Source organism: Amaranthus tricolor, chromosome 9 (genome assembly GCF_026212465.1).
Source record: "Amaranthus tricolor cultivar Red isolate AtriRed21 chromosome 9, ASM2621246v1, whole genome shotgun sequence".
NCBI lineage: Eukaryota > Viridiplantae > Streptophyta > Magnoliopsida > Caryophyllales > Amaranthaceae > Amaranthus > Amaranthus tricolor.
The window spans coordinates 29,639,397-29,711,103 of NC_080055.1; the positions used below are offsets into that span (position 1 = coordinate 29,639,397).

Sequence of the window (71,707 nt, forward strand, 5' to 3'; positions counted from 1 at the left end):
AACCCACTTAACTTTGTATTATTTCCAACAACTAATTTGAATTTTAATTATCCTTGTGGCTAAAATAAGGTATCTTTGCCACAAGATGGCAATCAATTAAGGTTTAGGAAATAAATACATGTTTGGGCTTGATCAATAAAATGTAGGACTAAAATTGTTACTCCCCATGTTTTAACCAAAATTGTGGGTGCATTAACTTGAACATTGTGAAGAAATTTAGTCCAAGTACCTAAAAATGGGATTCCCAAGTACTTGTATAGCGTGGTAGTTCACCTGTAAATTTTAATGCATAGACTATTAGACTTGTGGATATTCTTGGCCTATGGTATGGCCGTCCATGAATTTCAATGAAAATGACCCTAATAACAAATAATGAACATAACTGATTAAAAAAACAATGGAAAATTAACCGTCTTTAATTTGATAATAAATTGTCCATAACTTTAAATATTTGAATTTTTATGATGAACAATATTATTCATGTCGTTCTTGTTCAAGACCCTAACGATAAACATATTTATTAATTTGATTGGCTGATCGAGCATATTCAATGAATCAATGTCAAAAATCTAACTCAACCAAAAATTTAAGTTGATGGTTAAGACCATATGATATGTTAATATACTCTAACATTCAACATTTCATGTCATTTTATTTCTCATAAGTAAAATACCAAAAAACGACAAGCATTACAATGCCAGTAAAAACTGACACTCAAAACACATCACTTAGACAATCAATCAAAATGTGCCACTTTTAACCCTTTCATTTGTACATAAAAAAATTTTCCCTTGCCATCTAACAAGCACACAAAAATAAAGTCTTCATTATACTTAATATATTTTTGTTCATAATAGTTATGATCTTAATCCAAAAGTGATCGATTTAATTAACAGCAAATTATATTCTTATTAAAAGATATAAACATATTACGATCAATGAAACAATAGACTTGAGAATGACCGACAGATTTAAATAAATGAATTTACTTTTATATACCAAGCATACAAAAACAAGTAATAGACAAATTAAAAATGTTGCATTGATGCTAGGTAACCTAAGTTATTACTAAACACTTTTCAAGGCCAAAAAGAAGGAAGTTAGGCAAACTTTTATCCACCAACTAAACCCATCATTCTCTTCCACTCTTACGTATAAACAAACCAACCCATAAATATTATTTTTGAAGTGGTTGAAACTCCTTAAAAAAAAATTTAATTAATTATCTTCTATACATTACATTCATATTTCATAATCACAGAATCAAGGAAAAGATATATATGATCATCAAAATTTTATCATAAAATTGATGATTAATCCAAAATAATGACCAAGATTAAGGTTATAATCATCTTTGGGCTAAGACTTATAGCTTTAGCTGCTTCTGTTGTAACAACTATTGTTATGGGAACTGCTCATGATTCTGCTACTATTTTGAACTTCAAATTTGAAGCCAAATTCTCCAATTCTCCTGCTTTCAAGTAAGTTTTGTATTCTCTCACATTTATGGTATTAGCTATATACTCTTATGAGAAACTGTCTCTCGGTAAGACGACCTCATAACAAGAAGCTCATACACTAATAATTTGTACTGACTATTTAACCCATATATGAGACGCGTCTCATGGTGAAACAATTTCATACAAGAATTTGCTTGTTGTATAATTTACTATATAATTCAAAATCAATGAATTACAAATCTTGGGTTTCATTCAAAATTTATTATCAAGAACATATCAACTAAAAGCTTAAGCTGATGGTTATAGACTTATAGTCTTAGGATATGTTTTATAATCAATCACACTTGTTCACATTAGACCTCTTTAGGCTAGAACTTCATGTGGCACGAGCACTCCTCATGACTAACGCTAACTATTTCGCTCTAAATAAGAGATGGATGAGATTCAAACCTGTAATCTTTTATCACGTTGGTCTCTGATATCATATTAAGGAACGAACCAGCATAATTAATAATCTCTATCATGAATAATTGTAAAACTAACCAATAATGGAGATAATTTTGAAAGATGTTATGAGGGTGTTTGGATTATAACTGTTACTTCCCTAAAGTTAATGATGTATGTGTAGGTATTATGTGATAATCTATGGAATTGTAAGCTGCTATTCTCTGGCAATTCTTTTGCTTCCTTACAAGAACTTGCTATGGCGCCTAATACTGGTTTTAGATACGGTAATATAACATCTCTTTTCATATATCTCTATTTGTTGTCATTACACTACTCTATTTTAGAATTATTAATTGTATCATTATCATAATAATTTCTTATTTTATAAAGGCATGACCCTAGTCAAGAAAAGACCAAAACTATATAGGAGTCAAAAGAAACACTCAAATAACTAATAAAGAAATATACTATACTAAATATATACAATATTAAAAAATAATAATTTATCTTATGAAAGTCGTGCGTAATAATGTAAACAGTCTAGTTGAAATTGAATTTTGATAGGTTTAACTCGGCTCAACATGAAAACTTGAAGCTTAAGCTTGTTTTAAGCTTATAATTATAAGCTCAAAACTTGTCGATCAGATCAAAATATCTCTAATATTATTCTTGAAATTTAAGGTAAAGTAGTATATAAAATAATTCCTCGTATACAATTGCTAAGCATATATGATATACGAATACAATTATATGAAAGGAAAAAATCTCTACTACGTACATACAGTGTAATTAGAACAACTTATTTATTTATTTTTTCCCGTAGATATAGTCTACTACGTAACTTATTTATTCCAAACCTCTATGTTACGTAGCAATTCATTCTAAATCATTATCATGTAATAACAGACGAGCTAATATGAATTAAATAATACTAATAAACTAACATTAAATAATATGTTTTGTACATGTAAACAGGTGGTAACACTAATGTTAAGTACAGCAGTATCATCAGCATTATCAATAGCATATGTAGGAAAGAAAGGGAATACAAATGCAGGTTGGCTCCCAATATGTGGGCAAGTTCCCAAGTTCTGTGATGAGACTACTGCTGCTCTTGTTGTTGGCTTTGTTGCACTTATTCTCTACCTTCTCATACTCCTCTATTCCCTTTATGCTGCTCTTAGTCCTTTCTTTTCTGTAAACTCCTAACCTAAGCTGAGAGATTTTTTAACCACATTCTCGTTATGGATATGGGTTGCCGTTTGTTTTTTCCTCCCCAGTCTATGCTCATAGTTTTTATGAGCAGGATACACTTAGTATTATAGATGATAAAACTCCTAAGCTAAGATTTAGCTAGGGTTTATTTATATTATATGTCATGTTTCTCTTAGTTAATCCTACATATATTTATGTAGAACATGTAATTTTGGCTAATGTTATTGATTTACCATGATATATCAATATATATATTACTCTTGATTCGAGCCTCGAAGTGTTAATGTATTGTTTATACAATTAACTATATAAATGACTAAATAAGTGTGGATTTGACCATTTTTAAGTTTGGTTTTTTAGTTTTTTTAACTTGATTCGATTTGTGCCTAGCTAGTAAAAATAAAAATTATGTACGATGGATGTTTGTCGTTAATGAATATTAGTTGGTTTTTAACAATTTACAAGTGGCCTATTGACTTTTTTTCAATATAGTTGCAAATAAAATTCGTTTGATATCAAACATTTTAGTATTTGTTTTAATTTATACAACTGAAATAATAATTATGTAAAAATATGACCATTTAAACAACCTTCTTATTGATATCACTGGTACGTATGTATTGAATTTTATATTATTGGCTTTTTTTATGTTATTTAAATCAAGGGTGCATAATATTTCTTATTTTTCTTACTTTAAACAACCTTCTTATTGATATTAGTAGTGAGCATGTATTAAATTTTTTTGCCACTATATGCAAAAAAGATATCATGTATAAATTATGAACATTTATCATAAACAACTTTTTTTTTATAACATAATAACCTTTATAATTAAAAATTTTCCAATTCTATATTAAACTTACATGTTTTTTATTTTATTAAAATCAAAAAAGTATAGCATTTTTTAAGGGAGTGTTTGGCAAATTAGAATATTGAGTAATTTTAGCTTGTTTTGATATAAATAGAGAGTTTGGTGGTCAAACCAGCTAATACTAGTGTTTGATGAATTAACTGGTTGAAACAACTTGTTGATACGAATAAACTGTTTATAGCAGCGGGTTCAAAATCAGCTGATCAAACCAGTTAATAAAATCAGCTGGTCAAATCAGTCACTATAAAAAGCTATCAGCTATTTGCCAAACCCTAACATTTTTATTTTAAACACACTTCTTTATATATATATATATATATATATATATATATATATATATATATATATGTTTTTATGGGTGTTTCATAAAATAAAAAAAATAAAGAATGTTCTGGTCAAGAAAGAGCATATCCACAGAATCACAAACACAGTCCACAACGGCTGCAGAAATCTAATAACAACCATAAATTTCATTACTTGTCAAAAAAAAATAGAAAACCCCATGAATATGATGTTTTATAATATTTGAAGATAGACTCTGTCAGAAATTTCTGGCATAAAACACAGCAAATGATTCATAATTCACATAAAAAAGAGTGCAAATTAGCTACTATATTATTAACTCTTTCTTTCTAAAGATGGGTGGTGGAGTAATTATGGCAACAACCCATTTGAATTTACATTCAATTACAGGTTTTATCCACCATTATAAGATCCATAATCCCAGTTTTGCAAGAACAAAAATTGGGATTCAATGTTCAACACCAACTCATGATTTATCCATTGTTACTGGTAAATTTCAGAAATTTTCTGGTCTTGTTGGAACCCTTTTACATTTTTTTTGTTATACTTGTTTGTTGTTTTTGTTTTTGAGTGCTCGTCTTTCATTGTGGGTTAATAGTTTGGATAAAGGAAGAGGGTGATCTTATTTAATGTGGACGATTATTGGGACTGATTTATTGGTTAATGTGGCCGACCTAATCTATTAGGATCAGGTGTATTTATAATATTGAAAAATCACACTCTTATGTAAAAGAGTTTTATATATTTTTTTGTTTCGTTTATTTTATTGGTATTTATTTTGTGTTTTTGTGGTGATTTACAAATTACGGTGATTAGAAATTTCTGTGTTCGGATGTCATTGAGGTCTTAGTTTATCCCATGATTAGGGAGTGTTTAACCATGATGTCTTCTTAGTAATTGGCAGGTTCAATTAGCTTGTCGATTTATTTTGGTTCAGGTAGCCGACCCCATATATTGGATCAGGTCTTTGGCAACACATTGTGTGATAGTTAGATACCATTTTTTATTTACCACCTTTTTTACCCTATAGTCTTGTTCAAAGAATTTGTTATAGAATTGCTCTAATGAATTAGCTTTTGCCTAGATAATCCGAAACAATTGTTGTTCTTGAGCAGAAAATTTAGGGGATGTTATCCCTCTTACTGGTGGTGCATTGGATTTTAGGAAAGCAACAACATCTCTTACGCCTCATCCATTACCATCACCAAAGAAGATAACCCTTGTTAGGCATGGCCTTAGCTCATGGAATGCTGAAAGCAGGGTTCAGGTTGGTGATCCCTTGCTCTTTGTTTTGTCATTTTAAACTCCTTGTCATATTTGGCCTTTCTATGTTAGCTGCATTTCTTATTTATGTGAATTGTGAAGTCGCAGATGTTAGTTTGCTATTAAGGGTCAATATAAAATAACCTCTTTGTTATCACTATCAAGGGTAAGGTTGCATATGTGTAATTCCTCCGAATTCAGCATAAGTTGAAGCCACTTAATGACATTGGGGTAATGAAATGAAATAATATTACTTTGAATTCAAGTGACTTAGTTTTCCATATTTAGATGTATTAATGGTAGAGATTGTCATAAAATTGCATCCAAAATGATATAATTCAAACAAATCTCTAAAAAGTGATTTGTAGTTGTTATTATTCTCAAGGTATGTCTTTATGAAGTAGAAATAAGCCAGAATGAGGATAGAACATGGAGTGTAGTTCTATTGAGATTCATGATAATTATGAATCGTAAAATAATTGTTGTTTTTGGTTCATGATTATAGGATGTGACTAGACTGTACTGAGCTGGTTTTCACAAAATCTACCGCTCACCCTCTTTTTTATCTGGGCTCGGAACCAACAATGAGCACCGAGCACTCACAGGCAAAGTTGTTTTCCCCAATTTTTGGGGGATTAAATCTTTGTGACTTTGTCATTGTTGTTGTCAGAGGTAGTTTTGAGCATATGCAAGGTGCCAATCACATAGGGCCTTCCAATTTGCTTAAAAAAATTCGTGTATTTTTGCTCTGCCCTTGTTGGTGTTTGATGTCAATGTTTAACCATTGTCGTTAGTTCATCAAATTGATCATGTTTTAACATGCTATCCAGGGAAGTTCAGACCTGTCTGTTCTGACAGATGCAGGAGTAAAACAAGCTGAAAGATGTAGGGAAGCCTTAGCAAATCTACACTTTGATAAATGTTTTTCGAGTCCAATATCTCGTGCCAAGGTTCGATTTCATGATCATTGGTCTGAAACTTAAGTTAGCTTCCTTTTAATTGTGCCATTTCATTGCAGTCTACTGCTGAAGTTCTGTGGGATGGAAGAAAGGAACCGCTAATTTTCCTTGATTCTTTGAAGGAGACCCATCTTTTTTTCTTAGAGGGCATGAAAAATGGTCAGTTTCTGTTGTTTAGTGATAATATGCTTTGTTATTGGCACTCTTCATTTTATTTTGATGGAATCAAATATGTTGGTTCTTTGGTTTTGGATCATAATGAACTATTTTTAAATGACTCGGTTAAATTATGTATCTTTCTCAACCAAACATAATTCGCTAGTTAGTTTGCCTTTTAAATTCGCGATTTGCCCAAAATTGTTCAACAATAGCCTAAAACCGATCATAATTCGTTTTTTTTTTTCTATTCGCGATGCGATTAGCGAATCATGTGACATTGGTCTTTCTTATTTACGTGAAGTTGCATATGATGTTTGCTACCCTGGGTCAATTGGAAACAACATCTTTGTTATCACTGACGAGAGTAAAGTTGCGCACATCCGAGCCTCGCAAAACTCCACTTAGGTGGCAGCCATGTAATGACATTGGGATAATGATGAAATGGAGTGTTGTTGATGTCGATCCTCAACACTTTGACATAGCATGAATGCATGATCATTCGCTACTTCTAAATTTTTCGCAAAATAACTGAGTCGGATACTTGAACACCTACTTGAGTCGGACACAATCAAGTACCCAAGTCAGAGTAATATAGATAGCATTGTTCTCATGTTTCACACTTTTACCCTCCATACAAGTATACTAAATCATGTTTAGCAATTGGAGGCAGAGGATGCTAAAAAAAGATATCCAAAGGAATACACAACATGGAGAGAAGATCCGGTTAACTTCAATGTGAATGGCAAATATCCGATTCGGGATTTGTGGGTGGCAGCAGCTGAAGCTTGGAGAGAAATCTTGTTGAGTCCTGTAAGCTCTTTCCTCCATGATCATTTCGAATTTAAGTTGCTTGTGCTTTTCATTTTACCTTCAGCGTCTTATGTTGGATGCTCGAGGCTCTATCATGACACTTGAACACTTCATTTCAAAACTAAAAGCATGGAGACTTTCAATAAAATAGATATGTTTTTGTCAAACACTTGTAACGTAGTCTTCATTACGAGTTTAAAGATACAATAACAATGCGGAAGGCTTTAACTCTAAGAATATGGGGTCGGGTAATAAAGACGTGACAACGCTTTATGCTGGTTGTCACTAACCTACTGGAACCTCCTTTATTGGAGCTTAGGTTTGGCAATAAATGCCAGAGCACTCACATGCAAAGTTGTACATTATTTTAAATTGCGGGTAAGATCAGAAATAAATACGAGGTTGTTCAGTTACATAATGGCGGTTTTATAATAGATTTTGATCTTATCGAACAAGGCAAAATCCCAATATGTAATTAGCCATTGTTATCTTTACATGTGTGGAATTCTATATGGTATATTATTAACTTTAATTTAAACATCTCAATGTTTTAGGAAACTCGAAATATTATGAAAAAATAAATTTTTCTCAATTTAACAATTCACATTGGGATGATCAAAAAAAGGAGTCGTAACTCCGCTAGATGGCGCGTCCACAACATCGCTTCTCTTACCGCAATCGCGATGATATTCTCAAATTTTTTATATGTTGTTGCAAGCTGAGAAACATGCAATGAATGCTCTAATGTTTTACATTGCGGGCTTGTAAAAGTTCGATTTATTTTGTGACTAGTAGCATTATACTCAAACCTTATACTCCAATTTTCTTTTATATATCAGGGGGAGAGCTTTCTGATCGTCACTCATAAATCAAAATTGAGGGCACTTGTCTGTACGGCTCTGGGACTAGGTCCAGAAAGGTATGTCATGGTCTAGTTTAGCTCGATATATTCTGTTTGCTTTGCTTTGTAGTTTTATGCGGGATCTACTGGGTATGATGATGATGCTTTCCTTTATAGTTAACACCATGCTACTTATTTCATGATGATTCAGGTTCCGTGCAATCGATATAAACAACGGAGGTATTTGTGTATTTAATGTGAATAAGAAGGGAGAAGCCATGTTACATTCTCTGAACATGACTTCTCACATGTACACAGATCACACATACATGTACTGATCATCTAATCGCTAGTCGCTATACCAGAGCTTGTGAAAGAACTAATGGGAACTGATTTTCTGGGCACGAAAATTCTTATTTTTTGGCTGATCCAAGCCTTATGGCTGCCTTCTCAAATCTTTTGTGGTAATATATAGATCTCACTGACTTGTGTATGGGATGAAATTCTGCGTATTTTACGCCAGTGTATAGCACTGTTGTATATTGTAAATTTGTAATGATACTGTCTATGTTTATAGTAATAATCATAGACATCAATTCAATATTCCCGCACTTCTGTCTCTCGTTGCGAAATTATGGGTCAATTGAAAATCATCTTTGGTTGTTGTAAATCGACCCCAATCTCGCCTACACGGAGACAACTTGGTATTGGGATAATATCGTAATGGCACGTTTGTTATAAAGCTACTTCATTGCACGAACATATTGAAAGCATAGACAACATTTACAAAAAAAAAAAAAAAAAAAAAAAAAAAAAAAAAAAAGAATTGGCCACAAATTACATGATAAAAGAATGTGACGAAGGCAATGTTCATCCTTCGAATGAGTAATCGAATACGATAGTTACAATAATAGAATACTGATACCTAACAATAAGAATAGATATCAAATAAATTCAATACTAAAATACAGCATATTACTGCACAAAAGAAATATCAGATCTTCGATCGACCAAAATAATTTTATTTACTTCACTTCACATGTTGAATCAAGGCTTCGGCATTATTGTCGCATCTCACGTGAAGGTTAATGATGAATTGCATATCTATCAGCGTTTCGTATTCATACTACTGAATACTGATGGCTCGAAATCTGAAAGGAAACTTTAAACACCAAGAGAAAATGCAGTTAGATGAGTAAATAAAGGATGATAAAAACAATATTTCAAATGTGGATAACATGATATTGACAGATGATCAAAGTCCATTTTTGGAACTTTTGTTTTTGGATTGACTCGTTGGTTTTCAGTCGTGTTTTGGGTTGGATAAAAAATTTATAGGTTAAGATATAGTCATTGGTCACTTACCAGTGAGTAAAGCGTCATCTTCAGACAATTTAACTAGCTTACACGACACGGATACATGTCAATGTATCGACCTGGCTATTTTATGAAAAAATCCCAAGATTTTGAAAGGAATTGAAGTGTCCAAGTATACTTCCCATCATCATCATCTTACCTAGTGTGTCCCGCCCATAAAAACTATGAGCAATGTCTGGAGAGGGAAGGAAGACGGCAACTCATACCCATAAAGGAGAGCGCGGCCAATGAGTCCCTCAGCTCGAGAAAGATCACGAGTATTTCCTGCAATGAATAAGACTGGGTGAAGCTAACGCAAACTACATAAGCCTGTATCTTATCACACATACTTCCCATGTTCAAGTGTCAAAATTCCGACATTGGTACTTGAGGTAGTAAAGCGAAGAATTCGCGCAACAAAGGTCATGAATTGACTTTGTATTAAAAGGGGTCAGTCTAGTTGGAAACGGAGGGAGGGATATAGGTTTGTTTTTCTTTAAAATCCTTCCAATGGTGGAACTTGGAAGGATTTGTTCCGTTTAAAATGTGACTTTTTCCTTCTCATTTCCCTCCCCCTCCGTTCTCACCATTTCCTCCTATCCATAAAGTAAATGTAATTTATGCTAAATTATATCAAAATCTCAAGCCATCTTTCACAAAATTATCCTGAAACATAATTGTGTAGTTAGATAACATGAAGTCATTAACCCAATGCTCGTATGCCGGATTTGGGGGTTAGATGAATGAAACGTTACTCAAATCATTAATAACAAAGACGTTTCCGATAGAGCCTTGGTAGTAAACATCATCCACAGATTCATATAAATATAAGAAGTGCACATGATTCAGCGAGTGATTTCAAAATACAGTCCATTATGATTCAAAACCAAAGAAATATGCAATTGGATGACATCAAGTATGTGAAGAATAATATTACCTCAATTCATATTTGAAATATGATACATCATTTGGCAGTAAGAAGTTGAGATATTTGGAGACCCCTGCTGAAACCTTCATTGAAAAGGATCCTAGTTTGCATTGACTGGAATCCAGGCATCCATGACAAGAAAGCAACCGGAGCCATAACTATCATACCGAATGTCAAATCATAGAGTCGAGCCATGGAAACCACCGTGTCCCAAGCCACCGATGTTTGTAAAAAGGGACGGAGCACCTGGGCAATCGAAATCATACCCCAACCAGTAGGGATGAAAGCCAATCCACTAGTCAGAAGATCGAGAACTTCAAATTTCGTGAATCTCAGTAAAATGATGATCACTAGCACAGTAATGGATATGACGGAAAACTGAATCATCCTGAAGTAGATGTGTTTCGTAGCACCATACTTGTCTCGAGCATATGCGATGATCATACATATCCCAACAAGGACAAGAAAAAAAACCCACGAGATCAAATACACACCGATACTGGTTTTATCGGCTGTAATGTTCAGCTGATACACAATACCGTACTGGAAAAAGAAGAAGCGCAGATCTAGTATGATCTCCAATAATTTTCCCCACAAACCGGTTGTTTGGAGATGTTCATGCTCTTCATACCACCACGTTTCCCAGCTTCGTTCTGCCTTAGTGGACACTCCACTTCCGTACCATATCCAGATTATAAAATCCTCGAAGTCATACACGGTCTTCAACCAATCAAAGCCGGAAGGGTTGAAAACGAATGGAGTCATGATCCACGAAACTACAAGGAACCAACTAGAGATTGACATAGCTATGTACACAAATGTATTCTTTGCCAAAGGGCTATGGGAAGCGTAAACAATCAAGATGACTCCAAGCTCAATAGCCTTCACGAAATGGCTACGAGAATAAAGCCTGTAGTTCTCCGCAAACTTCTTGTGCTCCACGACAAACCCACGACCAGTAGCTCGGTATTTAGCACCTCCATGAAGAATTGTTCGACCGAAATAGTGGCATTTTGTTCCCATTGAGAAGGTGTAAAACAATGACGCTAGCTGGAGCTGCATTTTGCAAAAGTCCCAGACTGCTGGAAGAAAACCATGCTCCAGAGAATTCTCGACAATCATCGGTATAGCAGTGAAGATACCGATCTGAATGACAAACTGCTGGTTGACGATAGCACCTAATGCTGCGTTATTACTGCTATTTTTGACTGCGTGTTCTTCAACACCACTAAGAGCGAGATATAGGCGGCCCCACAAGAAGGTATAGACAGAAAGCACCACCATCATTGTATTAAAATAAAAACCGACAGTGGTATAGAAGACTGAAAGCATCCGAAAGAAATCTAGCCGATGGCCTAATCGATATATATCTCTACTGAGAACTTGTTCCCCGTTCCCACTAGCAACTTTTGCTTCAAACATAGCAATCTGATTCAGCCCTACATCCCTTCCTTTACCCACCTGAATGTATTCATGATGAGTAACATTGCCTTGTCGGAGCGTGCAGTTGAAACCCGCAAAGATATCCTCACTCAAGTTGATCAATCTCGAAGCCTTGCTGATTCCTCCCCGAGTAAGAAACCAAAACCTATCGAATACATCTGGATGGCCATAGTGCATTCGGACTTTGAGAGGATTTGCGAGAACACGTTGACCAAGAGTGACAAAGCTCGTCTCCTGAGCAGACATGAACCAAGCAAGAGAGGATACAGAACCCGTGAAAATGTTTTCTCGAACACCGAGAATGGTGGGCTTTCTGAGCCCGTAATTTTTGTTGAATTCCTCCAAGAGGTTCCTTATCTTGAGAGCTTCCTCGAAATAATTGTCTTGATTCATGTCGATTGTCTGAAGCGCATCACCTCGAGTAAAGATAATGGCATGATTCTGATTCTCAGGTTTTCCTTCCCCCAGCTTCAAAGGACCAGGCAGCTTGATCCTATATATCTCTACTTCTCTCTGCAGAACCTGATCATACTTGACAAGAACTGAAAAGTACTCCACCTCATCCCTCCCATGGTGTTTTTCATCAACATAAGCAACTCGAAGAGCTTCATTATTTTTCATCAAATACAAGATTTCCTCAGCTCGAGAATCCCCCGCCATTTTGTGGATCCCGTAAACCTGACAGGTAACCACATAAGTAAACTTCATCATTGCAGTCCCAAACTCATGGCCTTTGTATAAAATACTAACACCACTTGGTGCTCTTCCCAAGCTACGTACAGATGGGACTCGGGTAGGCCCTAAACCATCCCAACTGTTTCTCAGTGTCGTTGAACCAAGCGAAGCGATTTGTTGACTACCAGTCTTAATATCAACTTCAGATGCAGAATCCAAATAGGCAAGCATCTTAAGCGCCTGATAATAATACATCATTCCCCTCACAGTCCGCGAGAGAGTCTGGCCTCGATACGATGCCCAGAGTCGCAGATCCCTGACCTTTGTCGTCCATATTTCTCGTTCATCACCCAAGCCTTCCCTCTTCATTCTCTCCATGAAGTTATGCCATTCATCCTCATAGATTTTCTGTAGATAGAACAAGATGGAGATACCATCCTCATTCGGGCTTTGGAGTTTACTCGTCCCATATATTACATCTTCATCATAGTAAGGAGTTAGCACACTGAAGGGCATCATCTTTTCGACCTGAGGAGCATGGGGCATGTTCATGAAGACAGAGTTGCTGAAGAAAGCCATACGTCTGCGAGCCTCCCGATTTACCGGTACATTGTGCATAGAATCTCTGGAAGTCATTAGTGTATGCAGACGACGCAGCTGCCTGTAATAGAACACATCATCCTCGTCGGGAATATCGACAGAATTCTCAAAAAGAAATCCTTCGTCTGTCACGGGATTCTGAAGTGCTAAACCTTCCTCCCTCAGCTCCACCAAAGTCCTCTTAATTTTTGGGAATTCACGAACACAAAGTTCGTATAAAGCTTGTAGGACGTTAATTATCCCATTCGTATCCTTCTCGTAGTTTAACAAGAGCTCTACAAGAGTTACCAATTTCTTGTGGATCTGCGACAGCAAAGTTAACTTGTAGAATGCAGAAAACTTTTCAAGCCTCATATAGTGTTCCATCTCTAAGAAAACTCGAGTAACGATCAAATGCTCTTCAGTACCATATTTAATAACCTTATGAAGCAGCAAGTACTTGACGCTGTCGTAGACCTCTATGATCGCACACCGTCTGTATTCACTCTTGCACATCTTATACCAAATCCATCGGTCATGATGAATTGCCATCTCTACTGCGTGGCTGACCGAGAGAAGAAGCTCATTGCATAGCAGTACGCATGGCCATCGGATAACCTTTATATCCCAACAGTTGGGTGAGAGCTCCAAAAGTTCGACTTCTCGGTCACTAAGAAGATCTTCTTCCCTCATATTCTTCATAATCTCGTTCCACAACAAGGAAAAACGGGTAGCCTCAACGTTGTCAGATTCTATCTTCTTGTGCCGCCCAAGTCCATAACGCAGCTTCAGCCTTTGTACAGCATCCCTAAGCCTGTGCACGATATTGATCACAGGAATCGTAGGCGGTTGTTCCTCCGGCATGAGATTGAACTGCATCGCGCTAGCAAAGAACTGAAATCTAAGCCTAAGCTGCCACACATTCCGAATCTCGCCCAAATGAGAAAACAATCCAACATAGGCACCAACGAGCGAGGAGTAAACCGAATACCATATTTGCAAGTCCACAAAATATACAACAATAACGGGAAGCCAAAGCAAGATAATGGCGATTCTGTTTGTGTTACCGAAAAACTCATGCCAGTTGTAATCGATATTCCTCAACCTCAAAAGCGCCTTGGTCGGAGCTATTAAAGGCCTAATTTGAAGAAAGTAGCTAAAAGTAAACTTCGAAAGCAAAACCATAACCCAAAACAATGCGTACTTCACGTTATTAATCAGTCCTTCCCTCACACCGCGACCAACAAAAATTCGCCTATGAAACCACCAAGTCACCAAGTAAAACAAAGGGAAATTGACTTTCTCTAAACAATTCCGAACCCAAGGAAGTACAAAAAGCACCAATGCCAACAACTCCTGGATAATAAATACAAACACCACCTTAAGAAATGTGAATATCCTCTGATCAACCTCATACGACCATCTTCCACGATCCCTATCTTTTTGACTCCAAATCCTAGCGTAAAACACCGAGAAGACAACAATCCATGCCATAGCAACCAAACTCTTTAAAACCATCCTTACACCAAGTAACCACGTCGCACGAGTCACAAGACTATATTGCATTCCCGCATCAAGAATCGACTGAACCAACCTCAACCCTCCCCACGTAATAAAAACCGTAAGCAACTTCACCTGAACATCCGTCCTCCCTAACGCTTCCCACGGCCAATCCGTCCCTTGCAACCCAACAATAACCATTACTTGCAACATTAACACCAACATAACCCACAACTTATCAAAACTCCTAAACACATTCCAAAACGATCGTTGCTCAACAAAACCCGTCTTCCCAACCCTCTTCCCTTTACTCGCGTACGCAAAATACGGACTACTCAAATCCAAAGGCCATTTCAAAGACCTAAAACACTTCCTACTCCAAAAAAACTCATTCAAATCATCATAATTCCGCCAAGCCGAATGTGGCTTATTCCCACCATTACTAAACCCTACCTCTTCTCTAATAGTATCATAAATGGGCTTAACAACATTATCTAGAAAAGCATTTACACCACTATAAACAGGCAAATAAGGCCGACCCGTTTCCGGGTCTAACCAATCATCAAGTATCAAGTTCATTTCATGAGCCATATGATGAAAAATATAACATAAACATTCAGGCATAAACCTTAAATTAGCACATTCACCCCAAATAAGTAAGTAAAGAGATACATACAATAACTCCCTCCGAAACTCATCCGTATTCTTCCTAAACAGGTGGGTTTTGACCCGGGTTCTCTTACACACATAAGAGCACCAAGAAGTGTAATTCTTCAACAATTTCTTCCGGAACTTTCGAACAAGATCAAAGTCCAAAACGGCAGCGTTTTGAGGAGGAGGGTTTAGCCTCATTTGAGAATTGGATAAGTGAAGTACAAGATGTTCACGTTGGTTACGAACATTATCTTGTTGGAAACCAAAGAAGAGACCTAACCAGTCGAGAAGATCTAGGTTGTCGCGCCACGTGTGAAAAGGTGGTTTCCGGAGGTCTTCTACGTGGCGTAAGGCTGCCGTGGCGGCGCGTACTTCTGGGTAACCTTTTGATGGGTGGTCTATTAAAAGGTCATGGATTGGAATTATGTTAAAGTGTTTAACTTCTGTCCACGATGGTGGTGGTGGCGGCGCGTGTTCATAATCGCGCGTGGGATACTCTCTTTGCCGGCGATTCATTATCTTCAGGATTTTTTGGACCGGGTTTTTCGAAAACGGATCTTTTCCAAGTGGGTATTTCTAAAATGGGTTTTTTTGAAGTTGCTAACGCCATGGATTGGATATCGTAATCATGTTGTGGTTTTTAAATTGCAGTGGACTGCTGGTGATGGCGGCGCGTGGACAAATTTACACGTGGGATACACTTTTCGGCGGTAAATCATTGATTTGAAGAAGATTTTTGAAGCGGATTTCTCCAAAAAAATATGGGTTTTTTGAAGTGGATATTGCAAAAATGGATCTTTGTGAAATGGGTTTTTAAAAGCGGGTTTTTTATTGTATAGATAATGTTTTGAAGGTGGATTTTAATGGAGGAAGAGATAAAGAGGGAGGAAAGAAATGGAGGAGAGTGGAAGTTAGAAAGACTAGAGATCGACTGTCGTGTGAGTGTTGTGTTTTTCCTAGATTTGTGTGCGTGTCGTTTTCTGTTTTTTCTGTTGTGATTAAATGATTGATTGTAAAATTTAAATTAATACTCTACTAATCCATCCAATTACAATTTGGAGGTCTTTTAGAGTTGTGTTTCACTTACCGCAATTTCTTTATCTATTTTGACGAGGGTGCTTTATGTCTTTTTAATTCTTACTTATGTGTGATGATAATAACTACTTATTACTTTACTAAAATTATACAATTGCTGAAATATAATGTAAAAGCAAATTAATGGATTTATCTTAATGTGAATGTATTTAATACATTATAGGTAGAACTTGCTATAAAAATAGACGTTCACCAAGTAAGAAAATACACTATTGAGTAAAAATTTTCTATCTTCTAACTTTTACTCATTTTATTTTCTCTTCATTCTCTCTAAGTTTTAACAATATGATTTTAGACATTCGAAAAATAATGTGAATAGTATGAAGGCCGAAGGGATATATCATGTATGCTAATGAGAATTAGAGGTGTTCAACGGGGCGGTCGACCCAACGAATCAAGGGTCGGGAAACATTTTAACAGGTCATTAGCGTATCGGGTCAATAACGGGCCTTAGTGTAAAGGGTCAGGCCGGGCTGGGTCGAATAGTTATAGAAATTGGTTGTAAAAAAATATTTTACCACTTTTTTTATATTTTTATATGATATTGTTATATTCATAGTTGAATTGACTTAACGAGCCATAAAGTACAATAAAAAAAACTATTTTATGAACTTTTAAAAATCGGCTCAAAGTAGGTCGTATTTAAATATTGTTATATTCATAGTTAAATTGACCTGACGAGCCATTGAACACCTCTAATGACAATTAAGAAAATAATGTAAAGCCATTTTCAATTTATAAATCTAATGAGACAGAATAATAATAAAAATATACTTTAAGTAAATAAAATAAACCGTTAAGTCAAAGCTCAACTTAAGATCGGGATAAAGTTAGAATTCAAACAGATTTGACTAGGTTTCAAAGCTAATATTCAACTCGACTCGATCCAAATGGGGAGCATATAGAAACATAGATAGGAAATAGAAAAAGAATATAAATTACCATAAGAAATTATGGATACTCAAATGATAAACTTTTATTTTTAAAATGTGGTATGATATATACAAAAAATGAATTAACAATTCTATTTCTCCTTAGCTATTTTCCTAAACTTTTGAGGGAATCATTACAACAATTATAGTTCTGTGTAAATGAAGATAATAAAGTACAACATTTTTCTTAAAAATGTATAGTTATGCCAAGCCCTGCACAAAGTAGGAGGGGAGCTTATACTTTGATGCTAGGAAGGTAAAACAATAGAGTACATGAGTATAATTTGTTTGCCTAAACAAAATTTTGACCTCAACCGGTGCCCTATCCTGTGCCTATACTCGTTTCAGTGGTAGCTCCAGCAGCAACTTTACGGTTTCGCCTTCGCCCTCTTGCTCGGTTTCTTCGGCTTGGAGGATTCTCGGTTCGCATGGTTGGTGGAGGGGGAGCCAACAAAGGAGGTGGAGGCGGGAAAGCAAGTGGAGGAGGATGTGTCGCAGCATTATGTGCAGCTGCTTCCTCTTGCTTTTGCTTTAGCACGTCCGTATGGTAACCCTGATCATAATTGTGACTCGATTTAGCAAAATTTCACAATACATGCAAAATCGGTTTCTTGGAAATAAAAATTGACCTAATCTGAAAACTGCCCGTTGATATCATCCCAGCATGGAAAGGCACATCTATTTCATTACCCCAATGCCGTTAAGTGGCTTCCACCAACCTGACTCTTAATAGTGATAACAAAAATTTATAGTTCTTGGACAAATTTCTTGAGTTGCAAGTCGAACATATAAGAAAAAAAGAAGTCAAGAAAATTTTCATTTAATCAAAATTATTTTTAAAATGTGGAAGGTCATATGCTCGACTCGTATATGAAAACAAGCTCATAAGGCCATGCCAATCAGACTGATGACATACTCTAGTTTCATAACGTACACGAAAAGGATACTAAAATGTCATTAGCATTTGGTATGAATCTCAGTATCTATATAAGTTACATATTGGAAAGAATAGTTTACCTGATTAACAAAATTGCGTCTTTCGCAGTCTAAGAACATGCTGACGGTCCAATTTGCCTTCTTTGAAATTTTATCCCTTACAGTTGAGAAACTAATTTGGTCTCTGGAAGTGAATCGATCAACCTCGTTAAACCACAGACAACTAAAAAGATTTGATATTGGGACATGCTCTCGGATGATAACACAACCTTCAGGAACATCTGTGAAACAAATCGAGAGATCGAAAACCCATTAACATCAAAAAAAACTATTATTTCCTATTCTATACCAAAAGTTCTGTGACAATCCACATTTCAAGTTTCTTAACAACAGTGGCGAATCCAAGATACTTTATAGGGTGAGCTGAACACTCATCTCTGCGTGTGTGCTGAGCTAACTCAAATACCATTCTTGTGTGTTATATGTCAAATTACTCGGGTCATGGCCTAGTCAAGCCCAAGTCTAGATTCCCCTTGCTTAACAATTGGTGATTTTCCTACTTCTTTCAACCCAAAGGCCGATATACTATTCTCACTTTGGTTTGAAATGGATATTAAAACTACCAAGAGCAAAGTGTTTTTTTGGGGAAAAACTGATAGAATAGAAGGAAAATCAAGTTATAGTGGAATAAAAGGAGTAAACATATCATTAAGTAGTGACCCTTTAACTAAGAAGGAACGTTGCAAGTTAAACCAAATAAGAACAAGCGAGTATTTTGGGACAAAGGGACTATATATTTTATTCATTTAGAAGACAATTTTCCCAAAAATTATTGTTGAGAAAACAAGTACATAAATCGCGAACATAGAACCTCATAATATCAGTCATATGGTACCCAAATAAGAATGTGAAACAGATAACTCTTACCACTTGTAATCGGAAGCTTTGCCGAAGAATATTTCGTCAATCCTTCTTTTTTGTAAAATTCAATCTGAAATTCAATGGAGGCATTGTCATACTTTGCAGCAGCTTTGTTAGCTTCAGCTTCTTTAAAAACATCAAAACGTTTATAATGTCTGGATATTGCAAACGTTGCGTTTTGTCTCCATAAAAATCTGCAGTAAGATGAGGACATTTTATTTCACATTTATAGTATCTACGAACTCAAACACACAAAACAGGCGATCAATATACAAGAGCAGCAAGAATCATTGGATTAAAGCCTGATGAGCCAAATGCAAACATTTCAAATAACTTTAGCCATTGTTACCCCGAACGACATTTGGTTTGCTACGGGGAACAGAAACAGGGACAAGGAATGTAAACTAGATTAACTCGGGAACGATTGGGTACGAGATATATTATATATAAAAAATAAATTAATTGCAAAAGAAATTGATATTGACTTGTAAATTGTTTTAAGCAGGCCTTTTTAATTTCGGGGAACAATGATCTTCATGTATGTGGTGAAAATCGAACCCTTTTCACGAGGGGTGGAAGGGAAAGCACGATTCTCCAAAAATGCTCACTTTCGGACACCACAAGACTCATCTAAGAGTGAATAATTTACTAGCTTCTCGTCCTTTTGAAATAAAAAACTCACCTTTCAAGAATTCGATATGGATCTTCAACAAGTTCAAGTTTCCCATCTACCCATATAGAATAACGAACATTAGGAAACAGTCTATGCAGTAGAAGCTTTGGAACCTATAAAAAAAGAGAAAATTAATAAAAAACATGGCAATTATCTCTGAAATGCAAGGATTTTACTATATAAGCTCTGCATTTTGGTAAAGACGAAAATAGAAACAGGCACAACAATATCCAGAGAATACATCGACCAACACAATAACAGGTCCGGCCTTGAGTAAAAAATGTAAAACCATGAAAAGGTAAACTTCCAAACACCTTTCGAAAACATTGATCCCCTGATCCCAGTCCCTACTACCCACTTCAAGAGTCTAGAAACCACTAATCAGCACCAGCACCTAGATGCTGTCCACTATAACATCATCGATTCATCACCTACGCAGTAAGAACAACCCATGGCCATATCATTTCTTTCTCCAAAGCCTCCGTGTTCAGTTCAACGATCAAAGCTTTAGATCTGAGGTTCATATGATCAATTCATGCTCAGTCCTTCAGTTTGACAAATCTTCTAGAAGCTTTACCGCGTTACTGGTTGGAAGGGTAATTCCTCCATCATTTCTTTCAAGACTCCCTTCTCTTACTCTTATCTGTGGTTATAACTTATATTCCGGTGGGTGGCAGTTTTACTTTGATTTGTTGTCAGGGTGACGTTGTGAAGATGTTAAGCTGGTGTTGAGATGGTCTTGGTGAACGGACTGCAACAGGCTAATGGAGTAAGTGATTGAGTAGTGGAATTGACTTTCGGGTTATTACACTAGGTTGCAAGGCTAGCAGTGATAGATAGGTGGCCATAAGTGGTACGAGGACGAACAAATTTAGCAGTTGGTAGAGTTATAATGGTGGGATTGGTGGTTGTAAGACTGTCTAATGGCAAGTTTGCAAGAATGCCTGCTGGGGATGGCTAGGAGTGAAAAACAGACCAACAGTGGGCGGGATTTAAGGTTTATAGTTGTTTTCATAGAGAGGTCAAGCTTCAAGATGGTGAACAGAGGAAAAAAGGCATTGACAGAGAGCTGAGAGGAATAGTTTAAAAAGGCCAACCAAGTAGCCACTAAGAAGTATATTGGTTTAATTTCCTTTGCCTTTCTCGGTTCCTTCTAACAAAATGTGATCGGCAAATGGGAGCATATAACGAGAAAAATCTTCATTTTTCAGTGCCCAAGTGACACTAAATACCAAAAGGGTATGGTATGCCGTCACCCAACCCTCCCCACACCCTAATCTGAGCTTTTATGAGCGGGATATACATGATGATGAGATCGGAAAATGGGAGCAAAAGCCTACCGATGTACTACCCTAATAAGAAGATACAAGGCTAAGCCAAACCCACTTCATCACAAAATACATTCTAGTGATAATCCAAAAGCCAAAACAAACTACCATATAACAAAATATAAAAACTATAATAAGCAACGTTAAAGCAAATCATGAGGAAATTTTTTAATTTTCTTATGAGTTATGACTCGCCAAAACTCCCAAACAAAGGTTTCCCTCAGAAGTCAAAGGAGATGCAAATTAAGTGACATAAGGAAGTATATTAGAATCAAAACTTTGATGAAAGTAGAAGCCTTAAACGACAAATACAAAGCCAAACATCAATGTACCTTGCCATTGCGCCTTGGATCTATGTAGGGAAGATTACGAACAACAACAATTCCCCATAACCCAACCTTATTGCTATCATCGAGTACACTAGCATTCTTCATTGCTGCTTCAGTCTCCTCGTCGAGAAACATGAAGAAGCATACATTTCTTTTGGCATCTTCACTCGTATTTTTGGGCTGTTGAAGTAAATCGTAGTTTCCTGGAAACAACATACAGACAACATTGAATAGCATGACCTAGTTATGCAACAAATAATTCTTTAAAAAAACACACAGCATTACCGAAAATTGCCGAGGCAACAACTATCCCATTGCACCGTTCCATTTCAGTAAGATCAGCATCATCAATGTCAAATCCAGTTCTACGACCCGGTTTTTGTCCTTTAACAAAGCTTTGAGAGCATAAAGAAGGATTACTCTAATATAAGTATTCCAAAACCAAGGTGTCATAAAGAAATATTCAGGCAGAAAAAGGAATGGAAAGAAGATATATACCCGCAATGCACATGCATCGACTCCCTTACATCATAAGAATCATCCCTTTGCTTTAGAGAAGGATACCCGCCAAACTCAGAGCCTCCAAACTCGGTTTTTGATGAATTTGCTTCATAAACATATGTTAAATTATTCACGAGGGAATATGATGGCGCATCGGGCATTAGTGCAATCGCTTGCTTTTGATCAAGATAGCATACTGGACAAGCTGTGATAAACAAATTGAACCATTTATAGTATTTGGCTTCCACAAAAATTACTACAAATATCTATGTTACTCGAACTCTTCATTTTGCTTCACGTACCCGTGTCCGGTCCTTGATCCTCGGACATTGGTATGGCACTTAAACACTTCATTTTAGGCGTAAAATTGAATATCTAAACGTAACTGACACTTTGACACGTACCAGTATCCAACATTAGTACCCGAGTCCAAGTAACATAGATAAATATAATACCAACTAGAGTACAACCAAAAGCAAACAATTTTGAAGTGCAATAAACTTACGTCGGAATCCTTTTCGCTTTGGATCAGCAGGTGGTGGCGGTAATGCAAAATGTTCACAAGGATTTCCAGGAGGAAGTGTATAACCTGTGAAGTAATTACGAGGCATCACTTGTACTGCAAGAGCAGACAAGGGTCCAGCACTACCAAGAGTGCGGTTATTTGGTGGAACGAATACATGTACAACACTTGTAGACGAGTGGTTGTTTAATGTAATATTAGATGGACCTTCAGTCCCTCTGGAATCTTCACCTGCAAACGACCGTCGCTATAACATTAATTAAGTTCCACTAGATCTCCAACATCAGATTGCAACCTCGACATGAACAGAAAACTTAACAGATTCTTTTATCCAGCCCAACACGGCAAACAAGCTCCCATGAAAGAAAGATCAAAGGTTGAAAAACATACATCCACAATTTCCAACAACAGAACAAATTTAGCTAGCATTTTCGCCACAAAACACTCATTATAACAACAACGCAAAGGATTGTAAGAATCTTACCAAAAGCATAATAGATAATGCCAAATGCAAACTATCTCCACTATAATTTAGCGCACACAACTAATATCTAGTGATCAAGCTGCAAACATCCCACAGCTAATTTAAGAGAAGTTAATTCTATCAGCACACATGAACCAGATAGATCTTATGCCCTTACAAATAATTACGGGTAATAGCCAAAATCATCCTTGATTTTCACGATTTTTCACAATAGTCCAAACCAACTACTAAGTACAATCAATTAAAATCAAAACAATATAAAATCCAATTTAGTGCAACATAACTCGTCATCTAATTCACCTTTTGAATCCGCAATTTGCTCGAAATGGCCCAAGAATAGACCGAACACGACTATTTCGGCTTTTTTTACATTTGCTATTCGCAGAGAGATTAATCAATCATGTGACACTAATCCAATTTCAACCACAATGAAACAAACTCAAATCAACAAATCAGTAAGCACAAAAAAACAACTACAATGATCAGTAAACACACAATGCAAGATCAGTAAAACAACAGGACGAAAAAGGTAAGAAAAATTGAACCTTTGCCGACATAAAGAACCCAAATAAAGACAGCTATAGAAACCACAGAGAGAAACAGCATGCCAATCTTTTTCCTGCCAACAGTTTTGTAAAACAAATGAACTAATCTCTCCTTTTCCTTCATCATCTTGGCTGGTTTTCTAGTGGTGAAAGGCAGAGGTGGTGGCGGCAGCGGTGAAAATAATTGATTTGGTAACAAATTATTGTGTAATTGTTGTTGCAATGATCCATAACTTGCATAACGCAATCCAAGACCCAATGAGCTTCCACTCATGGTGTCATACAGTACTCAGGATCACTTCTCATGGCCTTTTCCTATCTCTAATCTCTATAATCTTATACAACCAACTCTAAATTGCTTAAATTTAATCTAAAATTCTTACTTTAGCTAGAATCTGATAAACTAACTAGTCTAAGATTTGAAATTTTGATGTAACTATGCAAGGATGAGATATATTATTGAAACCCAACTCCAAAATTGCTTGAAATCAATCCAAAAACCTCAAATAAACCAAGACCAATGTGTAAAGTTTCGAACTTTAATGAATCATGAGATGTATTGTTGAAAACCCAACTCCGAATTGCTTAAAAATAATCCAAAAACCTCAAAATAAACCAAGAACAATGTGTAAAGTTTCAAGCTCCAATGAATAATGAGATGTATTGTTAAAAACCCAACTCCAAATAGCTTGGAATTAATCCAAAAACCTCAACTAAACCAAGACCAATGTGTAAAGTTTCAAACTTTAATGAACCATGAGATGTATTGCTGAAAACCCAACTCCAAATTGCTTGAAATTAATCCAAAAACCTCAAACAAACAAAGAACAATGTGTAAAGAATCAAACTTTAATGAATTATGAGATGAATAATTGAAAATCCAATTCCAAATTTCTTGAAATCAATCTAAAAACCACAAATAAACCAAGAGCAATGTGTAAAGTTTCAAACTAAAGCAAGGATCAGATCTCACACACTTTCTTGGCAAAACCCAATCAAGAAAACACTAAAAAGTAACTAAAACTTCCTTAAACATAAATGAAGTAATTGGGATCAATCAATATGTGAAATTGAGGATAAAGAAAGAGAAAAGTGCACTCAAATCAACCAATCAAACAATGTTGTTGTGTATATCGTTCATACGATTGAAATTATTTTGTTGGGTAAAAAGGGGTAATGATGCTAAGATAGATGTGTGATTTACACCTTTTGTTTGGACATTTTAGGGTTGATAAGAATTCTATTTACACTAGAAGTTGCAGGCTTGCAAGTATAAATGTGAGTTGAGAAAGGACGATGCAAATATAGGTATAAATCAAGCTAAATGAAGTTTTTTTGGGTGGGTTATTACAGAGATCATTAGCAAATGGAAGGAGTTATTTGTTAATTAGGATTAGGATTATTACCATAAATCCTATTAATGATCATATGTTTGAAACAAAATTTGAAAACGTGCTAAGATGCCCATGTGAGTTCCAGGTTTCTTCGGCTGCTTTTGTCTAATTGGTTTGGACTTTAGACTTAGATGGAGATGGAGATTCAACAACTACCCAAGTCATTGACATGAATGATGAAGGATTTCGTAGGATTAAAATTTTTTTAATATTGAATTTTTTGTTAATTTCTTTATTTAATAGTCCATTACTCCAATATGGGAAATGAAGATGTATAAAGCCTTAATGAGTGAGGGTTGTATAAGAAGAGATCTTGTACTATTTTTAATATTGTATTTAAGGGGTATTTGGTATTAAGGGTGAAAATGTATTGGAAAGGAAATCTAAAAGAAATAATAAGGGTAATGTAAAGTGTTATTATTTAAAGTTGTTTGATAATTAAAAAAAAGGAATTTTATATTAATTTCTTTATTTAATACTCTCGTCTCCTTGTTCTATGTTGCTCAATCATCATGGCACATCAAAGACTTCACTTCATTGCTTCCTTAAAGCCACCACTTCAATAGACTCAACCCCTTTGCACCCCATCATTACTCACAACATACTATGCTTTGACTTGAGTCATCGAGTCATCACCCTCATACAAGGGTAGTTTGGCTCTTGCATTAACATAAGTATATGATCATACTTAGGACATTTTAGGCATAGAAGTTTAAGTAGCGGTTAATGGTTTAATGAGACTGAAAAACTATTTTTTAAAAAAATCTTAGTTCGGTAAAGTAGTAGTGAAAGTAACATTTAGTGGTGCAGATAGTTGTTTTCCAAACGTCACAGTTGTAACAATTCATTACTTTTTCTCTTCATTCTTCTCAATAAAGTATATTCCAACAACTATCACAACTAACCATTATTTTTGTCGAGCAATATCAAATTCCAAAACTAATTAGACAATTAAATATCTGACATCTAAAATTATACGGCTACAACAATCCACAGTTTAACCAAAACGCCAAACCTCAAGAGTTAAAATCATTTTTCATTTTGGATTTTCCTTTTCATTGTTTTTCAATTTTTTTTTTTGGATAATGATCCACCACTTTTTTAAATCTCATCCGAAATGATAAATTCAAGGCAACTATACTTTCCTTCCAAAGCAACAAAACAAACTCTTCTTTTAATATCTACTAGATGCCTTGGAAGAAGAGTTTAAATTTCTTGGAAAAATTAATATTTTACATTCTAACTATCTTTTAATTTCATTCACACAACTTATCATTTCTCTTATTTATTATTAAATATCTACATTTCCTTAAAACACGTAACTTCCTTTTTGCTACTATTCTAGAGGAACAAAGTACAAATTTAATTTTTCACCACCTATGGATAAATGCAATAGTGTTTGATCAAAATACTCCACACTCTTAAGTCAATTGTCATCTCGGACAATATGAAATGACATAAATATTCTTTCGTTCATTCAACTCCATACGAGCGTGTTAGGATGGGAGGGATTTGAATAAAAGAATGAGGCGAGATTTTAAGTGATAAATAATCTTTTATTTGGTAAAAAAAAAAAAAAAAAAAAAGAAATTAAAAGACTGCCTAGATTTCCTGTGAAAAAATTGGGAAAAATAATAAAGGATAATGTTTTAAGGGGGAAATGATTTGAGATGTATTTAAGGCAATGGGTTGGTATTTGTGCACCTTCAATTTTTCAAGACTTCTTCATGTATAGTATCACCATTAATGTGTTCTTCTTTCTTTTTATTCCCTTTAATTTGAATGGGAAGGGCAAGGGTAAATATCTAACCTCAAACAAGGTGAAAAGTTTCCTCTAGTGAATTTTTACATGCATTCCAAGCTTCATAAAACTTCTGAATTTTTTTGTCATACTTTTTCCTCCCTGTTTTTATGGGATTCAATTATGCCCTAAAAAGAATTAAATCTATAATTTTTGTTAAGTTCATCTTCATCCTTAATTCCGTTTTCCCACCTTAATAAAGAGCTACTTTCCTCTCATATTTCTTCTCCTTTCCTTCCTTTCATTTTTTTTTTTCCCTAAATTATTAACTAAACATAGATATGGTTACATCCTCCACCTTCCATCACAACTTTTTAATTTTTATTGCAATGTTGAAGATAAAAATATCTCATCCTTATTCTATTGTTGTTTCTCTCTTTAGGGAGCTCCATTTATCAATTATTCATCCAAATTTGTATTCCCTCAACATATATAATAGCCAATTTTTTGTTTTTTTTTTTTATTTATAAATAAGCCAAACTGTTTATGTCCATCTATAATAAGCATTTTTCAAGTACACTTGCCCTTGTCTTTAAGTTGAGACTTTATACTACCTTACTAAAGGGTCTTATTTTCTCATATCACTTTGATTAGAAAATACTTACAACTAATAATAACATGTTAATTAGATAAATATTATTATTATTTGCAAATATAATGAAATATAAAGTTAGATTCATCTCTAAATAGAACTCTCCAACCGTATTTCATGGTATGTGCACTTTAAGACTTTCAAATACTATGTGACATTTAAAGAAATTGTAAAGATATTATAACTTCTTATGTTATTACTAAGAGTAAAGTTGCTCAATGGGCTGAATTGAGTTAATAGTCCATTTAATCTGTCTCAATTTGACCCATTTAAACACGAAGAAAAATAATTTTCACATGGAAATTAAACTACTGAAGTCTCAAATTTAAACAGAACTTTTATACTTGAAAAAGAATTTTGTTATCATATTTAAATATCAATTGGGTCCATTTCTTAGATAGTTAGGTTACTGTCTCTGTAACTTACTGGTGCAAAAGGATACTTGGTCCATATATGAATATTTGTTTTAGTATTAAATATGTCATGCTCATGGTTTTTCAAGGACTTGAATATTGATGAAACTGTAGCTGCCAACAAAATGAAAAACACTTGTGGACCGTTAGTAACTAAAATCATTAAACATGCACAAATTGTTGTGAGAGACTCCGAGAGACGTATTAGAAATATGAGTTAAATAACCTAATTAATACAAATTAAAGAAAAAATAAAAATATAGACTTTTTATTTTAATGTTGTCTCTTTGAAAGACAGTCTCTCACAGGTCACAAGAGTAGTTGCTAAACATTAAGTTTAATAAGTTATGTGTGGTTTAATAAGTTATGTGTGGTTGTTAGAAGGTTTTTCTTGTTAATCATGAATAAAGGTCTAATAAAGTTTGAAGTTGATCCATTAAAAGTCTAACCCTTTCAAAAATTAATGGGCTTGAGTCTTAACCCTTTTAAAATGGGCCGGATCACGGCCTTTTAAAAAATTCACAAATTCTTATTTGAGATTGTTTTTACAAAAGACGTCTCAAGTTTAGGTTTAGGCTAGCCTAATTTTTAAATTTAAATAAAACAAAAACTAAACTTTCTAAATAATACTTTTTAACTTTCATTTTCGGTTTTTCTTTTTGTCTTTTCTGACAAAACTACTCATTTCTCTCTCTCAAACTCCATTTGTGGTTTTCAATCTCCATCTTCTTCTCTCAAACTCCATTATTGTTTATTCTTTGTTTATCTTCTTCAACATTTGCAAAACCATCAAAGTTATGTATTTATACTTCATCATTTTCGTTTTTAAAGCTTTCATTTGCATTTTTTGGGTTGATTGTGTTATATATTAGTTGGATTTACAATTTTCTGATTTTTTTTAAAATTAAGCTTCATCAATGGTGTAAATAGTAATGTTGAAGAAGACAACAATGTCTACTATTTGGGAAAAATTAATAAAAGCAATTGTGATTATAACATAATATATTGGGAGTTATAACATAATATATTTGTAATTATAACATAATATACTTGGATTATAATCATAATATATTTGGAGTTATAACGTAATATAGTTAGAGTTATAACAAAATATATAATTACGGTTATAACGTAATAAATTTGGGTTTATAACAGTATATATTTGTGATATAATACAACAAAATTTGATATTATATATTATGTTATAAAACCTCAAATATATTAAGTTTTAATTCCAAATATATTATGTTCTAATCCAAAATATATTCTATTATAACCCTAAATATATTATGTTATAATCTGAAATATATTAAATTAACCCCAAATCATAAAAATTAGCCATAATTGCCATCTACAACGTCACTGTTTTCTATATTGATAAACCTTAATTAATTTTTAAATAAAAAAAATCTGATTTATTACTAAATGATGTTTTATTTTGCTTGAGAATAAACAATTAATCAAAAAACTTTTCATCTTCCAAAAAGAAAGTAATTTTCTACAGTTTTTTTTTAAAAAAATCAATTTTTAAAAAAAAAACTACAATTTTTTTTAAATTAAAATATTTACTGAAAAAGGAAAGTGAAATGAATTTTTGAGAGATGTCTTTATAAAAAACAGTCTCTCAAGAGAGCATCTTAAAATTCAATGTATACTCTACTACTATAGAGTGGTAGAGACTACAGCAATAAGTATTGTAGGGTAGTAACAGTTGTAGAATTAGATTTTTTGGTTGGTTATAAAGAAAGAAAGAAAAAGTAAGTGAAATTAAACCATTAAATTCCATGACTAAGACTATCTTTCAAATCATTCACGGAATGTAGAAGGCAATAATCCTAACCAGAAGAATTAGATACACGCATTTCATCAACAAAATTGGTACAATATTGTACCCTACATTTGTAGGGGACCCCTTTCCACTACCCCTTTAAAGTTGTATAGTCCTTTTTTTTTTTTTTTTTTTTTAAAAAAAAAGATAAAGCTGTATAGTCTTGATTGGATTACAAATGGATATTCTTTCTTAAACCCCTTTATCTTGGGACATTTTTTAATAAAATACTTGGACATTTGTATTTTGTATTTATTTGTTCCTTGTAATGTTTGTTTTAAACCTGCATTTCATTTCATATTTCCTTATTATCAATATTCAAAAATATAAAAAGTTATATAATTAGAAGAATCTACCACAACAACAATAATAATGTCAGATTGTTAATCTCAAAAGATTAAATTTTAGTTTATGATTATAGATGTGTTATGTTTTACTGAGCTAGTTGTCACTAGCCTACCAGTCAACTTTTTTATTTTTAGGACTTAAAACTGATAACAAGCGACACACTTACTAGAAGAATTTGAATCTAGAAAGATCTCACAAAACTAAACTTTTTGTTACTCATTTCATCAATAGGCAAAACAAAACTTATAAATAGTATAAAGGTCAATAGCATGTAAAAAGTTACGAATGAAGTATAGTTTATGATTTGTTTAGTTTCAATAAGATTTATAGTTCTTTGATTTGAATATACTTCTAAAAAACTACTAATTATATTAAACAAATTTATTAAATTATTAACAATTTTTATTTATATGAAATTAAAACGTAAAACATATTTATGTGAAATTAAGACGTAAAACAAGCATATGTTTCCTTTCAAGAGTAAGTTTATACAAATATACTTTATTGGATAATTACTTCTATAACATATTGTTGTAGAAGTCTTGTATACGTATACTATGGTGGGATCTACGTAGCATAAGCCTGTGTCTGTATGATAACAAGAATGATGGTGTTATTGGAAAGAATAATAAAAGAAGTAGGTTTATATCCTTAAATGTTTAAAAAGGCAATTTATAAAAGTTTGAATAGGAAATGAAAGGTATGTACGTTTTTTTTAACCTGTTAATTATAAACTTAATTGATAATTTTTAATTTCTATAATTGATAGATATAAAATCTGAATTTTATTTGAATTGTTTCGTTATATATTTCCATGATATATTACTCTCTCCGTTTCTTAATAAAGTTTCCATAAAAAATGTTTATGAGAATTAAGAAAAATAGAATATATTAGATGGAGGGTTAATGAGGATTATAAACATCAAAAAATTATTAAAAAAAGTTAGTGGAAAAATATGAGAACCACAACTAATAAAAAAATACTTTTATAAAGTTAGTGGGAAATATATAGGGAGCACAAAGAATATAAATTTGTAAAAATAATGTTAGTGGATGATATGTAGAAGTGTAGAATCATAAGCATTATTAAGAAGTATATTAAAAAGAGGATGAATATGGTAATTTTTGTCCAAAATTTGTTAAATAAATAGAAAAATTCTTTGTAAAAACAACAAATAGAACATCCTAAAATGAAAAATGAAAATTTCTTCGAGGAATGAAGAGAATAACTTTTATAATTTTAATTAATGTTCAATTAAAGAGATTAAGAGTCTCAATAATGCTTAATATAGTTTAAAAATGCAACCTTTTTGAACAAGAGAAAAAGTTGGATATTTAGCAAAATAGTTTGCGGGATAATTTTACATTATTTGGGTACAAATAAATAATTGAGTAATTGAATCATGAAATATTAGTATTTTGGTAAATTAGTTGGTTGGAATAATTGTTATTATAAATCAACTAATTAATAAAAAAAGTAGTTCCCACTAATATATTTAAAACCAACTGATTAAATCGATTGGTAAAATCAATTAAGTTAATTAAATCAGCCATTACAATCAATTTAATTTCAATCATCAATTATTAGAGATTGGACAAATACTCTCATAATCTCACAAATCATCAAATAATACTAATCAAATCAAATTTTAATTGCAAATTAAGGTCAATTAAACATGCCTATTGGCTATTGCCTACTTTTTTCAAAGCTTGTCACTTTCATATGCATCGTATACAATACGTATACTTTCAAAAGGACACCTTGCACATTCTTTTCAGATTTTTTGGGGAACTTTTCCTTCTACATGCCCCTATAGATCCTGTCCTTCTTCTCCCTTATTAATCTTTGAAGGGCCACAAAATTAACAACCCCCCCAAAAAAATAAACTAAAATTGAAAGACATAGAACATAATTAGTCATTACTCAACAACATCATAATTCAGTTGACCTTAATAGCTTTGCTTGCTACTATTATATATTGATACCCTTCTTCTGGTATGTTTATTTTTATTTTTTATTTTTTATTTTTTATTTATTTTTTTTCCTATTGGGTGGTAGGTGTTTATTAATTAATTAATTAGTTTTTTTTGGTCAAATTATTTGAATTACTCATATGTTTTTGGGTCTCCCTTATTTTTGGTAGTATTACATTATTGTTGATTTTTGGCAATCATTGGTTGTTTTTTTTTATTGTTTTTGGCTATCATGGCTTTAGTCATACTTCTATTATCCTATTCAAAAAATTTCTTTATTTGTTTTTGTTAGTCTGCTAATTTAGTCTTTTATGGTTGTCCTTTCTTTGAGTTTGATTGATTTGTTTATGCATCTTATCTCTATGGGGATTTTCAAGGGGTTTAGAGATGGTGGTTTTTGACTTTTTTTTCATTTATGTTTTAATTTGTTTGTTGCTTACTACTACATCAAAGACTCTTTCTTTTTGGGGTTTGAAAATGGGTTATTTGATTATCTCTAAAGGGTTCAGATTTCTTGTTATTTGAGTATATAAAACAAGGGTTTGATTTGTAAACTTATAAAGTTTACAACTTTGATCTTCTCTGAATAGTTTGGTTGTTGGGTTTTTGTTGTTGCAGAGCAATTTTGGGTTTGAAGATTTTCTAGGGTTTGTGTGAATTCGTAGCTTGATTAGGATCCGGGTCCTGCTCTACTAAAGATTTTGGGATTTAGGGTTCTTGTGATTTGATGGAGGGATTTGTATAATAGGGACAATCTATTTTTTGATGTATTGTTGTTATGATAGAAGAGCTAGGGTATTATCAGACTTTTGATCTTCAAATTTATAGTTTTTAAGAGTTTGAATTTGTGGGAGGCCAATGGATGATGAGTCTTCTTCCTGGATTAGAAGAACTAAGTTTTCTCACACAGTTTGTCATCGACTCGACTCGTCTAGATTGGCCTCCGTTCCGTTAAGATTTCGAACACAGGAAGTTCCCTTATGGAAGCCAAGGCCTGAAGCTGCTGCTTCTCGACCTGAAGCAGCAGCTGTTCAGTCAGAAATTGCTCCTTCTCGGCCTGAAGCAGCAGCCAGGCCGAAAGCTGCTGTTGTTCGTAAGGTTTACGAACCATACCAACCCCAGATTCAACGACATCCGTTGACAAATAAACCAAGATCTGTGTCACCTTTACCTCAAACCCTTTTGCCAGATGCATTTAAGGAAGCGCGGTTAGATGTAAAGAGATCATCGACGCCGCTTCCTAGAAGGAAGGAGCCTGATAAGAAATTAAACAAATCATTTCCGGACAGTAGGCAGTCTAATGTGAAACCCAATACTAGTCCTTTAAGGAATTTTTCTCCGTTGAGAAAATTGAGGACCAGAAAGGAATCTGGTTGGGGAAAATACTTTGATCATGGAGGGGGAAGGGTAACAGCTGTGGAAGCAGCTGATGAGTACATGGTTGATCTTTCACAGTTGTTTCTTGGGCTTAGGTTTGCTCACGGGGCTCATAGTAGGCTTTACCATGGGAAGTATAAGGATGAACCTGTTGCTGTGAAAATTATTCGTGTGCCAGATGATGATGAAAACGGAAGCTTAGCAGCTAGATTAGAGAAGCAATTTAATCGAGAAGTAACTCTTCTGTCGCGTCTCCACCATCCTAATGTAATTAAGGTAATTTTGCTATGCTACTCCTACTCGTCCTTATTGCTAGTTCTTTGGTATCGTAATGACTCATTAAAATATGTGTACCATTTATGAGAAGTTGCTGATGATGTCTGCTACCAAAGGTTGTCAATCGAAAACAACCTCTTTGTTATCGGGTGAGGTTGTGTAGATACGTCCTCCTAAACCCTGCCTAGATGGGACCCATTGAATGAAATTGTGGTAATGAAATGTTGTACTCATTCCTTTTTATTGGATTAAAGACTATGGTTCATAAATTGTAAGAGATAACATTTCACTATTCGGAACCTCATCATGCTAATGTTGTAGTTCTTGGTGCTTATAGTTTCATACCGGATATCTTGTTTTCATCTTATATAAGATATGCCAATGATAGAATTTATGCTTCGTCCTCATGAAAATTTCCCATTCGCCCAAAAATGTGAGAGCTTGGTTGGGTAAATGGGGCAAACTCTCGGGGGCATAGGTATCCTATCACTATGTTTAAACCTAATATCATATGCATATTTGCTTGTATCAGTTTATGGCAGCATGCAGACAACCACCTGTCTTTTGCATTGTGACAGAATACTTGTCAGAGGGCTCTTTGAGGGCATACTTGCACAAGCTTGAGCATGAAACACTGCCCTTGGAAAAGTTAATCTCCATGGCACTTGAAATCGCTCGTGGGATGGAATACGTGCATGCTGAAGGCATCATTCATAGGGATCTTAAACCCGAGAATATTCTTATTGATCAAGATTTTCACATGAAAATTGCTGATTTTGGAATTGCCTGTGAGGAAGTACATTGTGATCCTTTTGCTGATGATCCTGGAACATACCGCTGGATGGCTCCTGAGATGATTAAGCATAAACCTTATGGACGGAAGGTTGATGTATACAGCTTTGGACTCATGTTATGGGAGATGGTATCTGGAAGCATTCCTTATGAGGACATGACTCCTATCCAGGCTGCTTTTGCTGTTGTTAATAAGGTTGGTTTGTCTATGTCTTGGTTGATTCGTTTATTATGTGTACTCTGTTGTACCTGTTCTGTCTGCTTTTACATGGATGCAGTTCAGTTGATTTTGTGTTTGTACTTCATATACACCATCTTCAACTATCAAGTTATGATTTGGTGTTTTACATGTCTTGATTTTGTAAGCTACTAAGTTCAACTTGATGGATTCAAAATTGCTTTTTTATTCTTATCCCATCACTCATCATTGCAAAGGAGTTCAAATACTAATGGAGCTATTAATTGGGCCGGGTTGGGTTGGGCTCGGCTGGCGTGGGGCGGATCGCGTTTAGACTTGACCAGGCTGATTCGTTAAAAAAAGTTCATGCAATGATCTTTTAGTCTGACTTTGTAGCATGGGTTGACTCGCGTATATATAATAATGTCATATGGAAAAAAGAAAACGTGAGAATATTTTTATGGCAACCAAGCCCAATAATGACCCGACCTAGCCTGACTCATCACAAACCACATCACAGCCCGTTAATGGGTCAATTCGACTGTTTACAAGTAGTTCAACTCTGGGTAGCAAACATCATCTGCAAACTTTACATAATTAAGAAGTCTGCATGATTTAGTGAGCCATTTTAAGTATTTCATTATAATACTAAACCAAAGAATTATGAAATTTTCAGTTACTAAAAGTGGATTTTTCAGTCAGATCCACTCAAGTTAGAATCTCTTTTAAATTTCATTATAATCAGCCTGACCCGAATTTGACTGTACTTGCGTTATTAGTTGCTGATTATTTCTGGTAAGTATAGTTTAACTTCGATCCACGTTTTGCATTTCTTTTTTCTAAATCTTGAAAAGAAGATGCAAAGTAAGTTTGTTACTAACCCAAAACTCATTTGTGATTGCAGAACTTGCGGCCTGCGTTTCCTAAGTGCTGTCCTCCTGCCATGAGAGCTTTAATTGAACAATGTTGGTCATTACAACCAGATAAACGGCCCGAGTTTTGGCAGGTTGTAAAAGTCCTCGAGCAGTTTGAAACTTCACTCGCTCACGATGGAAACTTGATGTTGTTACAAAATTCCATTTGTCAGGATCAAAAGAAAGGTTTTCTGAATTGGATACAGAAGCTTGGTCCGCCCCATAATCATTCTAAGTCTATGCCTAAACCCAAGTTTAGTTGACCGGACCTCGTTTACGTAGTTCATTTGAATCACCTTGTATTCTTGTAATTAGTAGGCCTGCCTATTTTTTAGTGTCATTTAATCGTGTTGCTATTTCTCATGTGTGTGTGTGAAGTCAATAGGATAGTGGGCATGCTTTGAGTTTGATTGCTTCTTTATGCACTACAAGCATAGCCAATATACATTTTGATATTGATTACAAAATTCCCGTTTTCATTTGCAATTACTGCTAGCATTTGTGTGGCCTAATATTTGATGGCCTTATATATATATATATATATATATATATATATATATATATATATATATATATATATATATTATTTAATTCTTCTTATGAACAATTTTTGAACTTTGTAGTTAAGACAAGAAATTGTTGGGATTTGCTGTGAATGTTTGATCTTAAATGTCAAATTTTGTTGGCGCCTGTGAATTATTGTACGGTTTCCCTTCCTAATGTTTATGGGTTTTGTAGCTTCCATTTTTTACTTGTTTTTGTAATGAAACATGGATGTCGGAGTCTTTGTGACTGTAGAAGAGTTTTGTCGACTGGCGTTATGTTGTGAAGCTGGTTGTTGGGTGCATATCTGCTGTTTCAGTTGCTTGCGTTTGGAGACACTGGCACGAGAATAAGGTAAAATTATGTATTTCCATCATGAGTTCTGTTGTGTAGACAGAAGTTTTCTCACTTGCTGATAATTCCTCGTTTATCTATTTCTGATGGGACCAAACATTTATAGTTCTTTGTTATCAAAAGCGTAATGTTGCACTTCGACTTCCAAACGCCATTCTTGGTGGGACCCTAGACGGGAATCATCTGATGGCATTGGAGTAATTAGATGGTTGATACTGCCATCGTGATTGAAACCGTGTGTTTGCATTATGATAATATTGCCTTAGGCAGGTTTAAGATTTTTACTCATTTGATCCCATTCTTTCTGTTCTTCCTGCAGAGGTTACAATCAGGTGGCAACTTATAAAGAATGGGAGGTGTCTCATTTCCGCTAATGGTTTTTTGTTATACATTTAACGCGGTGAACATATATTTTTCAAGACGGCTATTCTACGGTAATGACCTTGAACGCTGTGAGTTTTAGGTTATGGATTTAGACGTTTTCGTTATGTGTATTGGATAACTGAACCTGGTGTTGCTTGAGTTTGTGCTGAACTTGATCTTCAAATGTTAACTTAATTCACTCAATGGTGTGATCTCATTGAACATAATCTTTTGCAATTCCATGCGTAATCGAATGGTACTGTTTTTCTCAGTTTGAAAAATGTTGCCATGGATCTATGTCGAAACCTTAAATATCTCGATGTGTAGCTCTGAAACTGTGCTACAGCTCTCAGGCTTAAAACTGTTCTTCTGCAGGAGCACATATATGCTTATTTAGCAATCTACGTGAGAGATATTCGTATGTTCATTAGCCACTATCTCGCAAGTTGATTTTGTTTTGGTTCATATAGCCGACTTAATATTGCTGGAATTACGACTTTGGCATTGTTATGTGTGCTGTAAACCGTGATTTGTTTCATCTGCTATAGTTGAAAATGCATAGATGCATCCAACATACCTTGCCATTGCATGAGTTTAACCTCAGCTTGGTATTTGTTGTCTATTGATGCTGTTCAATATCTATTTAAATTGTATTGGATTGTTTTCTTGTCATTTCTAGAAAGGTCGAGTTAATTATGGCCTAGACAAACTTAAACCTAAATTCTCCCCTGTTGTCTATTGTTGTTGACTACATGCGAGTTGTCTCAAAACAGAATTGTATTGTTCTTTAAATTTGACGAGTAACTTTTATTACTATTTTCGTTTAACTTGTAAAATGGATCAAATTATCTTCTTATTTGGGTTATCCAGACACATACGTGAATTGTAATTTTTAACATAAATTAAGTTTTTAGTTAAATGTATGTATTTTATGGAGGCTGATTTCAGCAAAGCTAACTAAATGATGCAACGAAGAAAGTTTATGCATGATGATGAGTAATTAATGTTATGAGGCGTAAAGCGAGGGTGAGGGTGAGGGTGAGGGTGAGGGTGAGGGTGAGGGCGAAGACGTGGGCTTTCTGTAGGTGAGGTGATACGAGAATTCCCCAAGTCATTTTCTTGTTCACATGTCTTTTGTTTTTTCTTAAAGAAGCATCGGTTTTTCAAACTTCTAGTTAAATAAATTTGAGTTTTAAGTTTTATTTCTTTTTCAAACAAACAAAAATAAATTAATTACTCAGCCCAATACGCACAAATACTATGTCACTTGGATTTTAATTTATTTATTACATTTTAATTAAAATTAAAAGTTTTTTGATTAAAACAACAAAGAAATAAAAACTAGTTATATACTAGTCAAATTTAAAAAGATTAAATAACCTTATGTATTTTATTATATATTTTTGTCAAATATGTTAGTTTTATGACGAGAATAATGATAAAACAATTATTCTTTCTATAATTCTACTCTCTCAAGTGATGTAATAAACATTATCATATACTTTATCAAACAATTTTTTATTTTGGGTTCAATATTTTAAAGTGTATAGGTAATTCAAAATTTAGAGAAAAGTTTAAGAAAAATAATTAATGCGCAAGTGAAATAATAGTTGAAACATTTATTGTTGCGCAATTGAAAAATTGAGGTAAATAAATAACAAAATTGACATTAATAAAATTATTAATTAATCAACCGCTGAAAATTAATTAGACTTTATTGTCGGTCATGTAATGACATTTGTAAAATCGAAGATTTAAATAGTCTATATCGTCAATTATCATAATTCAGATCGAGGTCATGACAATAGCATAAATTGGTATTTGGATTAATGTATTCAATTTTTGGTTTCGATTAACTATGATAAGAATGAAAAATATACATCTAATCAATATGATGAGACATACAATATTTTGCACTATTCGTATAGACAATGATATAATCAAATAATTTAAATCATGACTGACACAAAATAGGATGGGGAATATTTCCCTACATGAAAATTATTAAAGAAAGCAGCAAAGCACAACGAAAAGTAGAGATATAACTAGAAAAATACGACTTTAACTATTTTAATGACTAATTGAAACATATAAAAACAGTAGGTGGAGCAAATTCAATTTAAGTAAATGGTCATGGACTAGTGATAATATTTCAACATAATCATTAATCAAAGGGCAAACATCTTTAACCTTTCAGTAATCCTTGCCACTCCATGCCTTGTAGAATCCTCCTTAATCTGTGAACATTTATCCAAAAAAAACAAAATTTCAATTTAATATTAAGATTTAAAATATATATATATATATATATATATATATATATATATATATATATATATATATATATATATATATATATATATATATATATATATATATATATATAGAAGGGTACAGATAATAAGAAAAGGATAAGAAAAATCGTGATCTTACATTGTTTTATCTTATTGAAATTAAGAGTGTCGAATGCTTCTTATTTCCTTAATTCGAACACTCTTCTTATTGAATTTCTCCCATATATATATATATATATATATATATATATATATATATATATATATATATATATATATATATATTTAGGCAAGGAAAAAATTGAATTCTTGGTATAATGTTTTACTCTTTATATATACACTTCAACTATTATACATACTGCTACAACAACCAAACTAATGTTTAAATGCATGGAAACATAGAATATTGTACTCCTTATGTTTCTCATTGAAAAAATTGTAATGAACTACTTATAAACATACATACTCCTTATGTTTCTCATTGAAAAAATCGTAATGAACTACTTATATAAACATTGACTTTCAGAAAGTAGCTACAACAAAAATATTTGTCAAAAAATTTTCTAAAATAAGTGAAAAATTACCTAGAATAATCCGATCTTTTTATGATTTTCCTATAATAATCTCACCTATTGATTAAGCATTAATAGTCTCAACTTTGGAGAATAATTTCTTAGAGTAAACCCGTTAACCTGATGACTTGCTATAGCAAGTTTTATTTTTTTAAAAAAAGATAAATTAAAATAAAATGTTGAAAAAAAGTGTTAATAAAATGTTAAAAAAAATTCTAATATTTTTTATCATTTAAAATTTTTTATGTAAATTTTTAAAATTTTTCTCTAATTTTACATTATTTTTCAATTTACTTTTTTGGTAAATTACCTACCTTAGCTGGTCATCAGGTTATCCAAGTTTACTCCAGGAAAATACCCCTAAAGTTTGGATTATTTATGGTTAATCAATAGGTGAAATTATTGTAGAAAGATCATGAAAAAATTGTATTATTCTAGAAAATAAATTTAATTATATGTTTGTTAATAAAACACTATTTACGATGAAAATCATATTCCATTGGATTGTTAAGTTAGGGTTAGACTACTGCGATTTAAGTTTATTTTGTTAACTAAGATATTTTCAAATCCTTCGTCCTCTTCTCAACAACTAATGCCTCCCTACTTAAGCACCCCATCCCCTTCCTATCTATAAAGAAGAGATATTCTTCCTACCTTTTCTTTGGTTCAGACTCTTGCTATATACAAGATTTACGTAATAATATAATATGGTATGATATATCTAACTATTCTAGTCTAGTCACAATACGTACACTAAATTACTTGGGGTTATGTGGTTGTTAACTCAAAATACTAAGTATTCTTCTTCACTTTCAGTACTTTCTAATTATTATTGTTGATAAATGTAAATATAGTTTGGTCAAAGTACACACACCTAATAATAATTGAGTGTTTTTTAATTTATTAATTATTTTGATGTATTTTGAGTGAATTAATTAATAATAAATAGTTAATTAGCTACGTGCATTTAACACCAAAGATTCCTACATCCTAATATAAAAAAGTAAATGTTAATCAATTAGTAGACAATAGTAGTATTTTCTCTGTTTTCCTTTATTAGTTCACTTTTAAATTTTTTCATTTTAGAAGAAAGAAATTTAAAATAGATTTTTAAAATATATTTTAAAGATAAAATATATTTGTGTAAAATCTTGTTAAATTTATCTTGATTTAAAGTTTTTTTAAATGAAGTATAATTTTTATAATTTTTTATAATGTATGCCTAAAGATATTAAGGCTTAAAATTTACTTTCAAAAACGTGTAAAAAATAAATTGAACAAACATAAAGGAACATAGGAAGTACTATGCAACTGTAGCAACTAATTCCAATTTGAGAGACGACGGTATGTATATATATATATATATATATATATATATATATATATATATATATATATATATATATATATATATATATATATATATATATATATATATATATATATATATATATATATATATATATATATATATATATATATATATATATATATATATATATATATATATATATATATATACTTTCTCCGTTCCACTATACTTACTATATTTGACTTTTTTACGCAATTCAATGTATTATTTTGATAGTGTCAAATTCCTTATGTAGCGACTAGCGAGTATTTCAGAAAAGAAGACGGAAGTACATAAGTAGTCCATAGTATTTACCTGTGCATGAATGGTGTGAAAAACAATGTTACCATTGACAGAATAACTAGCATTAACGATCTCAGCATGTTCATCATGAATAATACGAAGAGCTTCTGTGAAAACAAATTGACATTCTAACCCAGTTACCAATATTACTTCTATTGCTCTTCCTTTCTCATAGATCTCTATTTCAACTCCTGAATTGAATCTGTAACTTTTTGATCTACATCTACTGCTACTCTCACTATTGTAACTACTATTTGATGCCGTTAAATTGTCCTTTTATCCCTTTAAATTTACTACATTTTCCTTCAATTTCTTCACGTATTCTGTCTCTTTATCAATTTGATCTGGAAGACTTAAGGGCTTCTGCAAAAAAATGATGTTAGTGTAGTCTATATATTTGACGTTAAGTGTTTCACTTCAAATACAGGGTTGAAGACTTAAAGTCACGACCTTTTTTGTCGTGTGAGCTTCTAATACTCTGTTAAGAAATTAACTCAACTAAAAATATTTTTTAAAAGTGAATTAAAAACTTAAATTCATAATTATATCCCATGGCCCATAATATGTTATATATTCACGTGGGTTTAAATATAGTATAGAGTATTTGAATTTGAATATAAATAAAACCATACATTTGATACATATTTTATCATTTACTAATTCTTTATTGAGATCGTTTTACCATGAGACGACCTCAATTGGGTCAGCCTAAAGTCTTTTAGAAAAAAACTGTTCTCTGTAGAATTCAAATTTTATTGTTTTTGATTTTGTTTTGGTTAATGGGCTGGTTGTACGATCTTATCTCACGGTAAGACGGTCTCATACAAAACTTCTTGTCATCATTTTATTGAGTTTCCTACATTTTATCCTTAAAAAGAAATTTAATATATAAAAATAGAGGAAATATTAACATTGCAAAACTCAATTCAAAGAGATAGAGAAAGAGAAAGTGACCCTTGATGAAGAAGAAGCATCTTGATGGACAAGTGAATTGAGTTGGGAGTAAAGAAATTTCATTTAGGTTCTTCTATTCTTCTTTATAATTTTTCTTTCTACTTTGGAGGAAGATTTAGATGAGGCTGTGTTCATTAATGATGAGGTAGTGATAGATTTGGGTAATTTATGCCCTAATTTTTTGTACACAGAACTGATGGGTATATATTCTTACCACTAGCATTGCAACTTGCAACCTACTTCTTAGAAAGTTATGAAGTATATAGTACTAACAAAGTGAAACCACAAATAGGGTAATATAAAAGCAAAGAATTTACATAATCACAAGAAAAGATTGTACTTGTTGAGCCATTATGAATTTTGGATAATAGAAATGAATTGGATGAATTTGGAGGGAAAAAAGCAAGTAACTATCATTACATGTCCAATGCTATCACTCAAAATTTTTAAGGCCGATAAGAGTTAAACTCGTGTCATACAGAAAAAATTTTCAACCACTACACTAATTTATGATTATTCTGTATCACTCACAAATTTTGTTTTAAAGAATTTGACCTTGTGCTAAAATTGACTTGTTGACCGGCTCTAGTAATTGATTAGTCAAACAATAATAAAATGACCTAAAGTAAAATTGGATTTATTAAGTGAGATGAAAAAGTTGATTTGAACAAAAAAATTTCATTAGATTTTTGATTGTTTTGTTGTTAGTAGCAATGATTAAACTAAGGATTTTGAGGTTAGGAGATTTAGTTCTTCTGATTACTTGTCACTAGTCCTTCCACATGAAAGTCGTTATTGGTTTTATATGTTTGTTTGGGTGATATTTAATTAAGTTAATTTACAATCAATAAAGGTAATTTACAAAATATCAATATATATATATATATATATATATATATATATATATATATATATATATATATATATATATATATATATATATATATATATATATATATATATATATATATATATATATATAATAACTGTCTTATACAATTAGTAAAATAAATAAATTCAACTAATTAACAAAATGTAATAGGCCCAACTAATTAAGTTATGATACAGTTAGTCAAACCCAAATAGCTATAAATAAACTCAAAATTTTTAAGTGTAATATAACAATTTTAATAGAGCAGATCAACTCCACAAACTAGCAACTAGCATATATGGATGGTAAGGTTAGCATATATGGATGGTAAGGTTAACCATAAATGTAACACTATCCTTTTATCTATTTATAGATGTATCAGCCCCCTATATTGATAATGTTTCATAGTGGATGGATCTTCTTTTATCCCTTCAAAATTATTGTTTTTTTGTTTGTCGTCACTTTTACTTTATCATATTTTTTGAAGAAATGTTTCTACAATTTTTTTTTTATTTTTATTTGTTTGTAATTTTCTATTTCGGTATTATTCAAATAGTTTCATTAAATATTCCTATTATTCATTAGTCTTTGTGTCGCTTATTACTCATAAAAAAAGACAAAAATTAAATTTACATCGCATAATAATGCGACAGAATATAATGGAGCCAACTAAGTTAGATTTGACAAAAATGTGAGTTTTGGTTTGGATGGTCACCAATTCACCACTTATCAGAGAATAATAAAGATGTTAGGTTTGGTCCTAAATCCTAATTATTAATGACTTATGGGCTATGAAAATGTACTCCTTTCATGTTTTTTTTTTTGTCCATTTTAGACTTTAGAAGTTAATTTTAATTAAGTTTTTGAAGGCTATATTGAAGATATATAAATATGAAATTTGTTAGATTTGTTTTAATGTATAGTTTTTTTTCTATTATATATCATGACACATTTTTAGAGATATATAAATTTAAAATTTGCTTTGAAAAGATTATAAAAGGTAAAGTGAAAAAAGAAACAAATAGAGTAGTATTAATTATGCATTAAAGATTATACACAATATGAAAGTATCAGAAAATTACAGTATATACATAATATGGAAATAGACACTTTTGTGAGAGATTGTCTCTCAGCTTGATGAGACGACCTCAAACAATGAGCTCATATTATAATATGTAGAGACCATCTCATACAACAATTTATGCATAGGGAAAGTAAGTGAATGGAAATGTAAGCTTGTGTGCGCCATCATCTTCAACAAAATTATTTTAAATTGTAATTAAACATATTTTTCACTTGAATTAATTATCAAAATACATATAATTCCTTCAATTTTATATCATTCGTCTCATTAATTTTTGTTCATATATTAAGGAAGCATAAATGGATGGATATAAAAATTATCGATTGAGAATATAGTGGTGCTCAACCAAATATAAACCATTAATATCGTTCTAACTAAGAAATATATATGATTTTTATTGTGAAATCGTTCAAAATAAAAATAAGATGCTTCCTCTGAAAAAGAGAGTATAACGTAATACACTTATGAAAAATAGGGCAATGGACAGTATATGTTAGACAAATTCTTGTGAGAGAGTATATGAGAGAACATCTCTAATTGGGCTGATCCATTATATATTTTTTAAAATATTTTATGCAGGTATTAAGAATGATGTAAAGGCATTTATAATATTGAAAGTAGGCATTAAAAATACGACAAGTAAACATTAAGAATAATGTAAGTAGGCATTAAGAATATGATATATACGTATTAATCTTTAATGAACTGGGTTTGAAATACGTCTCTCAAGAGACTAGCTGTATATGTTATTACTGTTGAAAATACTTCACATGTGAGACAAGATCCGACATCGATAAAATAGTGGGCTGTGGACTTGCATATATATTGGGAGGGCTAATCTTCCTACTACCGTATGGTTTTGGAAAACAATAAATCTCACTAAATGTATGTGCATGAAAACGCTCTTGACTCGTGGGTTTGTGGGTCAAATCCACATATGTTCCTTGTCCACCCGAGTAGGCCACAGTGCAATTATATGACAAATTATCACGGCTTAACAATTACAAGTGCATGACATCACAAGTCTTGCAAAGAGGGTTGCTTTTGCCATCATTTGGGAGAGAAAATCTTGAGAAGAGGGTCGTGGAAGAGTGCTTGGGCGAGCACTATAGCTGCCTAGGAGAGCATAGTGCATGAGAGGAGACAGAAATTGTGGAAGAGTTTTGCACGATCGGGTTATTTTGATTAAAATTCTTATTAATATTAATAATAGTGAAACATATAAAATCAAAGAAAAGTAACTGAGTTTTTTCAGCAATTATACAAAGGTGTGCTTTCGGCTAGCAAATCCATAAAATAAAAATTAATAGACCGAAAATATAAAAAACAAAATTATGATATAAGTTGTTGATAAGAAAACTTAAACCTATATTAAAGTTTCATTTAACTACCAAATATATACTCAAAACCTTCATTACCAAACTTAAACAATGGACCACAAGAGTGAGTTGCGGAGGTCGAGCCTTTGTCAGCCCGACCTCTTGTTATTTTGCTCGTTATTCAACCTATCTTATACCAGTATATATTATTCGTATATATTAGATTTGCGCGTGACTTTGTGAATCTTGAAATCAAGTGGAACATGGCTTTACGGCAATGTGGTGGTCCTTAGCTTATCGAATCCTTTAATTTGTTCTCGTAGTTTTTGCCATTGTTGGTTTCACATCCATGCTTGTGACTCACATGCAACGTATAATATGTCGGTCAACACAACTCAATTAGGAAGAAAATATAATTCCTCCGCTAATTTTATTTCATCACACAGTATTAACTAATAATATATTTTAAGACTAGTTTTTCAATTAATAATCGGAGGAATTAGTAAAAGAATAATTTGGTTGAATGGTTGCATTCTCATTAAATTGGAATGATATTATATACAAAGATACAATTTATAGTTTAGGAAACTAAATATCCACATAGGCACATAATATTCTATACAATCCTATTGATTATACAAGATATTCTATTAAATAAAATATATTATTCTAATACTCTCAAGTACTTCTATGTTCTTTTTTAGTGGCACCAAGTCATCTTTTAATGCTATTTAAAGTTATTTTGATAATTTATATATTCAGTTATATAAAACTTAAAATTATTAAAAGTTAATGATATAGGATGATATATATGTAATAAAACAAATTAAATAAAATCTCAACTAATTATATATTTTTTTTATACATTAGCCATAAAATATCAATATCCAATTCTAGTAATTACAATCACAGGACTTTAAAAATATAGTATGTTGCATATTCTATAGGTGTCTTTTTAGATGTGTCGTGTATTACTTTTTCTTATCTTTATAGGAATCTATTTTTTGAAATTATTTGCATTTGCGCATTCTTACTTGCCCTTTCCTTGAAGAGGACAAGGGTATTATGATATGCCCACTACCCTCCTCCCTCAGTACCCTAACTTGTGCGGGATACTCAATTGATGACTATAATTATAACTATGATTATAATGATATCATCATACAACTAACTAAAAATCTTGAAAAAATTTGTACATTTAAAAGGTATTTAATCAATTAAATTGTATTGATTGATCTAAAACGGGTTACTAAATACTTTCTTTGATTCAAATAATTGCTACACTTCTTGTTTTTATGCTTTTTGATGTATCATTTTGACCCTAGCTATCTTTATTCCGCGCAATAGAAAATTATAAAAAGTTAACATTATTTCACTTTACTATAATTTTTCTTATATATAAAAAATCATGAGTAAAACAATAATAATCGAGGAATAGTAGTTAGTATGTAAGTGTAGCAACTATACTATAAACCAGAGGTTGGATATTAATATTAAAAACCAAATGCATTATACGAATTATATTAGTATATAAATAATCAACGTAATTAATATAGAATTAAGCGAGTTTCATATGGCCGGTGACTAAAAAACGTTATTTCATAGCATTTAATTGGATGCACACAATATCTAAAAGCAGAGAATAATTCTGAATAATTCATGAAAGTGTGAAACTTAAATTGGTAAATACCCTAAATTAAGTTCATACGTGAGCTGTTTCAAGTTGTTCCCATTGTTTGTTGCTGTCACATATTATTCCTGCTTGTATGTGACAAATGCGACATCAATTTACAATTTACATTTTACATATAAATGCATAGACAATGGATGACCATGGTCAAGTCACAATTGTTGAGGCATCCATTTGACAACTAATGGAACATATCTAGCTGCCCCACACCTCCGAATAAAAGCCCGTTAGCGGCCCAAATTGCCTGCTAGATAAAATACAACCGTTCAGAGATGATTTTACCATTAGACCGTTTCATATAAGAATTAGTGTTACTTCAGTTCATCTTGTATGAGACTGTCTTACCATGAGACGGTATCATATAATTAGCTTATTTCTCTAATTAATCACTTTAAAACTGTAATTGATCATTTTTTAACACACTAAATATACATGGAGCAACTTAATAGAGATGAGAAACTCTTTTGTGGACTTGGTGCACACTAAAACAGTGTGGACCAACTTTTAACACTCCTATTCGTACTCTCTTCACTATTTATTACATATTCCAAAGCATTTGGAAAAAAAAAAATTGAAAAAAATAATTTTATTTTTATTTTTTTAATTTTTAATTTTAATTTTTAAATTTTTCATTTTTAATTTTAAAATTTTAAAATTTTTTTAATTTTAATTTTATTTTTTAATATTTTCATTTAAAATTTTTTTTTAAGAGTAGAGTGGAGTGGAGTGTAAGAATATAAGAGTAATGTAGAGTAGAGTGAAGTGAAGTGGGGTGGAACGTGAGAGTGTAAGAGTGGAGCAGAGGGGAGTGTAAATGTTGGCTCACACTAATATTAGTGTGCCATAGTAGACTTTTTCAATAGAAATAGTCTCACCATAAGACCATTTCATTTAAGAATTTGTGTTAGTTCAAATTTTTTTTTGGGTAAATTAGAGAATCTAAAGATGACGTGGGAATCAACTTTTTCTATAGACAATGATAAATGAACTCTTATCATAAGAGTGAAAGGAAAAAAAAACCTTAAACACTATGTGTTAAGTGTATTAAATTAATATTTTATCATCAAACTAAGCATTTATTCGTGCAATTTATATCTAAAAGTTAATGTATGATATTTCAATTAATATGAGGAGTAAATGAGATTTGAAGTTGTGACCCTTTTTTTTTTTTATTATGTTGGCTTGTTAAAAAATCAACTAATTAAAAGATTAAACTAATGGTTAAAGCCCTAATATATGTTATATAATCTATCAAAAGTAGGTAAAATAATAGTCGTATTAATCATATTATCATCATCATTCCCTTTTCACCTTATTTTCTAATAAAAATAAAATAATTTTTTTCATAAATTTTCTAGTTTTTATTTAAATTATTTAAGTGAATTAAAAAATTTGAGTTCAACTTATTTAATTTGTTCCGATCATTAAACTTATATTATTAATTTATTATATTATAAAATCATGAAGAGATTACAACCTATGTGCATGTAATAAATAGATGATCTAGGATACTCACATCACATGCACAAATATATTGATAATTAGTAAATTGCAACTAAGAGATTTCTCTTATTTTCACACTCTAAAATAGTGTAAAGAACATTTTTCTGTTTACTCCATTCACACTCATCAGTATACATGCACTTTTGTTTTCTTATAAATAACTAGTCCTCTTGCTTGAATTTTAAAACATATAACATACATATATACTTAGAAGTTAGGGCATATATTAGTGAATAATTATGAACAAGAACTCTAGCTCATCCAAAAGGAATAGGGCAGCCATGCAGAAAGATAGAAGAAACCAAATGAGAGATCTATATTCTCAACTCAATTCTCTTGTGCCTCAAGATACTTCCTTTCAAAGGGTCTAATCTCTCTCTCTTTATATTCTTCTCCGTTACGTTTATTTTAATTTTAATTTTTTTGTTATTATTATTTCAGCCCTTTGAGTTTATATCATATGAATTAAATAAATAAGAGTTTTAAAATTATATGGTGTAAATTTAAAAGTATTTTTGTGGAGATAACAATAAACAATTCATTTGAATTGTGTTTGTTTAATTTAATTTTGATCGTAAGTCTTTTTTTTTCCTACAAAAAGTAATAAGTCGTCTATTAATTCTAGTTAATTAGGTCATGTTTTAAGGTTAAGGCTAGCTAATCATACGTACGTATACAAATCGTTTAATTTGAGATCATTAAGCCTTTTAGTTTTTGTTTAATGTATAAATATCTTTTTGCTATAATTATAGGTTAGAAATTTCCTCAACTCTCATTCCCTTAATTTTTTTACACTATGAACTGGTGACTCTTGACTCTTGAATTAATAATTGTACATGCATGTTATTCATTCTCTATGTTAACGTACACGAAATGTCAAGCAATTAAATCAGTTAAAAGCTTAAGTATATATACTCTATATATCAAGCATCCTTAAATGAATGCCTCTAAACTTTCCACTTAGAAAGGAGGAGTAGATGATCAGATTCGATCAAACCTCTAAACTTTCGCTGAAGATTAAACAGTTGCGAAAATTAGGATTTTAGGAATACTTTTTGTATATTCAAGGAGTAAACCATTCTCCAATATATACATGAACACTAGCTTCTATTCTAGGGAACTAAATATTCTATACATTAATTAAGGTAATTTAGAATAATCTAGAATAATCTAAATATATGAAATATATACTTTCCCACACTCCCCCTCAAGTTAGGTCGTGGGATCACCGATGCCTAACTTGCATAAAGTACTATTGAAGACCTTTGATGAAACGACTTTTGTGAGGATGTCAGCTAGTTGGTCTTTCGATCTAACAAAAGGAAGACGGATGATCTTGTCCTCCAGTTTCTCCTTGATAAAATGTCGATCAATCTCTACATGTTTCGTTCAATCATGTTGAACCGGATTCTCAGAGATGCTTATTGTTGCTTTATTATCACAATATAGAAGACTTGCCTATGTCTGGTGGCAATTTGGATCTCCTAAAAGTTTTCTGATCCATAGAATCTCTGTGACCCCTTTTGCTATTCCTCTAAATTCTGCTTCAACACTGGATAAGGCAATTACCTTTTGCTTCTTACTCTTCCAAGTGACCAGATTACCCCCTACAAGGGTGAAGTATCCTGAAGTAAACTTCCTGTCATCCCGATCACCAGCCCAGTCTGCATTTGTGTAACCGATAAGATCAAGGTTGTCATTCTTTGAGTAGAATATACCTTTATTACTGGTTCACTTTAAGTATCTCAAGATCCTCAGGACTGCTGCCATGTGTTCCACTTGAGGTCGATGCATGAACTTACTTACAACTCCTACTGCATAGGCGATATCTGGTCTCGTGTGAGATGAATAGATCAGTTTCCCTACCATCCTTCTATAACGATCTTGATCTGCCATTTCTGTCCCTTCAACAATTTGCAGACCATGATTAGCTACCATAGGAGCCTCTGCCGGTTTACAGTCTATCATGCCTACTTCTGCCAGGAGATCTAGGGTGTACTTTCTCTGATTAATGAATATCCCCTTCTTTGATCTTAAAACCTCTATTCCAAGAAAGTATTTCAATTGTCCCAAATCCTTCATCTCAAATTCATGGAATAATTTGTTCCTGAGCCGATCAATTTTCTTAGCGTTGTTCCCAGTAATCACCATATCTTCAACATAGATAACGAGACATGTAATTTGATTTCTACTCTTCCTGAGAAATAGAGAGTGGTTTGAGTTGCTCTTTCTGTATCCAAATCCCTTCATTGCTGTAGTGAATCTTCCAAACCACGCCCTTGGAGATTGTTTCAAACCGTAGAGCGTTTTTTTTAGTTTACACCCTTCCCCTTGGTTATATTCATCTGAGTAACCTGGTGAAGGTTTCATATAAACTTCTTCTTCAATCTCCCCATGCAGGAAGGCATTTTTCACATCAAACTGATATAGGGGCCATTATTTGTTTGCTGCTATAGAGAAGAGGAGTCGGATAGTATCGATTTTAGCCACAGGTGAGAATGTTTCTGAGTAGTCTATCCCGTATGTTTGTGTGTACCCTTTCGCGACAAGCCTCGCTTTATACCTCTCAATAGTTCCATCAGCATGATACTTGACCGAAAAAACCCATTTACATCCAACAGTCTTCTTGTACTTGGTAACATACACTTCTCCCATGTCCCGTTTTTCTGGAGGGCCATGATCTCCTCATTCATAGCTTGTTTCCACTTCGGATCTCGGAGGGCTTCTTCAGTGCTTTTTGGAATAGTACTGGAATAGAGAGAAGTATTGAAGGCAACAGCTGTTTGTGATAGTTGTTCATCATCCCGTCTACAAATGGGATATCGGGATTTCTGGGATTCAAACTCAGGATCATATCTTTTGGGAGACATTCCTCTTGTACTCCATGGGGGCAATTCATATTTCCTGGGAACAGTAACACTACTTGGCACAATATCATCAGTAGATATATCAATGAAAGGCGGAGGAGAACTTGGTGTTACCTCTTGTTCGACCTTACCGGATGCTCAAGGACTTGAGTAGTCTGAGGAGATGGATTAGTGACAATGTCGGTGGCAATATCAGTGGTAGTGCCTACTTGTTCTTTGGGGTCTCGACTGTCAACTAAGGGATGAATTAACTAGCTAAGATCCTCACTCACACTCTCCCCTAAGATCGAGGCTGGGTATAGTAGTAAGATTGTTCAAAGAAGTCACAATCCATGGTGGTATAAAGTTTGTTATGGAGGGGATCATAACATCGATAGCCCTTCTGAGTAATGCCGTACCCAAGAAATACACACTTGACTGCCCGTGGTTCAAACTTGGTTCGTGCCCTAGAGGGAAGGTGGACATACACTACACACCCAAATATGCAAGGAGGAAGGGAATGAGAAGAGGGAACAAGGGTAAAAGTATGGAGGGTGGCAAGAGGAGTTTGGAAATGGAGTGTTTTAGTAGGGAGACAGTTCATGAGATAGGTGGCAGTAGCAATAGCCTCGAGCCAAAAACAGACAGGCATACGAGCCTCAAACATGAGAGCTCATGATATCTCAAGCAGCGTACGGTTTTTGCGTTCAGCAACCCCTTTTGTTGGGGAGTGTTTGGGCAAGAGGTTTGGTGGACAAGACCATGATTGAGAAAAATTTGTTTCATGGCAACAGAAATATATTCACCACCATTATCTGAGCGAAGGATCTTAGGTTTTGCATGGAATTGAGTAAGGATCATGTTATAGAATTTAACAAATACATCAAAAACTTTAGATTTATGTTTTAAGAAATAAACCCAGCACATACGGGAACAATCATCAACAAATAACACAAAATATGCAAAACAATGAGAGTCAATATGTGGAGCTGGCCCCCATACATCAGAATGTACTAAATCAAACGGTTTGAGAGCACGAGTATAACTGGGAAAATAGGAATGTTTATGGCTTTTAGCCAGTACACAAGTTTCACAATCTAGGGACGTAGTACAACTATGAAGAGAAGGAAAAATTCATTTTAGATAACCTAGGGACGGATGACCTAAACGACGATGCCAAGTCCACAATTGGTGAGCAGGAGATCCGTGAGCAAGCATTGCACTACTATTTTGAATCACCCCATCGACATATTATAGTCCACTTTGTTCAGTACCACGCCCAATGATCGTTCCTGTCTGAGCATCCTGCACAATACAATTTTCAGAGGTTAGGAGCACAGTACAATTCATTTCCTTGGTTAACTGATTAACAGACAATAATTTATGAGACGGACTGGAGATTAACAAACAATTTTTAAGATGAAGAGAAGGAGAAATATTGATAGGCCCAGCTTGGTCAACCGGTACACATTCCCCATTAGCTGTCTGGATATGAGTTCGGTTAGTAGGATGGGTTGATAAAAAATCACGGGGATCAAAAGTCATTGTATAAGTTGCCCCGCAATCAAATATCCATTGAGAGTGGGGTTTATGGCTAAGAAGGCTTGTGGATATTATGTGGTGTAGGCCAGAAATATTAGTGGGTTTTGTATTTGGGCCTAAAGGTATGGGTTATATGTGGGATTCGGGAGTATAAGGTAGGGTTGTGGGGTTATAAATAAGACCATTTCATATAAGAATTAGTGTTACTTCGGTTCATCTTGTATGAGACTGTGTTGCCATGAGACAATATCATATAATTAGCTTATTTCTCTAATTAGTCACTTTAAAACTGTAATTGATCATTTTTTAACACACAAAATATACATGGATCAGCCTAATAGAGATGAGAAACTCTTTTGTGGATTTGGTGCACACTATAACAGTATGGAGTGTGGACCAACTTTTAATACTCCTATTCCTACTCTCTTCACTATTTATTACATATTCCAAAGCATTTGGAAAAAAAAAAAATTTGATAAAAATAATTTTAATTTTAATTTTTAATTTTTTAATTTTTAATATTTAATTTTTAAATTTTTTTAATTTTAAAATTTTTTAAATTTTTAAATTTTTTAATCTTAATTTTAATTTTTAAATTTTTAATTTTTAAAATTTTTTAATTTTAAATTTTTTTACTTTTAATTTTATATTTTAATATTTTAATTTTAAAAATTTTTTAAGAGTAGAGTGGAGTGGAGTGGAGTGGAGTGTAAGAATATAAGAGTAATGTAGAATAGAGTGGAGTGAAGTGGCCTGGGGTGGAACGTAAGAGTGTAAGAGTGGAACAGAGGGGAGTGTAAATGTTGGTTTACACTAATATTAGTGTGCCATAGTAGACTTATTCAATAGAAATACTCTCACCATAAGAACGTTTCATTTAAGTATTTGTGTTAGTTTAATTTTTTTTTTGGGTAAATTAGAGAATCTAAAGATGATGTGGGGATCAACTTTTTCTATAGACAATGATAAATGAACTCTTATCATAAGAGTGAAAGGAAAAGACCTTAAACACTATGTGTTAAGTGTATTAAATTAATATTTTATCATCAAACAAAGCATTTATTCGTGCAATTTATATCTAAAAGTTGGTGTAAGATATTTCAATTAATATGAGGAGTAAATGAGATTTGAAGTTGTGACCCTTTTCTTTTATTATGTTGCCTTGTTAAAAAATCAACTAATTAAAAGATTAAACTAATGGTTAAAGCCCTAATATATATTATATAATCTATCAAAAGTAGGTAAAATAATAGTCCTATTAATCATATTATCATCATCATTCCCTTTTCACCTTATTTTCTAATAAAAATAAAATAATTTTTTTTATAAATTTTCTTGTTTTTATTTAAATTATTTATTTACGACGAAGTGAATTATAAAATTTGAGTTCAACTTATTTAATTTGTTCCGATCATTAAACTTATATTATTAATTTATTATATTATAAGATCATGAAGAGATTACAACCTATGTGCATGTAATTAATAGATGATCTATGATACTCTCATCACATGCACAAGTACATGATAGGAGACTAGCTAGGAGTACATTGATAATTAGTACATTGCAACTAATGATATTTCTCTTATTTTCACACTATAAAATAGTGTAAAGGACATTTTTCTGTTTACTCCATTCACACTCACCAGTATACATGCACTTTTGTTTTCTTATAAATAACTTAGTCCCCTTGCTTGAATTTTAAAACATATAAAATACATATATACTTAGAAGTTAGGGCATATATAAGTATTTTAGAGAATATAATTGGGTAGCTAATTAGTGAATAATTATGAACAAGAAATCTAGCTCATCCAAAAGAAATAGGGCAGCTATGGAGAAAGATAGAAGAAACCAAATGAGAGATCTATATTCTCAACTCAATTCTCTTGTCCCTCAAGATGCTTCCTTTCAAAGGGTCTAATCTCTCTCTCTTTATATTCTTCCCCGTTACGCTCATTTTAATTTTAATTTTTTTGTCATTATTATTTCAGCCCTTTGAGTTTATATCATATGAATTAAATAAATAAGAGTTTTAAAATTATATGGTGTGAATTTAAAAGTATTTTTGTGGAGATAACAATTAACATGCAATTCATTTGAATTGTATTTGTTTAATTTAATTTTGATCGTAAGTCTTTTTTTTTCCTACAAAAAGTAATGAGTCGTCTATTGATTCTAGTTTATTAGGTCATGTTTTAAGGTTAAGGCTAGCTAATCATACGTACATATACAAATCGTTATAATTTGAGATTATTAAGCCTTTTAGTTTTTGTTTAATGTATAGATATCTTTTTGCTATAATTATAGGTTAGAAATTTCCTCAACTCTTATTCCCTTAAATTTGCTACACTATAAACTGGTGGCTCTTGAGTCTTGAATTAATAATTGTACAGGCATGTTATTCATTCTATATGTTAACGTACACGAAAATATCAAGCAATTAAATCAGTTAAAAGCTTAAGTTAATATACTCTATATATCAAGCATCCTTAAATGAATGCCTCTAAACTTTCCACTTAGAAATGAGGAGTAGACGATGAGATTCGATCAAACCTCTAAACTTTCGCCACATCAGCCTAGATTTGATAACGTCAAGAAACCAATTGAACCAAAATCCTAAACTAATGTTTGGTTAATTAATTATCTCCTAATTCTCCTAAGTATATAGTTTAGAAGGACGGTGATGATGGTAACTCTTCTTGTGTCGATTGCAATTTACTGTCGTAGCTCAAGGGTTAGTTATTGTACATGCATGGTATTCTTGTATGTTACAACTATTGTAAACATTGCTAACAGATTAATGTGAGATTCTTGTGTCTCTAAATGGGCCAACTCATTATATATTTTTTAAAATATTGTAAGTAGGCATTAAGAATAATATAAGTATACATGTAAGATATTGAAAGTAGGTATTAAGAGTACGGTAAGTAAGTAAGTATTAAGGAAAATGTTAGTAGGCATTAAGAATATAGTAAGTAGACATTAATCTTTAATTAATGGGTTGGACTTGAAATATGTCTGATTTAAAGAGAGCCGTTAAAAGTAAAGATGCATGGATATAAATTAATATTACATGCAGGCAATTCCGGATCAAATAGATGATGCAGCAAATTATATAAGGCAACTACAAGGGAACGTGGACAATCTGAGGCAAACTAGGGATGGTTTGCTTGGAGGTGGAGCCTCACAAGGTGGCGAAAGTGGCAGCGGGAGCGGCAGAAACTTGTCAGTCCAAATAGAAGTGAATGAAAATGGGAGTGCCCTAGTAGTCAATCTAATTACTGCTGTAGAGTACCAATTTGTATTCACTGAGGTGGTTCGTATTCTCAATGAGGAAAATGCTGAAGTTGTGGATGCTAGTTATTCTGCGGCTGAAAATACCGTCTTTCACACCGTACACGCTCAGGTATTAATTTTTTACTATATTTTGCTAATTACATAGATATACTAATTTTTCTAATTACATAAATATAATAAATTTAACATAAAGTATCAATAAATTTATCGAGTGGTTGAAGTTTTTTTCTTTTACTTATTCTCACCATCTACGGAAGTTACTCCGAATAAAAAAATTTAAAAGTATCATTACATATACATACACAATTGTCATTACATAGATATAAATATTTCATTACATATATAATTTCGATAAAGGCAAGATGAAAATGCATAATAATCTTTAGGAGCAACTAAATTAAAGCAAAAATAAATTAATATTTGAGATTCCTTATATTTATGAGCCATGTGCTATAGAATAGCTTATACGTGCCCATAACTATATCAGTATATATATCGATTGTTCATAATAATTTAGTGAATTTTTTGTAATAATAAAGAAGTACAAAATTGATCTATATATATATGTGATTCGTAATAATTAGAATGTGACAAATAAGGATCAAGGCAAAAAAAAAAAAAAAAACAAATCCCTAAATTAAGTACCCAAAAATGATCTCATTTATTGTAAATTAATTTTCATTTATATAATTACTAAAGCTCTCAATTTAATATATTATTTTATGATCGAAAACATAATGTATGTATGTTTTTCAATTTTATATAAACGGATCATGATAATGCAACGTTAAACACATATTTTTATTTTATGAAAATTTTTTTACAATGTAAATTATCAAAGATCGAATTAAACAAAAAGCTTAAATTGATGATTGTAGTCTTAAAATATATTATATATTATATTATTCCTCTTTACATAGCGCTAAATAATTCTAATTCAAATTTTAAGCAAAAATATAAGCCGGTAGCAAAAGCATTAGCTGATAGTAGCCTCAAAATATGGTAGATAAGCTATACAAGTCTAGAAGGAATAAATTAGAATGTCAATAAAAACTAAAAAGTGTTTTGGTTTCAAACTTTGTACAGATGGGTGAGGCTGCCTCTATTGAAAGGATTACTGAAAAGTTGAAGCGATTTGAGCTCTAATTCTATTTCTAGCAGCCTTATCTATTTAATTATGGAAGGTTTAATGCTTTTAACTAAGCTTTTAAATATTTTTAATGGATAATAATTTCAAGTTGTTGCTGGAATTTCTGATTGGGTGTATGTCAAACCTATGAACGTACACTTCATCTAATCATATGTAACCTAAAATCATGTGTTATGTTTATGAAGCTTGTAGTCAACAAAAAAACAATGCATTAAAAGGACTCTTGTACCCTCATTATTAATTCTTACCATTTACACTATTTTAATTAATAGTTTTCATTAGATTATACCCAAATATTATCAAACCACTTATACATATTTACTTCCTCCATTTCAAAATGGCAACGTTTTTTAAGTAGTCTAATGTACTAATTTAATTCTTAATATTTCTAATTTTGTGTAATAAAAAGTTACAAAAATTTGATTTTAATAATCTTTGCATTGTGACAAATCAAACAAGATCTCTTATGACTATATTTAAACTTGTAAATTAGAATAAATTACAAATTAAGGATAATGAGTGGATAGTGCAAATACTGCTAAAGTTGCAAGTAATTTGGAACGAAGGAAGTACTCCTTTCGTTCTTTTTTATTTTTCTCATTTACTTTTTGTACAGTTTTCAAAGAAAAGTTTAAGCCAGAATATCTCTAAATAGGCATTATAAAAAATTATAAAAAATATATGATAAAAAACGATATATTAAAACGAATCTAACGAGATCTCATATGAATATTTTTTATCATCTGTCTTAAAAATCTTAATCAAAGTTCTCTCTCCAAAATACGATATTCTAAACATGAACAATATTAGAAAATATGAGGAGTATAATTTTATATAAAATAAAATAGTTTTACTTTTTTTTTCTCCTTTTCTACAACCTTTAGAATTAGCATACTATAATAAATACCCCGAGTTGGTTCATGATAACTTAAACAATGATAAATTTCGACTAATTCAAGTTCCAAAGCACATCTATATATAGTCTATAAGATTTTTGGATAGCCAAAAAAGTGTATATAAAACAAATTTCTTTGTGAAAAAATGGATAATATGTTTATTTAATACTCCGAGAGCTCTATGAATATAAATATAATGGGGTCTGAAATAGAAACGCTTCTCACTTTGTGCTATATTCCAAAATTAGCATGGCTAGGCATGTCTAGCTAGCAAGTAGCAACCATCCAAATTTTCTATACCCTATATTCAATTTGCAATATTTATATTTTAGAATATTACAAAAATTTAAATCTTAGCCATTAAATACTAAAAATTGCCACAACCACCAATGTTGCCATTTAATATCTACAACCTTATAAGATTTTGCTAGATGGATTAATATCGACTTTTAATATTTTTAGAATTCATCAAAAAAGTTGATTGGTATCCTAATATTTCAATAGTTTTGTCCAATCTTCAATTTTACAAACACATTTAAATAGTCTTACAATGTTATGTTATCAGTATTAAGGTGCTTTAAATTTGTTACATTTGCAACCTTAACCTTTAATATTCATATTTACCATCTCATAAGAATTTGTTAAATTTATATTATAGTCATGATAGTTAAACAAAAATTCCCCATAAACAGGAAAAAGTAATGTAATTTGCACTCTTTAAAAGTTGGATTATATCAACGTTATAGTAGTAATTTCATAACTTTGTCGGACAATCATTTGGTCCAAAATCATTAGTCTTTAGACAAATGGTCAAAGCTATAATAGACCGAGCATAAATATATAATGGTAACAAAAATCAATATGACAAAATGTTACGGTTTTAAATTTCATCTCTCTTTTATATTTAGTGTAATATTTAGTACCATATTTGAAAAGAATACGTGTTGCATCAACATACACTTCTAGCTTAAAAGACTCTTGTATAAGGAAACATGATAAAATATATAACATATACAGTGATTTTAACTATTAAGTTAAGTTTTTAGTTAAGTTATTTTCTAACATATTATACTAGTAATTTTCAATAAAAGTACTCTTATCAAGCAATAATGTTACTTTAAATCACTCAAAATACTGATTACGTTTGTTCTATTCAATTTACTAATGGTTAATTTAGTGGCATTGGACTTATTTGAATTTAGGAAATTAACTAAAGTAGATAAAATTTAAGAAATAAAAAAGGTAAAATATAATTTTGAAAGATCTCTCTAGTTTAAGTTGAAATAATAATATTTAGTATATGATTACTAGTAATAATCTATATCAAAAACAATTATACTTTTATTTGTATATGGTCATTTAATTAAGTACAATAAGTTCCATTTATAATTAAGACAAAGAAATTAAATAGGGACGAAATATACTCATATTTCCAATTCTATAGTGAAAGAGGAGAAGACATTTGAGCATGAACTCCATGAACTATGTATATAAGCAAAGTGCTAAAGTGCCTAGTTATGAAATTATTTTTTATATATTTTTAAGTCTTGTGTATTTAAAATGAGTGTTTAAAGGTTTGCTTTGTAGGTTATGCAAAAAAGTAAATAAGTAAAAAATTAAGTTTTGTACGAGATTATATCAGTTAACATGGAAAGACAATATGTTCAAAGTGACACTTCTAAAAAATATATTGAGTGTTTTAATATTTAATACATCAATTTTGACATCTTCAAAATGGCGTGTTATACATTAAACAACTAAAATTAAATATTTAAATTAAGAAAAAGATGATTTTATTGATTTAGGATCGTCTCTGGTGAACCCGTCATGAATGAAAATTTGTGCGAATCAAAAAGAATTATTTCCTCTATAATTTTCATAATATTTGTTGTATTTTTCTTCTTTCTTTCTTTTTAACTGTTTTAAATTGCTTACAATATTACTACTTTGGCCTAAAATAACCATGTAAAAGTATAATTTGCCCTTATTGTTTTTTCCTTACGTATCCTTAATTTTATTATTATTTAGATTGACAATTTTTTTTTTTTACTATCATGATTTTGAAAGTTAACTGACCATCTTTGACTAGAGGATAAAGCGTTTTAATCTATCACCCATGCAAATATCGTACTTCCTTCGGTCGTAAACACATTTTTACGCAATTCAATACGTTAATCGAATTGTTTATATTTTGAGTTTACATAATTAAAAATTATAAATTTTTGATATTATGAAAATATACGACAAGCCGAATAAACAAGATCCCATATAACTAAATATGTTTTTTTTTTCAAATAATAGCCAAAATATATAAATTATCATAAAATAATATATACTGATATAGTGTAAAAGTTGTTATGGTGCAAGTGAACTACAATGCCCTTATAAATGAAGCACTTCACCTTTATCTCCCCAATTCCCATCTCTTTTTCTCTCTACTAGTATTATCATCACAAACAAAAATGGGTAGCATTCCTATTCTCCATGCATTCATCCTCTCTCTTCAAGTGATAGCATTAACCAGCTCCATTTCTACTACGGCTAACTCGGCTCCCTATTCGGCTGCTCCACACCAAGCACCATCTCCAGCCCCCTCTCACCACCACCATCACCACCACTACCGCCACAACCTTTCAAAGCCTCCTACTTCATCAGCTAAGCCACCCACTTATCAGCCTGTCCAGCCGCCAACTAAAGCTCCAGTTTCGGCTCCATACAGTAAGCCACCAAGTAAAGCTCCAGCTCCATACAGCAAGTCACCAGCTAAGGCTCCAGCTCCATACAGTAAACCACCAAGTAAAGCTCCATTCTCGGCTCCATATAGTAAGCCGCCAAGTAAAGCTCCAGCTCCATACAGTAAGCCGGCAGCTAAAGCTCCGGCTCCGGCTCCGGCTTTGGCTCCACATAGTATGCCGCCGAGAAAGCTAGTAGCTGTTGAAGGTGTTATTTACTGTAAGAACTGTACTTATGCTGGTGTTGATACTCTCTTGGGTGCTTCTCCTCTTTCTGGTTCGTCTCTTTTCTTTCTCTTTTTCTAGATGAAATTTTGTTAAAGTATATAACATATTAAGACCTCAACCATCAGCTTAAAATTTTGGTCGAGATAGTTCCTTGACATAGTATTAGAGCCAACGGTGGTTCATGGTATGATATGACTCACATGTGAGGGGAAGTATTGAACATAATTCAAATGTGAGACAAAATACCACATTAATAAAATAATAGGTAGTAGACTTGTATATATTAACAAATTTAAATTACTACATGATTGAATATGCTATAATAATCCATGTTTAAACCCTGCAAGATGTGATTATGGTAGATAACATCATTCTAAATGTACTCATAAATACATCAATGTACTATCATACAGAGAATCGGGTGTTACCTCAAATACGTTCAAGAGTATAATAACACTTTTCAATAAAAGTTACTTAGTTTGATTCTTGTCTAGCCGCCCTTCCCTCAGCCAGGCCGGTGAGCTTATATATTTCTTAGTATTATCCAAAAAAAAATAAGCATATAGTGTTTAATTTAAATAATTAAGTAAAAAAACTTGAAACTTTTATAAATTTAGTATACGAGAAGCTCTGAGTGCGTACCTTACAATTCAAATATATAAAATTTTTTAAAGTCTTAAAATGCAAATTCAAAAAAATAGAATGAGTATTATTTAGCATTAGAAGCTTGGAACTTTTACTCATAATATTGAAAAAAGGAGGTAGTTTAATTAATTTGTTCATGTTAGTTTCAAAATAAAACTGAAAACTTTTGCTTAACTCTATACTTTAATAATAAAATAAGTAAAAATAGGAATAAATATTGAATTTAGTTGGTTCTTAATTTTAAGTTATTTTGCATTTAAATAACTCATAGTTTTTGGGATATGTTGTTTTTTGTTGGGAAAACAGGAGCAACAGTGGAGCTAAGGTGCAGGAACACAAAGTACATGATAAAAAAGACAGCAGCAACAGACAAAAATGGGTTCTTCTTTTTACAAGCTCCTAAGTACATCACCACTTATGGGGCCCATAAATGCAGGGTCTTTTTAGTAAAAAGGCCCAAGAATGGTGGGCCCTGTTCCCATGCAACCAATCTTAATGGAGGAGTCTCTGGTGCTTTTCTCTTCCTTAACAAAAAGTTGGCCCCACCACCTAAGCCTTTGCCTTTCTCTATCTTCACTGTGGGTCCCTTTGCATTTGAACCTTCCAAGTGTTTCAAACACTAGAAAATGAAATTCAAAGAAAAAAAAAATGTTTACATATCTTCACTTAGTTTCCCATGCTTTGTTTTCTTTAAAAAGGTAGGAATTCAGCAATGTCAGATTTTAATCGATATATGTAAGATTTCCTTTGTTTTATTTAATGGTATTGTATTGGTTTGAAGCAAACTTTTAATGCTACCCCCTTTTATTGGTCTTGCTTGAATGTGTAATTTGATATATTATCCTTTTTTATTGTGATATTATGAAAACTATGCTTTGTTTGACAATTATTTTCGGGTACTCAATTAGTCGGATACCTTATTTAACCGTTTGTGTTTCGGCCCAATTAATACAGATATCCAGAAAGTCGGTACAAAGTTAAATATCTTATTAATAAAATAGCTACACTTCGCTCAAAAAACTTTCATATAAGAAAATAATTGTAGCTATTAATAAAATGCAGAGGTAGTATGTGTAAATAGATTTACGCATTATATTGAAATATCTTACAAATGTCTTTATTTCTTAAAATGTATAGTGAGATTAATAAGACCAATTGACATCAGTAAATTTTAAATAAAATTAAATACTAAGTATAATATATCGTATATGATTTGGTTAACAATTTCATCTCCTATAGAAAAGGCAAGGGTTCGAATTTCTAAACCCATTACAATCTGTCTCATGAAGTTAATTTTATTTTTTTTTTGTTTTTATTACCCAAAATTAAAGAGCCCCACTTCTCAATAAAAAAAATAAAAATAAAAACCCTCATCAGTAAATGTTACTGACGATTGTCATTGCAAAATCCAAATCAATTCTCAAACCTTACTACAACTGCCGCCACCGGCACCACCTGACCACTTCGGCACCACCGTCCAGCGTACACCTGCCGTCTGCGGCACCAGCTTTGCTCTTCTCTCCAATCTCCATCATTAATTGGACCATTACTGTTCTTTCAGGTTATTTTTTTGTTTTTTCTTTGCAATTTATTGTCATTTAATCTTAATGCAGAAACTAATAAAATTAACTTGTAGTAATTCATTTCTAAAAGGTTGGAATGATGATGAAAATTTTCATATTAATTTTTTTGTTTGCAATAATACAATTAGGGTTGATAATTTTAGGGGTTTTTTTGAATTGGTTAAATTTGTTGGTATGAATTGGGTTTTTGAATTTTAATTTGATATTGAAATTAAGATTATCAATAGCGATTAATAAGTAATAATATATATAGTAATGAATCATTACTAATGGTTGTTGTGTATCGAAGAATTGTAAATGGATAGGTATTTTAAAAGATTTGTTTTCGAATCACATTTTCTTTCTAGTTCAAAGTCCAAAAATTTACCAAGTTCACTTACGTTGTGATGAGTTACGTTGCAATGAAGTTTATCAAGACCAACTTATGCAACACAATTTGTGATGAGTTTTTGAGTGATGTTATAACTTATTTTGACCGTGAATTGTTTCGTACTTTGTTAAATGATAGTAATATGCTTAGCTTTTAAAATATGAAAACACAGCGTATACATTTGATTTAATTTATTCGGTGGTAATTGTAATTTTTTTTTAAATTATTGGTATTATTTTTTTTTTATCTGCTACCGAGTATATATAAAGTAAGTCATAATTAATTAAGTAATTGCAGCTCTACTAGTTGGGTTATTTGGGATGTAGGCAGCATAGATGCGAACCGGCAAAAATTTGAATGTTGGATTGAATAAAAGCCCAATAAATATAGGCCACATATATGTGGCGGTTGCGATTATTTGTGATTTGAACTTCTTACCTAGAGACTGTTGGTCTCACAAGACAAGAGTAGCTCTTTATTAGGCCTACTTATTTGGGAAAATTTGAAAAAAATAAAATTATTTAACAATTTTATTTCAAAAATAAGTTTCGTGAAAACTTTACTCTCAAAATAAGTGTCCGTACATTTAAACGTAGGTTTGGTGTAATGTCGTTGTTAATAATAGCGAAATCAAAAAAAAAAAAAATTAGTAAAGCCTTAAGTCGCTGTTAGTAACAGCGACTTTAAGGTTGACTGGTCAACTCCTTAATCTCGTGGGTTGGAATAAGGAAGTAATTGAAATGACGAAGAAGGAGAATTGGAAACTTAAAACGCATTAAGTCGCTGTTACTAACAACGACTTTACTAATTTTTTAATTTTATTTATTTATTTATTTATTTTTATTTTTATTTTTTTTGATTTCACTGTTAGTAACAACGACATTACACCAAGCCTAGGTTTACATGTACGGACGCTTATTTTGGAAATAAAGTTTTCACAAAGCTTATTTTTAAAATAAAGTTGTTAAATAATCTTATTTTTTTAAAATTTTTCTTATTTGGAGATGCATGGATGAAGTTGTTCAAGGTTCAATCCGTTACTCCGTCTTGGTTGATTAATGGATTACCTTACCTTACCTTACCTAACAGATCTATTTGCGGATTATTACTAGGACCATGTACGAGATACTACTAGCTTAGTAGCTTGTGACAATACCCTCTTTATTTGGTATCTTAAACCTAGCCGTAATTTTGTTTTCTATAAAAGATCCTCACTATTTGTCTATTTAGGGTTATATTGACTATATTTCTTAGTTCTATTTTTGAAGGAGGTATGAGTATAACTTGTATGTTACCTTTTTTTACTAAACACCCATTTTAAACGGAATACTGAATTATTTATAATGATAAGAGAATCTATATTCAAATATGCGTAGGTCATAATCCCAGTCAAAACTCTACTAATAATAAAGTGTATGATTCGACATTAAAAATTATCAATCAAATTGATTAGCAAACATACAAAAATTAACATTTGATCACCCTATATCTACGTGCTAGATTTGCCTCTAGGCTAGTTATCTGAGTTAAGATTTATATCTCGAGCTGTTCAAAAGTGATCCGACCCAAAAATTCGATCCGAAATCGAAAGTAAACCGACCCGAAAATATGTTCCTTTTTTAGGTTTATCGAACCGACATTATTCGATCCGAACCGGTTGACAACCGAAAATGGGAAAACTGAACCCGAGCTGTAACCGATTATTCTAACTGACGCGTAACTGTTAACCGAAATTACCCGAACTTAATAATGACCAACCCGAGTCATATTCGACCCGAATCATGCTCAAAACCGAACTCGATCCGGCTAAAATCGACTTAACCCGAACGAAGTTTAGATCAAATTGCTGTAAACCTGAACCAATTTTTTACATAAAAGTATGATTGACTCATATTCAATTATCTTATTAGTTATTCTAATAAAGTCATAAATATTTTAATAAAATAAATTTTATAAATACATGGTTTCATATATTTAGAGTTAATAATCAATGGTCAATGTTTATTTAACTACTTTTAATCGAATTATATGAAAATTGATAGAACTTTATAATTTTAATTTCCGGTCAAACAAGTAAAAGTAACAATATAATAATGATCACTAATTGATTTGCATTTTCACTGTTTTGCTTTAAGTAAAGGAACCTTATCATCAATTAAAAAATGACTAACAACTTAATCTAATACTGACTCGATCAATAGTAATTAGTAATTTGCAATTCGTAGCCGAATTCTATTTGAAAAATACTTGAACCCGATCTGTACCCGGTAAAACCGAACCAATTATTAACCGATAACAACCCGAGACCGATTGAAACTCAACACGTACTTCAACCGACAACGAACTAATGCTAACCCGATAGCTCGAATAACTGATCTTCAACCGAACCGTGACTAACCGACCTGACCCGAGTATGACCCGTCGCAACACGCATCCGAAATATAACCGATTCGAAATACAACCGAATCGAATGACACACATCCGAAACCGACCTGATTACCCGAATGAACGCCTCTAGTTATATCATTCAAAAATATTGGTATAATAGGATAGTAAGCGCTTCCTAAAAAGGTGGGATTATCTTGTTTGATGCTCGATTTTTGGTAGTAAAATCTAGGTTGAGTCCTTGTATTAATTTTAGGCTCCTCTTTTTAGAGCTTTTGGTGTATATCTTATGCTCATCTTTGGATTTTACTAAAATTAGTAAAATCTTTATCTTCCAAAGAAGATTTTGTAATAGTCGTAAATATGTCTTAATTGTAGGCTTGTAGCTTATCTTATCTTATGTCTAAAAGAATTTAAAGATTTTTCGTATCTGTTCTTTTCAATATAATTTTATTCAACAAAATATGTTTTTACCAATTGATACATAATATTATATTTTTATTAAACAGAACTTATTTTCAATAAAAATTAGTAGTATTTTTATAGTCAAATTGTGATCTAAAGAATGGCTAAGGTTTGGCTTAATTGTTGACTTCCCCTTTTATCAGAATTGTTTGATTTTCCTAATTTAGCAATATATTAATCACGTTGCCACGTTCATATATGTTGACCAACAATATGATTATGAATTATTGAATTATTAACAGTACTTATTTTTGGCACTCACAGTCAAGTTGCCACGTTTAATATTATTGCTTTCCTTTGGTTACAAAGACTTTTGAGCCGACTTACTTAAATAAACTTATATTTTCGGAATAATTTGCCTAATTAGTATTGAAAAAGCAAAACATGTCTATTTTAGGATTTACCAAAACTTATTTTTCAAATTAGTGTTCATATAGAAAAACAATTAAACAAAGCTATTTGATTGTGATTTAGAAGTTTCCAAACCTCTTAATCCAAAGCAAAATAATTCTTCTATAAACAAAAATAAAATTCCAAAATGATAATATTCTAACTAAAAAGAGAACTTAAAGTTATGGGTTTTCTAAAATATCCGATCCGATTTTAAAAACATGAAAATTTATTTGAATTTTGAAAACCATATAGTACAGGCTGGATATCCGGTTTATAAACCGGATACCAAACCTGGATCAGGGTTTTTAATTTGCAAAACTGGATATCCAGATATTCGGTTTTTAATTTTTTAATTTTTTATTTTATAGATATATGTTTTCTATAAAAAACTTTGTTTATATTGTTGAATGTACTAATATTTACAATTCTCACTATTACTAAGTAGCATAACTAATTTATTGTTAATTAAATTAGACTTTTGATATCCAACATAGTCACAAAATGATATTTTTTTCAAACGTACCTTTAATACTTAAATCATAATTAATATAACAAAAGATAAGTTTGATCTAAGAAATAAGTCGAAATGAGTTTAATTTTTTACATGTAAAAAATAGCATAATATTTTTTAAAAAGTCAAAAAAATATAAATATAAATAAAAAGTAGCTAAATCCAATAAAACCTGTCAAAGAAAACAAACACAAAAAAAGTAAGAATAACTTATTATATTGTATCAAAAGCTAATGTAACATAACAATAAGAATAAAAACAATTTTGGAATTCTATTTTGCTATGCAAGAGTTTCAATTCTAATTTAATTTTGGGTTATTTTAGCTTTGGATAGAGTTAAGAGATTTGGATCTTTCAAACCACAATTAAATAGCTTTATTTTTAAATGGACACTAGTTTGTGAAATATATTTTGGTGAACCCCAAAGTGAGTATTTTTTTCTTTTCCAACACTAGTTAGGCAAATTATTCATATTCCCGTGACTTATACACACTCTTTTAATTTTCTTTTATGCTATGTTTGCAAATATGATTTCATCTGAACGTTTCAAATTGGTTTAAATTTAATGTTTGTTAAATTAATGAAATTCTATTTTAAATTTAAGCGAATTTGTTTTAAAATTATCTAAATTTGAGAGTTTGAGTATGACTTTCTAAACCTAGTCATTCTTAAATTATTTTTTTTAATTTCATAATTGAAAACTACAATTTAAAATGAATTACTTATTTCCAAATCAAACTTAATAACTATACTCATTTGTTCCTTTTGATTTTCATTAATAAGTTATCACATATTTAATTTTTATGAACTAATTCAAATGTACTGATAAAAATATTTTATTTTTAGATGGAAAAAGAATACATAATCTAAGGGAAAAAATAATTCATGTAGCCATGTTGAGAAGGTTTTAGTCAATGAATAGCCTCATGTTTGCATGGTCAGAAGCTTACATTTTCTATAAAAGTTTAAATGATAATATAACTAGTTAAAGTTTAAATGATAATATATACGCTGGTCAGAAGCTTTAGAATTTAGATCTTGAGAATTACGTATCTAAATTATACTTCTACAATGTACGAGATCTAGTCACGAGCAAATATAAGATACTAATATATACCGTATTTAAATATATACTCAAATATATATATATATATATATATATATATATATATATATATATATATATATATATATATGGTGTGTCGAATTAATGATTATTATTTTTAATTTTAATTTTAGTTAATTGGTTACAAATATGTTTGAAAAATATCTTTTTAAGTTAATTATAAAGCTAAAATAAAACAAAATCAAAATGATGTATTAAACATTTTTTCTTTCATTTTTGACTTTTTGACTTACCTAATTTTATTTTACAAACACTTTCCATTAATTAGGTCATGGGGCAATACTCTCATGCCTCTTAAAGCCTCCCTTATTTTTCTTAAGGAGTTCAGAGGTATCTTTCTTTCAATATTTAATTTGGTGCATTGAACTTAGCCTTTCTCTTATTTTTAAGGAGAGAGTCTAAGTAAATAACAGTTATTTGTGAGGTTAACAAATTACCTTTATATTAACAAATTACCCTTATATAGTAGGATTTGATAAGATGAGAATTTTGTTATTTTAGTTTATCTTTTTAATTTTATATATTTTATTTTACTTTAACTTTTTATAATGATTTACAAATCACGGTGATTGATTAGGATCGGAATTTTTGATTTTTAAGTTCCTTTAATTGTAGTATACTAGTATTATAACCCTAGTCGCTAGCTAATGAACTACAACATATATTTACTTTGACTTTCCCATCACCAATAATTTTATTGCTATTCGTCTTCTCCATGGCTTGTTTCAGTTTTGTACTTTATATTTGTAGGTTTTATAATATGAGTCGAGAATTTCACTCGTGCAAACTTTTTATTTCCTTTGATATAAGTATGATATGTTGTTTTCAATTCTTTTTCGAACTCTAATTATAGCTCTAATAAGCGGAAAATATTAGATTTGATGATAATGATAATAGACACGATAATGAAAAATGATATTTGACCAACTCAATCATAAATTGTGACGAACCTAAGATTTTCATATTGGGGCACAACATTAATAATAAGTGATATATGTAACTTCTAATGTGATAAACCATTACAAAAGTGTTTACTAAGAACCATAAAAATTACAACTAATATTTTATTAAAATGAAAATTTGTAAACTATTACGATTGTTATCTCTATGTTCTCAAATTGTGAAAATATTTTTCAATAATTTCATCGCTCATACATATTATAAATACACTACTTCTATATAAGTGATAGACAATCATTCAACAATTAATCTCTTATATTATTACATTTTTTTTATGGTGATTTACATCGGTTTTTTAATGGGTTTCTAGCTATTTGGGATCTGTTGAACACATTCCTACTGCCTTCTTTTACGAAGGGGTATGAGAATCTACGAGGTATGATGTTATCGTATAGACGCATCATGATATGATACAATTTTCTTTGTAAAATAAGGTGTATTCTTGTAGCTCTACAAGTATGCGTAGTTCAGCCACCATCATGAATGATTATGCTTATTGTCTCATATGTTTATCCTGTTTTGGTTTTTGATTTCAGTTTGCTCCTTTTCTTATTTGGATTAAATGTAGAGTTCTTAGTTTCATGGAAAACAAAATGTACAAATTGTCTATGTTTTGTTTTTTTGATTTTGCTGCACTTCAAGTCTTAACATTTTTTGTTGGGTTCTCAAGTTTAATGTATACGACTTATAATACCCAATATTATGAATTAGTTAAATAAGTAAACCAAAAGCATTTATTATCAACTACTATCTAAACGAGCCCTATGTAACTTGAAATATGATATTTTGTGAAGACCTAAACAGAGTTGTTTATTTGGTTTATTGGATTAATTTAGAATTAGATGTTTTGTATTGGTTTAAAATTGGTTTTTATGTTTAGATTGATTTTTATATAATTTGAATTCATTTTGACGTCAGGTCAACTCGAGTACAGTTCAAAAATGGATAAATATCAGATCGTCAGGTATGTTTTAAACACCTCTAGATATAAGTATTACTTGGATTTGATTTATCATATACTAATGAGTATAAATTATATAACATATATTAAAGCTTTTATCATCAACTTAAATTTTGAGTTCAATTGGTTTATTAACATAGAAAAAAAAGCCAAGGTCATGGGTTAAATTTCAATCTCATTTATCTCAAGTGTATTATTTAGCACCATATATAAGAAGAACGTTTATTGCATTCACGACTAAAGTCATCCCTTAAAAATTATCACATGCACACATGAGACGACTAACCGCAAAAATTACATATTGGAAATTTCGTTGTGAATTGACGTACGTTTAAATTCCCCAGAAGACATTAAATGGTGCACGAGTTTAATTAAGTGCATTTTACATGTTCCGTCAAGACCGGTTGTGATTTGCCAGATTAATATCTTACAATTTTAGATACATAAACAAGATCTAGTCAACTAATTATGTGTATTACTTTGCAAATAGTGATCATTAGATCTCAATTTGACAACTCCAATTGTATGTACTATTATATACATATTGGATCCGCCTTTTACAACGGCGGATAGGGAGGATTTGAGGCTTATATATAAGCTTCATCATTCATTGTTATAGCAATACAAATAGTTTGTAGACAACATACTTGTAAGTTTTACACCACTCTGACCCCCTTCCCTGCCCCATCACCACCTTATCCCCGATATGGGGACTAACCTTAACTTAGGCGTAGTTCTAATTCATATAGTATTGCTTTTAAGTGTCTCATTTACTATAAACGCTAAGTCACAAAAC

At 31.8% G+C, this 71,707-nt stretch overlaps 8 protein-coding genes and 1 non-coding gene across 13 annotated transcripts in view; 6 read left to right on the forward strand and 3 right to left on the reverse strand.

Annotated features, from left to right (window-relative positions):
- Positions 1 to 1,212: 1,212 nt before the first annotated feature.
- Positions 1,213 to 3,247, forward strand: LOC130823589 (CASP-like protein 1C2). The gene is made up of 3 exons (XM_057688254.1): positions 1,213 to 1,481; positions 2,089 to 2,191; positions 2,883 to 3,247. Exons 1-3 carry the CDS (start codon positions 1,327 to 1,329, stop codon positions 3,114 to 3,116), a joined length of 492 nt encoding a protein of 163 aa, XP_057544237.1. The 5' UTR covers positions 1,213 to 1,326; the 3' UTR covers positions 3,117 to 3,247.
- A 1,110-nt stretch (positions 3,248 to 4,357) lies between these two features.
- LOC130823592 (probable 2-carboxy-D-arabinitol-1-phosphatase) lies at positions 4,358 to 8,931 on the forward strand. Of its 2 annotated transcripts, XM_057688258.1 has the most exons (7): positions 4,358 to 4,785; positions 5,412 to 5,563; positions 6,390 to 6,509; positions 6,578 to 6,677; positions 7,348 to 7,487; positions 8,327 to 8,406; positions 8,540 to 8,931. In XM_057688258.1, the coding sequence occupies exons 1-7, from the start codon at positions 4,632 to 4,634 to the stop codon at positions 8,664 to 8,666; spliced, it is 873 nt and encodes a 290-aa protein (XP_057544241.1). In that variant the 5' UTR covers positions 4,358 to 4,631; the 3' UTR covers positions 8,667 to 8,931. The 2 variants fall into 2 exon arrangements, with proteins under 2 accessions (XP_057544241.1, XP_057544242.1); XM_057688259.1 differs by lacking the exon at positions 6,578 to 6,677 and having other exon boundaries at positions 4,414 to 4,785; positions 7,335 to 7,487.
- Positions 8,932 to 9,154: 223 nt separating this feature from the next.
- Positions 9,155 to 16,455, reverse strand: LOC130823590 (callose synthase 11-like). Of its 3 annotated transcripts, none has more exons than XM_057688255.1 (2): positions 10,622 to 16,455; positions 9,155 to 9,490 (listed from the first exon to the last, which is right to left on the reverse strand). In XM_057688255.1, exon 1 carries the CDS (start codon positions 15,977 to 15,979, stop codon positions 10,649 to 10,651), a length of 5,331 nt encoding a protein of 1,776 aa, XP_057544238.1. In that variant the 5' UTR covers positions 15,980 to 16,455; the 3' UTR covers positions 9,155 to 9,490; positions 10,622 to 10,648. The 3 variants fall into 3 exon arrangements, with proteins under 3 accessions (XP_057544238.1, XP_057544239.1, XP_057544240.1); XM_057688256.1 differs by having other exon boundaries at positions 9,155 to 9,969; XM_057688257.1 differs by having other exon boundaries at positions 9,155 to 9,479; positions 10,622 to 16,450.
- Positions 12,919 to 12,999, reverse strand: LOC130824706 (small nucleolar RNA J33). Its single transcript, XR_009046798.1, has one exon. It is a non-coding gene; the product is annotated as a small nucleolar RNA J33 (small nucleolar RNA).
- Positions 16,456 to 17,509: 1,054 nt separating the features above from the next.
- Positions 17,510 to 25,329, reverse strand: LOC130823593 (probable hexosyltransferase MUCI70). Its single transcript, XM_057688261.1, has 9 exons — positions 23,731 to 25,329; positions 22,684 to 22,932; positions 22,176 to 22,383; positions 21,963 to 22,072; positions 21,681 to 21,880; positions 20,030 to 20,133; positions 19,354 to 19,541; positions 18,508 to 18,707; positions 17,510 to 18,043 (listed from the first exon to the last, which is right to left on the reverse strand). The coding sequence occupies exons 1-9, from the start codon at positions 24,002 to 24,004 to the stop codon at positions 17,813 to 17,815; spliced, it is 1,764 nt and encodes a 587-aa protein (XP_057544244.1). The 5' UTR covers positions 24,005 to 25,329; the 3' UTR covers positions 17,510 to 17,812.
- A 6,524-nt stretch (positions 25,330 to 31,853) lies between these two features.
- On the forward strand, positions 31,854 to 36,103 carry LOC130823594 (serine/threonine/tyrosine-protein kinase HT1). Its single transcript, XM_057688262.1, has 4 exons — positions 31,854 to 32,102; positions 32,699 to 33,733; positions 34,266 to 34,721; positions 35,608 to 36,103. The coding sequence occupies exons 2-4, from the start codon at positions 32,939 to 32,941 to the stop codon at positions 35,878 to 35,880; spliced, it is 1,524 nt and encodes a 507-aa protein (XP_057544245.1). The 5' UTR covers positions 31,854 to 32,102; positions 32,699 to 32,938; the 3' UTR covers positions 35,881 to 36,103.
- Positions 36,104 to 49,020: 12,917 nt separating this feature from the next.
- On the forward strand, positions 49,021 to 57,992 carry LOC130823595 (transcription factor bHLH162-like). Of its 2 annotated transcripts, none has more exons than XM_057688263.1 (3): positions 49,021 to 49,183; positions 56,289 to 56,615; positions 57,593 to 57,992. In XM_057688263.1, exons 1-3 carry the CDS (start codon positions 49,058 to 49,060, stop codon positions 57,650 to 57,652), a joined length of 513 nt encoding a protein of 170 aa, XP_057544246.1. In that variant the 5' UTR covers positions 49,021 to 49,057; the 3' UTR covers positions 57,653 to 57,992. The 2 variants fall into 2 exon arrangements, with proteins under 2 accessions (XP_057544246.1, XP_057544247.1); XM_057688264.1 differs by lacking the exon at positions 49,021 to 49,183 and adding an exon at positions 54,851 to 55,124.
- Positions 57,993 to 60,972: 2,980 nt separating this feature from the next.
- LOC130823596 (non-classical arabinogalactan protein 31-like) lies at positions 60,973 to 63,025 on the forward strand. The gene is made up of 2 exons (XM_057688265.1): positions 60,973 to 61,561; positions 62,464 to 63,025. The coding sequence occupies exons 1-2, from the start codon at positions 61,015 to 61,017 to the stop codon at positions 62,778 to 62,780; spliced, it is 864 nt and encodes a 287-aa protein (XP_057544248.1). The 5' UTR covers positions 60,973 to 61,014; the 3' UTR covers positions 62,781 to 63,025.
- An 8,592-nt stretch (positions 63,026 to 71,617) lies between these two features.
- Positions 71,618 to 71,707, forward strand: part of LOC130823482 (uncharacterized) — a 5,868-nt gene continuing 5,778 nt past the window's right edge. The window contains exon 1 of the mRNA XM_057688098.1: positions 71,618 to 71,707. This exon is cut by the window's right edge and continues 5,245 nt beyond it. Within this exon, the coding sequence (XP_057544081.1) occupies positions 71,618 to 71,707 (90 nt within the window).

Coding starts and splice junctions, on each gene's coding strand:
- LOC130823589 (XM_057688254.1), top strand. CDS start 1,327: ATGACCAAGATTAAGGTTATAATCATCTTTGGGCTAAGACTTATAGCT. Junction 1,482..2,088: donor TCCAATTCTCCTGCTTTCAA/GTAAGTTTTGTA, acceptor ATGTATGTGTAG/GTATTATGTGATAATCTATG. Junction 2,192..2,882: donor TAATACTGGTTTTAGATACG/GTAATATAACAT, acceptor ACATGTAAACAG/GTGGTAACACTAATGTTAAG.
- LOC130823592 (XM_057688258.1), top strand. CDS start 4,632: ATGGGTGGTGGAGTAATTATGGCAACAACCCATTTGAATTTACATTCA. Junction 6,510..6,577: donor GTCCAATATCTCGTGCCAAG/GTTCGATTTCAT, acceptor ATTTCATTGCAG/TCTACTGCTGAAGTTCTGTG. Junction 8,407..8,539: donor CTGGGACTAGGTCCAGAAAG/GTATGTCATGGT, acceptor ATGATGATTCAG/GTTCCGTGCAATCGATATAA.
- LOC130823590 (XM_057688255.1), bottom strand. CDS start 15,979: ATGAATCGCCGGCAAAGAGAGTATCCCACGCGCGATTATGAACACGCG.
- LOC130823593 (XM_057688261.1), bottom strand. CDS start 24,004: ATGAGTGGAAGCTCATTGGGTCTTGGATTGCGTTATGCAAGTTATGGA. Junction 19,542..20,029: donor CCATATCGAATTCTTGAAAG/GTGAGTTTTTTA, acceptor ATCTTACTGCAG/ATTTTTATGGAGACAAAACG. Junction 18,044..18,507: donor GACGCAATTTTGTTAATCAG/GTAAACTATTCT, acceptor AATTATGATCAG/GGTTACCATACGGACGTGCT.
- LOC130823594 (XM_057688262.1), top strand. CDS start 32,939: ATGGATGATGAGTCTTCTTCCTGGATTAGAAGAACTAAGTTTTCTCAC. Junction 33,734..34,265: donor ACCATCCTAATGTAATTAAG/GTAATTTTGCTA, acceptor TGCTTGTATCAG/TTTATGGCAGCATGCAGACA. Junction 34,722..35,607: donor CTTTTGCTGTTGTTAATAAG/GTTGGTTTGTCT, acceptor TTGTGATTGCAG/AACTTGCGGCCTGCGTTTCC.
- LOC130823595 (XM_057688263.1), top strand. CDS start 49,058: ATGAACAAGAACTCTAGCTCATCCAAAAGGAATAGGGCAGCCATGCAG. Junction 49,184..56,288: donor AAGATACTTCCTTTCAAAGG/GTCTAATCTCTC, acceptor TATTACATGCAG/GCAATTCCGGATCAAATAGA. Junction 56,616..57,592: donor TTCACACCGTACACGCTCAG/GTATTAATTTTT, acceptor AACTTTGTACAG/ATGGGTGAGGCTGCCTCTAT.
- LOC130823596 (XM_057688265.1), top strand. CDS start 61,015: ATGGGTAGCATTCCTATTCTCCATGCATTCATCCTCTCTCTTCAAGTG. Junction 61,562..62,463: donor GGGTGCTTCTCCTCTTTCTG/GTTCGTCTCTTT, acceptor TTGGGAAAACAG/GAGCAACAGTGGAGCTAAGG.